This window comes from Onychostoma macrolepis, chromosome 15 (assembly GCF_012432095.1).
Source record: "Onychostoma macrolepis isolate SWU-2019 chromosome 15, ASM1243209v1, whole genome shotgun sequence".
Taxonomy (NCBI): domain Eukaryota; kingdom Metazoa; phylum Chordata; class Actinopteri; order Cypriniformes; family Cyprinidae; genus Onychostoma; species Onychostoma macrolepis.
This window is the reverse complement of record NC_081169.1, coordinates 3,590,958-3,663,046: the sequence shown is the minus strand read 5'-3', so window position 1 is coordinate 3,663,046 and position 72,089 is coordinate 3,590,958. Positions and strand designations below refer to the sequence as shown.

At 36.9% G+C, this 72,089-nt stretch overlaps 2 protein-coding genes and 1 long non-coding RNA gene across 4 annotated transcripts; 2 read left to right on the top strand and 1 right to left on the bottom strand.

Annotated features, from left to right (window-relative positions):
* Window positions 1-29,522: 29,522 nt before the first annotated feature.
* LOC131520751 (P2Y purinoceptor 14-like) lies at window positions 29,523-30,943 on the top strand. The gene has a single exon (XM_058745214.1). It carries the CDS (start codon window positions 29,523-29,525, stop codon window positions 30,564-30,566), a length of 1,044 nt encoding a protein of 347 aa, XP_058601197.1. The 3' UTR covers window positions 30,567-30,943.
* Window positions 30,944-34,021: 3,078 nt separating this feature from the next.
* On the bottom strand, window positions 34,022-36,717 carry LOC131521000 (uncharacterized). The gene is made up of 4 exons (XR_009266172.1): window positions 36,555-36,717; window positions 34,473-34,568; window positions 34,305-34,349; window positions 34,022-34,157 (listed from the first exon to the last, which is right to left on the bottom strand). It is a non-coding gene; the product is annotated as an uncharacterized LOC131521000 (long non-coding RNA).
* Window positions 36,718-56,184: 19,467 nt separating this feature from the next.
* Window positions 56,185-66,625, top strand: LOC131520633 (G-protein coupled receptor 87-like). 2 transcript variants are annotated; one of them, XM_058745014.1, is made up of 5 exons: window positions 56,185-56,294; window positions 56,863-56,895; window positions 60,476-60,583; window positions 60,671-60,873; window positions 65,657-66,625. In XM_058745014.1, exons 3-5 carry the CDS (start codon window positions 60,476-60,478, stop codon window positions 66,261-66,263), a joined length of 918 nt encoding a protein of 305 aa, XP_058600997.1. In that variant the 5' UTR covers window positions 56,185-56,294; window positions 56,863-56,895; the 3' UTR covers window positions 66,264-66,625. The 2 variants fall into 2 exon arrangements, with proteins under 2 accessions (XP_058600997.1, XP_058600996.1); XM_058745013.1 differs by having other exon boundaries at window positions 60,476-60,873.
* The last annotated feature ends 5,464 nt before the right edge of the window (window positions 66,626-72,089 follow it).

The window sequence follows — 72,089 nt, the reverse complement described above, 5'->3', positions numbered from 1 at the left end:
TGAAGACAGATTGATAAGGACTCACCCCCGGTCTTGCACAACAGATGACGTTTAAAGTAATTTAATTGTTATATTTTATTGTGTTTTAGAAATTGGATTTTATTACACAAAAATGAGATGCTTGTTTTAAATTGGTTTTTACACACACACACACAAAATGGACATTTGCTTGTTTTTAGAAAAAAAATGTTTTCGCTTTTAAACCATGTGTATTTATTCCTGCTTGATTTAAAATGTGTGTTTGAAAAAGAAAGAAAAAAAATGTGTGTTTGAGATGTACAAATGAAAATGGTGACAAAAATTTTCGAAAGAAAAATTTGTTTAATATGACTTTTTTTTGCAGTTCTGTAATAGCTGAATGTGTTATCGGTCTCAAACAAGGAAAGATGAGAGCTAGTGATTGTAGGAAATGATCAAATACGCACAGATCAGAATCTGCAGCATTCTGGCGCTTTCTTTAATGGCTTTGCCCTTTGACCAGAACGTAGATTTCTCATCACTCTAGTGTAATGCTCCAACTACAGGCATTTTACGGAAGACACTAAAACTCAACCTGATCTCACAGAATTCCGCGTAATGTTCATGGACTTAATTAACCCCGAATCTGTGGTGGCATCACGGAATCGCCGAAAATTCCGTGATGGGCTCACAGAAGGCATCAGCCGTGGTCCATGCACGGATTCACTGGTTCAACACCAGCGCTGCATCGGACCACGTAAAAAGAGTGACTCCGATGCAGTTATACTTTCACTGGAGTACCTGACCCCACCCCTACCCTAAGCCTACCCAGTTCTGAACAATAATGATGACGATAAATTTCCCAGTATCGCGTCAGCATATTGATTCTGAGGGTTTCCGTGCGTGGAGCACGGCTGATGCCTGTCACTGACTTACATTGGTATCACTTCTGTGAGCCCATCACGGAATTTTCGGCTAAAACTAATGTAACATTAGAACACGTTTTTAAGAGTCTCTTAAAGAATAAATCGGATGGAAGAAATAAAAAATAATAATTTTGGGGTACCCAGTATTTCTCAACGCTTTTATATTTCACTATCACATTTCCAATTTATCACAAATGTGCATAAATAAACAACTTCATGAAATGTATTCAAGTGACTCAAAAGCAGAAAGTGTAAGCTCATCTGCTTCCTCAAGTCTTTAATTCAGTAATGTACAAATACAAAAATGTTTGTTGTGAATTCAATATTGCAATTACTTAAAAACAAAACACTTTCAGTTATCAAAAGGGCCAAGAACCCAACTAAGGCAAACGCTGATCTCCATGATGGTGGCATCATTTTAACCAATAAAACATCAACATATGATCCTCTGTAATTCTCAATAAAAGCAGGTGTTCATCACTAATGCGCAATCATCATTTAATTAGTTAAGTCAAGTCAAGTCACCTTTATTTATACGGCGCTTTTAACAATACAGATTGTGTCAAAGCACTTAACAGTATCAAATTGGAGGATAGAGTGTCAGTAATGTACAAGATTAAACACTCAATTTTCAGTTAAAGGCATTTCATTATTGAATTCAGAGATGTCATTGTCTAGCTCAGTTTAGTTTAAATAGTATATGTGCAATCAAATCGCCGATAATCACTAGAAATGAAGTGTTCCCAACTGAGCAAGCCAGAGGCAACAGCGGCAAAGAACCAAAACTCCCTCTTTGACAGAATGGAGAAAAAAACCTTGGGAGAAACCAGGCTCAGTCGGGGGGCCAGTTCTCCTCTGGCCAGACGAAACCCGCAGTTCAATTCCAACCGCAGCCATGTCAGATTGTGTAAAGGGCTTACCTGATTTCCGTGGTCTTATCCCAATGGAGCATTTTAATTTATAATTTAATGTATTTGTTATATTTGTGTTTTATTCATTATTTGAAGTTTTTCATTTATATGATTTATTAATTTGCTATAATTGTAACATATAGTTTAATGCATTTATTGTTTCTCTGTCTATTTTTTATAATATATATTTGTTTGTTTATTATAATTTAAATTTATAGTTTAATTCATTTAATATATTTCTGTTGTATATATATATTATTACTTTTTTATACTATTTATTATTTTAGAATGTATTTATTCATTTTTTCATAGTTGTATATTATTATGTTTTAATTAAAATGTTAAATGTATAAATGTATTATATTTCTATCTTTATATTGTTGCAATTTCTAGCAATAATAGTATTATGTAGTTAGGTATTTTATTATATTTTTAGTTATTTTGTTATATTTTTAGTTTTATTGTATTTTAGTCGAGGTCTTCACTGGGGATACAGGTGCTGGTCAAATAATTAGAATATCATCAAAAAGTTGATTTATTTCACCAATTCCATTCAAAAAGTGAAACTTGTATATTATATTCATTCATTACACACAGACTGATATATTTCAAATGTTTATTTCTTTTCATTTTGATGATTATAACTGACAACTAAGGAAAATACCAAATTCAGTATCTCAGAAAATTGGAATATTGTGAAAAGGTTCAATATCGAAGACACCTGGTGCTACACTCTAATCAGCTAATTAACTCAAAACACCTGCAAAGGCCTTTAAATGGTCTCTCAGTCTAGTTCTGTAGGCTACACAATCATGGGGAAGACTGCTGACTTGACAGTTGTCCAAAAGACGACCATTGACACGTTGCACAAGGAGGGTAAGACACAAAAGGTCATTGCAAAAGAGGCTGGCTGTTCACAGAGCTCTGTGTTCAAGCACATTAATAGAAAGGCGAAGGGAAGGAAAAGATGTGGTGGAAAAAAGTGTACAAGCAATAGGGATAACCGCACCCTGGAGAGGATTGTGAAACAAAAGCCATTCAAAAATGTGGGGGAGATTCACAAAGAGTGGACTGCAGCTGGAGTCAGTGCTTCAAGAACCACTACGCACAGACGTATGCAAGACATGGGTTTCAGCTGTCGCATCCCTTGTGTCAAGCCACTCTTGAACTACAGACAGCGTCAGAAGCGTCTCGCCTGGGCTAAAGACAAAAAGGACTGGACTGCTGCTGAGTGGTCCAAAGTTATGTTCTCTGATGAAAGTAAATTTTGCATTTCCTTTGGAAATCAGGGTCCCAGAGTCTGGAGGAAGAGAGGAGAGGCACACAATCCACGTTGCTTGAGGTCCAGTGTGAAGTTTCCACAGTCAGTGATGGTTTGGGGTGCCATGTCATCTGCTGGTGTTGGTCCACTGTGTTTTCTGAGGTCCAAGGTCAACGCAGCCGTATACCAGGAAGTTTTAGAGCACTTCATGCTTCCTGCTGCTGACCAACTTTATGGAGATGCAGATTTCATTTTCCAACAGGACTTGGCACCTGCACACAGTGCCAAAGCAACCAGTATCTGGTTTAAGGACCATGGTATCCCTGTTCTTAATTGGCCAGCAAACTCGCCTTACCTTAACCCCATAGAAAATCTATGGGGTATTGTGAAGGGGAAGATGCGATATGCCAGACCCAGCAATGCAGAAGAGCTGAAGGCCACTATCAGAGCAACCTGGGCTCTCATAACACCTGAGCAGTGCCACAGACTGATCGACTCCATGCCACGCCGCATTGCTGCAGTAATTCAGGCAAAAGGAGCCCCAACTAAGTATTGAGTGCTGTACATGCTCATACTTTTCATGTTCATACTTTTCAGTTGGCCAAGATTTCTAAAAATCCTTTCTTTGTATTGGTCTTAAGTAATATTCTAATTTTCTGAGATACTGAATTTGGGATTTTCCTTAGTTGTCAGTTATAATCATCAAAATTAAAAGAAATAAACATTTGAAATATATCAGTCTGTGTGTAATGACTGAATATAATATACAAGTTTCACTTTTTGAATGGAATTAGTGAAATAAATCAACTTTTTGATGATATTCTAATTATATGACCAGGTATTATCAAATGGTCAGAGTTTTGAGAATGCAGCGGACGTGGAGGACTATAATGTGATTAGAGCTCGCTCAAGTACTGAGAAGCTAAGCTATTCAGAGCTTTATAAGTAATTAACAAGATTTTTAAATCTATCCGATGTTTGATAGGGAGCCAGTGCAGTGTTGACAGAACCGGGCTAATATGGTCATACTTCCTGGTTCTAGTAAGGACTCTAGCTGCTGCATTTTGGACCAACTGTAGTTTTTTGATCAAGCGTGCAGAACAACCACCCAATAAAGCTGTAGGATCAGAACGAGTCAGACAAATTTAAGATTCGATCAGAACATCGAAACATGAGGAGCCAAAATTCCAGAGAGGCCCCAAGAAAACAGGACATCATAAATCAGATTCCTAGCTCCAACCGTCTGAAGACAGCCTAACCAACAAGCCTCTTTCACAGAACAGCTCGCAACATTAAGACAAAAGAATACTTATTGATAAGTACAATGCCGGAAGGAGATCATCAAATTTGGGACAAGTAATCAAGACTGATGGTCAAAGAGATGGCCATCACATGCGTTCCACGCTGGAAATCACGAGCTTCCTTAGATTGGCTTTTTCCCCACAAGACAAAGACTGAGACTGAAATTCTTTAGGAGACCTTTTAACCTCTCTCTGGTCTTCACGGAACATGTACCTATGTCCTACATAAAACTACACAGATACTTTCTTTTTCATATGCACATAAAATCATCCTAAAAGGACATTGCTAGGCATAACACTATATTATGTATGTAACCACTCATTAGACTATCATGTTTTAAGCACATATTATGTATGTCTTTTTAATAACTATTGAATGACTTTAAGGTTTATTCGTGTTTGGTATGTATGAGTTTGACAATTGTAGCTTGAGACGTTTCTTCCAATTGATTCTTTGTCAAATGTATCATATTCTGATAATAGAAATCACGTCCAAAAGTATACTTTGCAAGAGTGTGTAAAATTCAAATCATGTGACTGATAACATGCTGATTTATGCTGGAAGGAACAACCCTAGCTAAGATAACAGCCTGTCTAACTGGTCAAGACACCAGATGATATGTGTCCAAAAGCCGAGTTTAAAAACTCAGGACACCATCAAACCTTCCCTTCTTGCCCTTCTCTTTTCTGTCTTCTGTCTTCTGTCTTCTGTCTTCTCGCCACCGCATTTTGACACTGCTTTTTAGCGCTCTTTGAGCGTGCTCTGGCCTACAGGCCAGTTGCTACTTAACACCATGATGAGAGGAAAAACCACCTAGTCTCGTTACTCATTTTATTCTTTTACTTTAGTTTCTTTTCGTTGAGTCTCGTGTTCAAAAGTTAAGTTTGCCGCAAAGTCCAGCTCCGACTGCACCCACTTCAAACTTCAACCAGCAACTGACTCCAAAACCATCCTCAGCCAACGCCCAACCATTGGCTCCCCAAGACATCACTTCAAAGACTACTGAACTTCCAGCCAATCACCAACTCGGGAAAACCCCTTTCCTGCAACGATGACAACAGAAGGGAATCCCTGTAACACAAAGGCAACGGAAGCAAGTAACCTCCAGATTCTGGCTGAACTGGTGCATTTAATATAAATTTTAGCCTCATTGAGAAACTCAATGCGAGGGTTAATTAAGTGATTGATGGTTGTTCAGGTCTATGCAATAGCACATATTGCTATAAACTTGGGATTTCACATTCTCATTCTCTAAACTCATCCTTTCTCTCTTTCTGCAACGTGTGAATGTGTGTGTCCGTGTGTTAGATAAGTTTATGTCTTAGGTTTATAGAAATAAAGTCTTATTTATATTGAAAATAGAAGTATCTTGTGTTTTGTGCTTACAAGTTAATGTCTTAATCTGCCGATCTGGTTACTGTGCTTATTGATAGTGTTTTCACTATATTTTGGATTTTAATATCCAGTGCAGAATTAATGTTATACGGCTTGTTCAGTGAATCGCCAGCCGACTCGGTGATCAGCCGCAAAACAGTGATTCTGTTCAAATTCCCTATAAAATCATAAATGATTCCCTTTGAGCTAAATTAAATTATTTACATATTAATCCCTACAAAGCATTACAATAGTCTAACCTTGAGGTCATAAACGCATGAATTAGCATTTCTGCATTTGACGTTGAGAGCATAGGTCGCAATTTAGATATGTTTTTGAGATGGAAAAACACAGTTTTACAGATGCTAGAAACATGGCTTTCAAATGAAAGATTGCTATCAAACAGCACACCTAGGTTCCTAACTGATGAAGAAGAATTGATAGAGCAGCCGTCAAGTGTTAGATAGTGTTCTAGGTTACTACATGTGGGGATTTTAGGTCCGATAATTAACATCTCTGCTATTTCAGAATTTAGCAGTAAGAAATTACTCGTCATCCAGTTTTTTATATCGACTATGCTTTCCGTTAGTTTCTCAATTTGGTGTGTTTCACCGGGCCACAAAGAAACATAGAGCTGAGCATCATCAGCATAACAGTGAAAGCTAACACCATGTCTCCTGATAATATCTCCCAAGGGTAACATATAAAGTGTAAAAAGTAACGGCCCTACACTGTAAAACCTAACAGTTAGGGTAACTCAAACCGATTGAGTAAACCGATTGCCTTAAAAACCTGACAAGTTAGGTTAACTCAAACCATTTGAGGAAACTTATTGTCTTAAAATATTTAAGTTTTTTAAAACTAATAGTTATGAATACTCTGAACTTATTTCAGTTGAGTTTACTAAATAAGATATATGCCCAACAAGTCACGGTAACTCAAACCGTTTGAGTAAACCAATTGCCTTAAAAATCCAAGTTAGGATAACTCAAACCATTTGATGAAACTTATTGTCTTAAAACTTTTAAGTTTTTAAATCTAACAATTATGAGTACTCTGAACTTATTTCAGTTGAGTTCACTAAAATAAGATATACATTGCAGTTAAGTAATTAAGTGATTAATTAAGTGCTGATTGAGCATTAGTGATGAACACCTGCTGTTAACAAACACAATCACTGACAGAAAGAGAAACACAAGAACAACAACTGACTTTAGACACATGCTTAGATGAAATCAACTGAAATAAAATGCATTAAATCTCAAAATCTGATTAAACAACCCCACAAACAGCATCACCAGCTCCACTTATTAATAACAAGACTGACATCTACAGAAGATCTTATTGAGAATTAGCTAAGGTTTAGATGTTGATTTATTGTTTCAATTGAAGTAACCATGTTAGAGATCAGTGTCTGATTTAGTTGGGCTCTTGACCCTTGACTTCTGTGTTAGTAGTTCTGTTTCTTCGGTTGTTGTAACCACGTGTTGTTTGAACTGTACTATCTTTTCTAGTATCTTTGACAGAAAAGGGAGATTTGAGATCGGTCTGTAATTAACTAGATCTTTGGGGTCAAGTTGTGGTTTTTTAACGAGAGGCTTAATAACAGCCAATTTGAAGGTTTTGGGTTCATATCCTAATGACAATAATGAATTAATAATAGCCAAAAGAGGATCTGTGACTTCTGGAAGCAGCTCTTTTAGTAGTTTAGATGGAACAGGGTCTAACATGTTGTTGGTTTAGATGATTTAACAAGTTTATATAATTCTTTCTCTCCTACAGTAGAGAATCAGTGGAATTGTTCCTCAGGGGATCTATAGTGCACTATCTGATGCAATACTGTAGCTGACGGCTGCATGGTTACAACTTTATCTCTGATAGTATCGATTTTGGAAGTAAAGTAGTTCATAAAGTCATTACTGCTGTGCTCTTGGGAAATGCCAACACCTGTTGATGCTTTATTTTTTGTTAATTTAGTCACTTTTATTGAATAAATAACGGGGGTTATGTTTGTTTTCAGATCTAGCAGTTTTTAATGCTTTTCTGTAGGATAGGGTACTTTCCCGCCAAGCTATACGAAATACCTCTAGTTTTGTTTTCCTCCAGCTGCGCTCCATTTTCCGGGCTGCTCTCTTTAGGGCGCGAGTGTGCTCATTATACCACGGTGTTGGAGTCTTATCCTTTATCTTCCTTAAGCGTAAAGGAGCAACCTTATCTAAAGTGCTAGAGAAGAGAGAGTCCATACTTTCTGTTACACCATCAAGTTGTTCTGAGCTATTGGATATGCTGAGGAACTGAGATAAGTCAGGAAGATTATTTTTAAAGCAGTTTTTTGTGGTAGAAGTGATGGTTCTACCATATTTGTAACAAGGAGTTGGCTTTACAGCTTTAGCTATATGGAATATACAGGAGACTAGATAATGATCTGAGATATCATCGCTTTGCTGCAAAAAATGCCACTGACATTAATTCCATATGACAGTATTAAATCTAGAGTATGATTTCGACAATGAGTAGGTCCTGACACGTGTTGTTTAGCACCAATAGAGTCTAGAATGTTTATAAATGCTGATCCCAACAAATCTTTTTCATTATCAACATTGATATTAAAATCACCAACAATTAAGGCTTTATTTGCAGCCAGCACAAACTTAGATAGAAAATCAGCACATTCTTTAATAAAGTCTGTATGGTGCCCTGGTGGCCTGTATACAGTCGCCAGTACAAACATCACAGGGGATTTATCATTAACACTTGTTTCTTTGGATAATGTTATATGAAGCACCATTACTTCGAACGAATTATACTTGAAACCCGACCTCTGAAAATATTGCTATAAATTGTAGCAACACCTCCCCCTTTACTTTTTGGATGCGGTTCATGTTTGTAACAGTAATCTTGGGGTGTAGACTCGTTTAAAGTAATGTAATCATCTGGTTGTAACCAGGTTTCTGTCAAACAAAGCACATCTAGTTTATGGTCAGTGAACATATCATTTACAAAAAGTGCTTTTGTAGAAAGGGATCTAATATTCAATAAGCCAAGCTTTATCATGTGTTTATCTGTATTATATCTGTTTTTTATTTGTTGAACATCAATTAAACTGTTACTGTTATTTTGGTTTGGGTGTTTTCTGTATTTACTAGTACGGGGAACAGACACAGTCTCTATAGTGTGATGTCTAGGTGAAGGATTCTCTATGTGCTGAGAATTAACTGACTTCTGTGGCGTGAGGCAGCTAGCAGACGGTCGGTTTAGCCACACTGTAAAACCCAACAAGTTGGGGTAACTCAAACCGTTTGAGTAAACCAATTCCCCTTGGCTTAAACCATGTAAGTTTTAAAACTTGCAGTTAAGTAATTAAGTGATTAATTAAGTGCTGATTGAGCATTAGTGATGAACACCTGCTGTTAACAAACAGAATCACTGAAGAAAAGAGAAACACAAGAACTACTACAGCTGACTTCAGCCATAGCCTTAGATGAAATCAACTGAAATAAAATACATTAAATCTCTCAAAATCTGATTAAACAACCCCACAAACAGCATCACCAGCTCTACTTATTAATAACCAGACTGACGTTACTTCTGTCAGACATCTACAGAAGATCTTATTGAGAATTAACTAAGGTTTAGATGTTGATTTATTGTTTCATTTGAAGTAACCATGTTAGAGATCACTGTCTGCATTAGTTGGGCTCTTGACCCTTGATTTCTGTGTTAGTCTTTTTTTTTTTTTAAACTGGCTGTTGTAACCATGCGTTCCTCGAAACTCAGAGAAAATGATCAGTAGTTGGTTGTTATATATTAATAATAATGCCAGTCATCTGTTGGTAAACCTATCTCATTGAGAATGAACATAGACTCATTGTGTGTCTAATTTCTGGTTAAATTAATTTATTGATTATAGCAAAAGTGATTCTAAGAGCCAGTGGTTCTGTGACAGTCAGGTAATAGAAAGGACTGTCTAAACAGTTTGTACACAAAAAGTTTAATCTATGGAAGTAACTAGACTCACACAGACATCAAGAATCAGCTTGTGAACCTCAACAATGGTGACCATTAAAAACTAATCTTAAAAAAATCATGCAGCAATGCATGCTGGGAGCCATGGATGAGTTTTGTACTATGCTAGTACCCAGCATGCATTGCAGAATTATTATTATTATTATTTTTTAATGGTCACCATTGTTGAGGTCACCATTGTCTCTTTTCAACAGATCAGGTCTGCCCCAAAACTCGTCCAATTGTATAAACCTTATGTTATTCTGCGGGCACCACTTAGACATCCAGCCATTGAGTGCAGGGAGGGGTCTGGAGCATATTACAGTATCTGACGTTGTATTTGCAAGTTCACACATCTCTTTAACATTATTTTTAGTGATTTCTGACTGGCAAAGTCAAACATCATTAGCGCCGACGTGAATAACAATCTTACTGAATTTACGCTTAGCATTAGTCAGCACTTTTAAATTTGCCAAGGTGTCAGGCGCTCTGGCTCCCGGTTAACAATGGACTATGGTGGCTGGTGTCTCTATTTTCACGTTCCGTACAATAGAATCGCCAATAACTAGAGCACTTTCAACAGGTTTCTCAGTGGGTGCATCACTGAGTGGGGAGAACCTGTTTGATCGGAACGGAAGAGCGGTGTTTTGACCCGCGACTAGGCTGCCTCACAGTCACCCTGTTGCCCTGCTGCATGGGCTCACCCGGAACCGAAAAATTTACAGGACTCTCTGAACTAGTCGCATCCAAAGCAGTATCTACAGCCCTCACATTCTTACTATCCTTAACTAAAGTTCGGATGCGTGTCTCTAGTTCTAAAACCTTCTCTGTCAGCCTAACTATTTCCTGCATTAACTGCATTTATCACACGTGAATCCCTCGCTGCTGACAGAGACAGATAAACTGTGCATGTGTCAAACAGTGCAAACAACAATAGCAGGAGAAGAAGCCATTACTCACCGCGATTGATGAATGACACCAACTTAACTTACTACTTACCACTGTTGTTTGATGAACTCGTGAAAAACGAAGCAAGATAGAAATAAAAACGGAGTGAGAGAAAAAAAAGAAAAGAAAACAATAGTAGGCGCAAATAGAAACGTGAATGGAACCGCGAGTGACAAGCTAACTGGATAACGAATGCTAATGCGCTGCACTCGCGGTTTTAAAAGCGAACGATCAAATTAGTTAGATTAGTTTGAAAGATAACACTAGAAATATGGTGGGAATTAAGTTATATATTATCACTTTAAACAACAGGGAGTGAAAGTAAGGTATTCAATAAAAACCGAAGCTAAACAGAGCTGCAATCGCAAACCTCTCAGCAGCACAACAGAAAGGAACAGACTGAAGCAATCGATCACAGATCCAATGATCCAGATCCAATCCAGATAATTTTTCATCTTTATTATTTTTTATTATTAATTATGATTATTATTATTAATTAGTCTCTTAATTATCTCATTAACTTTAACACTTTGAGGATTTGACTCGAGACTCGTTTGTGACTTGAAAGGAAGGACTTGATTCCTCCTCTGGTGAAATCAGCGTCTGAGTTCATGGGTGGAATATACACATGGAAGGACTTTACACCATCTGTAATATATCTGCTTGTTTTACACTCTTTGGCCACCAGGTGGTATTGTGAGCAAATGAAGACTCCAGAAATTAACCCTTTTGTAAACCACTTGGCTGAATAGCTTAAAGCTTCATGAGGCTTCATCTGCCCATCACTACATTAAATTACACATTAAATTACTTTGAGATTCAAATGACAATATATGATAATCGTAAGGCCATCAACAGCAAACTATCATATACTGCAAACATGTCAAACGCACCTTCCCAGCAGGCAAAGACAAATGACCAATAGTAAGAGCTATATAAATATATAGAGCCTAACTAATGTAAACGCCAATCACCATTATGGTGACTTCAAATGAAAAACATTATATTTAAACCCTGTTAGTAATAAGTGAAGCTGGTGATGCTGTTTGTGGAGTTGTTTAATCCTCCTCTGCTGAGATCTTCAAAGATTTAATATATTTTATCTTCAGCTGAATTCATCTAAGGCTGTGGCTTAAGTCAGTTGTAGTTCTTCAGTTTCTGTTTGTCTCTTTTTTATGTACAAGCAGAGAGGACTCTGGAAAAATATATATATGAAGATTTTGTGGCTCAGATAAGGTCCAGTGTGGTTTATTTCTTTGCTCTTGGCTGACATGTAGCATTGCTATGGCCTGCTTTTGGCCCAGATCTGGCAAACAGTAGCGGTCCGCCCAAGTGCCATCATTCCACGCTACATGAGGGCCAGATCATCATTCCATATGTGCCAGATGTGGGCCGGATCTGGGGCCTCATTTATAAAACTCTCCGTAGATTTCATCCTAAAAGTGTACGTACGCACATAAGCTAGATTTTGCGTACGCGCAAAAGTTTTCAGATTTATAAAACCATGCGTACGCCGGAACCTGCGCAAAAATCACTTTACAAATCCCAGTCAGGGGAAGATTGTGCGTACGTGCATCTCCACCCCGACTCCTCCCAGAAATCACCATATATGGAGATTACAACGCCTAGTTTTACTGTGCATAATCTCATTTGCATATCATTTCCATGCATATTCCCATCCACGTGACACCATGTTTAACACCATCAAAGGTACAAGATATTAAGGAAATATGAGATATGGATTATAAATGCGGTTTGTGTCATACATTAATTTTTATTGTTAAAAATCAGCAAATATATTTGTTACGTTTTAGAATAAATATATCAAAATATTTATAAAAACAAAACTGTTTAAAATAGTTATCAGATAAATATTTTAGAATAGAGTTGATCTCATTCTTTTACACTGGCCAAATAGTATTTCAATTGTTTTAAACAATTCAAATTAAATTATGCATTTTTGCTGATAAAGTGAATATCTTTTAGCTATTTTTAATGGAAACAGATAGGCCTATATTTATTGCAGTGTAGCCTAAATACAATTGACTGACTCGGCGCGTTACTGATGAAGTAGCTGTTTTAAAAAGGAAATGTGTAAATCTTAACGTTTTCTTCAAGTTGTATCCTTCAAATACAGTGGTATTTTTCATAATGTTGTGGAGATGCTTTCACACAACAACAACAACACCTCTGTGCAGCTGTGGTTTTACAGTAAGCTATTATCATTAGACCTATTCAAAATGGACAATGGACCGTTCGACCACCAAATCCAGCAGTGTCTGCTATAATATCGAAGTAAGTACTTCATTGATCATTGTTCTCTCTAAAATATATACATATTTTTTTATCATTACATGAGATCTGCAGTTTAGAATTATTGTGCACTCCTTGCTATCATTAAAAGAGGAAAAGTGATCAAGCACATCCATTACAAATATGTCTAAATTCATATGATTTTGGTTTAACTTCTGCATAATGACTTTATGTAATTTCAGTGCTTATCTCCATTAATGAGAGTGGAATATTTAATGTAAATGTGTATATCAACATGAAATCATTGTTTGCTTCATTAATTTTCTCACCCCAGGAAAAATTGTTCGTACGCATAGGTCAGAGTTTGCGTGCAGGTGCGCAAATTTTCCCGTCAAGTTTTTTTTATAAATTCCACCTTTTGCGTAGGAAGTGGCGTACGCCTCTTTCAGGGCAGGTTTTGTGCGTACGCAACCGTTATAAATGAGGCCCCTGGGCCGACAATATGTTGCTATCTGCGGGGCATTCAACAAAGGTCTTTGGCCTTGTCCCTTATGCACAGAGATTTCTCCAGTTTCTCTGAATCATTTGATGATGTTATGCACTGTAGATGATGAGATTTGCAAAGCCTTTGCAATTTGACATTGAGGAACGTTGTTTTTAAAGTATTCTCCCAGCTGAATCTTTTCAAAATTTCTTGCTTTTTCAGCCCTTTGCTGCCCCCGTGCCAACTTTTTTGAGACCTGTAGCAGGCATCAAATTTGAAATGAGCTCATTTAGTGGATAAAAGTGTAAAATTTCTCAGTTTAAACATTTGTTATGTTCACTATGTTCTATTGTGAATAAAATATTGGCTCATGTGATTTGAAAGTCATTTAGTTTTCATTTTATTCAAATTTAAAAAACGTCCCAACATTTCCGGAATTTGGGTTGTACTCCGTTTGGCTAGATTATATGTATTTGCAAATTTTATCCTAAAATCTCAATCCTGTTACTTTCAGTCCTGTTACTCATATCCCAGATAGAAACATATTGTCGGCCCAGATCTGGCCCACATCTGGCACATGTGGAATGATGATCTGGCCCACATGTAGCGTGGAATGATGGCACTTGGACGGACCGCTCCTGTTTGCCAGATCTGGGCCACAAGCAGGCCATAGCAATGCCACATGTCAGCCAAGAGCAAAGAAATAAACCACACTTATCTGAGCCACAAAATCTTCATAAATTATTTATAGAGTCCTCTCAGCTTGTCTAAGCTTGTTAACAAGCAAAATCACTGAAGGAAAGAAATTAACAGAAAAAAGAGACAAATAGAAACTCGAGAACTACAACTGATTAAGCCACAGCCTTAGATGAATTCAGCTGAAGATAAAAGACATTAAATCTATGATCTCAGCAGAGGAGGATTAAACAACTCCACAAACAGCATCACCAGCTTCACTTATTACTAACCAGACTGACTTTATTTCTGTTAAGAGGTCTACAGAAGTTCTTATTGAGAATTAACAGGGTTTAAATCTAATGTTTGTTTCATTTGAAGTCACCATAATGGTGATTGGTGTTTCCATTAATTGGGCTCTTAACTTTTATTACAATTAGCTTGTCTTTGCTGGCTGTTGTTATGGTATGTTTATCAAACACATTTGCAGTAACAAATAAAGGCAAAATGAGATCAGGTGATGATAGTCAGCTATTGATGGTTCATCATCATAATGAAATAGCCTGATTCATTAATGTCGTTTGACTCTAGCGATTCATTTCATTACATGTTGTACCAATAATACATTTGCTGTTTTTAAAGCACAAAACATTAATCTTTTATAACACACAAACACATCATAAATCAACACATGAACCTCAACAGTGGTGACAATAGAAAGTGTAATGTTGCAATGCATGCTGGGTACCATAGTACAAAACTCCCAGCATGCATCACAGCATGAATAAATTATGCAGCTGAATTGTCCTGTTATTTTCTTTAATTCTAACTTTGGTTCATGTATTTATTTTGTATTTCTTGCTGTTTTTTTGTTGTGTCTTTTAGTAGCTTTTTGTGATGTCCAGAATTGATTAGCTGAATATTTTGTCACCATTGTTGCGATTCATATGCTGATTGCTCATATCTGTGTGTCAGTGTTGTTCACCTTCTTGTGTTTTTTTTGGTATATTTTCAAACTGACGTTGTAACTCAAGTTGCAGTAATACAGGGTTTGCAATGTGAAAGCATTAAATTACACAGCTTTGAGGTTCAAATGGCAATATATGATAATTGTGAAACCATCAATAGTAAACTATGATGTTCTGCAGATGTACACACTGTCACAGCAGCCAAAGAAAACAAATGATCAACAATAAGAATTAAGAGCCCAATTAATGGAAACACCAATCACCAGTATGGTGACTTCAAATGAAACAAACATTAGATTTAAACCCTGTTAATTCTCAATAAGAACTTCTGTAGACCTCTTAACAGAAATAAAGTCAGTCTGGTTAGTAATAAGTGAAGCTGCTGATGCTGTTTGTGGAGTTGTTTAATCCTCCTCTGCTGAGATCTTCATAGATTTAATGTCTTTTATCTTCAGCTGAATTCATCTAAGGCTGTGGCTTAATCAGTTGTAGTTCTCGAGTTTCTATTTGTCTCTTTTTTCTGTTCATTTCTTTCCTTCAGTGATTTTGCTTGTTAACAAGCTTAGACAAGCTGAGAGGACTCTATAAATAATTTATGAAGATTTTGTGGCTCAGATAAGGTTATTTCTTTGCTCTTGGCTGACATGTGGCATTGCTATGGCCTGCTTTTGACCCAGATCTGGCAAACAGGAGCGGTCCGCCCAAGTGCCATCATTCCACGCTACATGTGGGCCAGATCATCATTCCACATGTGCCAGATGTGGGCCGGATCTGGGCCGATAATATGTTGCTATCTGGGATACTCATATATCCTATACTTATATATAGTAAATGAGTAAAAGTAACAGGAGTGAGTACTGTCATCAGATTTATTCATGTAAATATTAGGCTACATCCATATTAATCTAGACAAACCATTTTTCTCAACATTTTGGCCTTCTATCTACACTGAGACAATACTTTTGCCCAGAGAAAAAGAAATTTAAATAGAAACATGATTTGGCCTTTTTTAGCAGTGAGGTCAGCTCACTATGAAAACTGAGCAGTTGTGGGGACTTTGCTGTGAATTATTACATAAATCTTACCTGTTTCATTCACATATGACTGATGCATATGAATCACATTAAGTTTATTGATCTATTTATGTTAAAACTATGTAATCTAAATAGATGGAAAATTGTTATGCAATTTAATTACATAATAAAATGTAAATTTAGACCAAAACATTTTTTTGAATGTATGGTGTACTTGGCAACATATTTTACTAAGAGGTTTTGAGGCCTGATCACCCTCAAAATTCTCTGTATTTGTCAGGACAGATAGCTTTCATTGTTGTAACTATAGGATTCTTGCATTGTGATTCTTTAGAAAATCCTCTTTATGCACATGTAGAAGTTTGGTGAAATTAGGGGAGTTGAATGTAACATGTTATAAATATATTAATTTAACTCAAAATATGTCCCTTTGTTATTTTTATTTTATATTTATTTAATTATTTTAATAATAATATATCTTGTTGTCATGGTTCTATAGTTATATGTTCATCTTTTCAGTGATTGTTAAATATAGTATGTGGCTCCTTTAAGATTTATGTTCCGGTTCCGGTCGCTCTCCTTCGGTTCGTGGTAAGTGCGGCTGAAGTGAGATGAGTTCTGCTGGAGCTCTTCAGCAAAAAAGTTTATTGTTTAATATGAGTTTAATATGAGTTTGTTTCTTGTGAGTAACGTATTTTTTTATGTTAAAAATGCAATTTAATCTTATTGAAACACGAATAGAGATAGTGTAATATGATGTCTTTTTTTTGAGAGTGTCTAACCATGTATGTCTCAGCTCCATGGCTAAAATGATCCCTTTTGACTGGCAGGTCAATTAATGCTGAAATTGTGGAGGAAGGCCACGGATTGATTTAAAAAAAAAAAAACCCAAAAAAACAACAACTTTATTATTATTATTATTTTACTTTTTTTTTTATAAATATTAATTAGCTTTTTTTATTCATTCAGAATAAAAAGTGGTCTGAGGAATCTCTGTTGTCTGGTCTCACTCAATTGCCAACACAACGCAGAGCGAAGGGCCAGACCAGTCACACAGGTTTATTTGCTCATTATTTTAAAATAGGTCTAAGTCAAAGAGAGTGTTTTAATGGTCAGTTATTTACATAATTACTTCTGCACATTAAACTTCCTGTTGGGTTGTCACGAGAGTCTCTACAGCTCTCAGATCACTATCGGGAGGGTGGGGGAAGTTAACATAAACAACTGTGCTAGTTACTACTAATTATACAAATAACTGTTGACTGTTTGAGGCAAAACAACCATTATGATGTGGATGAGAATCTGTGGCCAAATCCACAAGACAGGGTTGATAAAAACAGAAAGGAACACTCAAGTTAACATTTTACTGTAGGCCTAATGTAGTTTTTTCTTATCTTTTTTTTTTCTTATTTAAAGTTAAAAAACAAAAACAAACAACAACAACAAAAAAAAAAACCTGTTGTGTTGATTATTTCATCAATAATTAAAAAAATTTGTTTAATGATTCCAGTGTCTGTACTTTTCTCTCTAGTCTATTACAGTGATGCATGAATGTGTAGAACCATATTGAAAGCTGCATCACGTATTTTGGGCAACTATATTTAATGATTGTACTAACAAATACACAGTGAAACTATGGGTATCTTGTGTGTGGGTGATCTAATGTTCCTATGGTATTTCATAATAAATTCGTTTTTTGAACCAATGCTTCTGCAAATGCAAGGCTTCTTTAAAGATATGAACGCAATGTGCAAAGTTTTGAACAAGGTTCTGTTATTAGTGCAAAAATGATTGTAAAAAACTGTAATATCAGTGTAATGTACATAAAACTCAGAGACTGTCATACTGATCTGTGTCAATAGATGTCAGTGACGCATCTGACACCATTGTGTTATCTGTAGTTAAAGTAGATGATGATGCTAATGCAAGCTGCAGAATTACTGTATGCCCCTTTGAGGATTTTTGAATTTCTGGCGTGTTTTTCTAAAAATTAATGAGATATTCATTTAAATAGTCTAGTTGATTAAAAGAAAAATATACATGCCTATCATCATCTCGCCAGAATAAAAGCGACCCTGATTTATTATGATGTGTCATTACAGAAATAGGGTATTTGTTTTAACTAAATTCTATTCATCTTTGATGGGAAAAGAAATGCTACACCATGCTTTCATTACATGTTGGTATATTCTTTAGCTCATCAAGTCTCATTACGGTTTGATTCATGCTTTATCCCTTCCGAAAAAAAATAAAAATAATAATAATATATATATATATATATATATATATATATATATATATATATATACAGTGAGGAAAATAAGTATTTGAACACCCTGCTATTTTGCAAGTTCTCCCACTTAGATAACATGGAGGGGTCTGAAATTGTCATCGTAGGTGCATGTCCACTGTGAGAGACATAATCTAAAAAAAAAAAATCCAGAAATCACAATGTATGATTTTTTAACTATTTATTTGTATGATACAGCTGCAAATAAGTATTTGAACACCTGTCTATCAGCTAGAATTCTGACCCTCAAAGACCTGTTAGTCTGCCTTTAAATTGTCCACCTCCACTCCATTTATTATCCTAAATTAGATGCACCTGTTTGAGGTTGTTAGCTGCATAAAGACACCTGTCCACCCCATACAATCAGTAAGAATCCAACTACTAACATGGCCAAGACCAAAGAGCTGTCCAAAGACACTAGAGACAAAATTGTACACCTCCACAAGGCTGGAAAGGGCTACGGGGAAATTGCTAAGCAGCTTGGTGAAAAAGGTCCACTGTTGGAGCAATCATTAGAAAATGGAAGAAGCTAAACATGACTGTCAATCTCCCTCGGACTGGGGCTCCATGCAAGATCTCACCTCGTGGGGTCTCAATGATCCTAAGAAAGGTGAGAAATCAGCCCAGAACTACACGGGAGGAGCTGGTCAGTGACCTGAAAAGAGCTGGGACCACCGTTTCCAAGGTTACTGTTGGTAATACACTAAGGCGTCATGGTTTGAAATCATGCATGGCACGGAAGGTTCCCCTGCTTAAACCAGCACATGTCCAGGCCCGACTTAAGTTTGCCAATGACCATTTGGATGATCCAGAGGAGTCATGGAAGAAAGTCATGTGGTCAGATGAGATCAAAATAGAACTTTTGGTCATAATTCCACTAAGCGTGTTTGGAGGAAGAAGAATGATGAGTACCATCCCAAGAACACCATCCCTACTGTGAAGCATGGGGTGGTAGCATCATGCTTTGGGGTGTTTTTCTGCACATGGGACAGGCGACTGCACTGTATTAAGGAGAGGATGACCGGGGCCATGTATTGCGTGATTTTGGGGAACAACCTCCTTACCTCAGTTAGAGCATTGAAGATGGGTCGAGGCTGGGTCTTCCAACATGACAATGACCCGAAGCACACAGCCAGGATAATCAAGGAGTGGCTCTGTAAGAAGCATATCAAGGTTCTGGCATGGCCTAGCCAGTCTCAGACCTAAACCCAATAGAGAATCTTTGGAGGAGCTCAAACTCCGTGTTTCTCAGCGACAGGCCAGAAACCTGATTGATCTAGAGAAGATCTGTGTGGAGGAGTGGGCCAAAATCCCTCCTGCAATGTGTGCAAACCTGGTGAAAAACTACAGGAAACGTTTGACCTCTGTAATTGCAAACAAAGGCTACTGTACCAAATATTAACATTGATTTTCTCAGGTGTTCAAATACTTATTTGCAGCTGTATCATACAAATAAATAGTTAAAAAATCATACATTGTGATTTCTGGATTTTTTTTTTAAGATTATGTCTCTCACAGTGGACATGCACCTACGATGACAATTTCAGACCCCTCCATGATTTCTAAGTGGGAGAACTTGCAAAATAGCAGGGTGTTCAAATACTTATTTTCCTCACTGTATATATGGGAATATACTGCAAAATATAATATGATATATTACATAATACATTTCCATATATTGGTAGCTAGTGCTTATATTTTTCAATATACAGCAATATATGCATTGACAATATGGCTATATATTGATACAAATATATTTAGAAATGAAGACAAAGATAAATCAAATATTCATAATGTTTGATAATTTATTAAGTATATATTGCACATAGATGTTCCCGTATAAATGTGAATATATGTACACACATATATACACACATTCACAAAATGAGTTAAATCAGATTTCTAGTTCCCAGAATGCTTTGCTTCTGACTGTTAAAGGAGAGTAAAAATAAATAATTAAATAAAATTAAGTGTTATTTCATGTGTTTTTTTTTTGTAAAAGGGTTTTTGGTATGTATAAGTTTGTGGGGTTACCATTGTGCTGAAGAGTAAAGCCTGTGGTTAACAATTAATGGCCAAACACAATATATCATACATGTATGTTACTTTATTTAAAAAGTAATGGCTATGCACTTTTCAGCACAGTGATAGTCTGTTCACTAAGTGTTTAGTATGAGCAGGTGTGCTTATGCTATTGTAAACTAGCTATATTTTAAAATATAAAACATGTATGTAATAAATTATTGTTAATCAGAAATATATATTTCCATATATGTGTGTGTATATATACTGCATGAGTTGCGTTCTCACGCAACTTCAGTCATTTGTTGATGCAAATTAGATCTGTGAAGTGTTTCAACTGGGTTTTAAAAAACGTCACAGCAATGAATCAGCTTTGCTGAGAGTTTTTAGTGATATTTTTCTTGCGACCGACCTCTGTAATTTACTGTACTTTTATTTCTAGATCTGACGGCAGTGTTTAATATGATTGACTATCAAACTATCAAACATCTGTGGGTATCTGTGGAAATTCCCTAAGTTGGATAAAGTCACACTTTCAGAATAGAAGTTTTTCAGTCTGCATGGGAGAGTGTGCATCGGCCTCGTCACCTATTTCATGTGGTGTCCCGCAAGGTTCAATCTTAGCACCTTTTTTTCTTTTCTCCGTATATGCTACCGTTAGGATTCATTTTGGATAAATATGGTGTGTCGTTTCATTCTTACGCTGATGACACTCAATTGTATTTGTCTTTTAACCTGAACTCTTCAAGTGCCTTGGGGCGTTTGTTGGCCTGAGTAGATGAGGTGAAGTCATGGATGGCTGCTAACTTTTTGAGCCTTAATGAATTGAAAACAGAGGTGATTATATTTGGTCCCTCTGAAATGAATGATACGGCTGGATTTAATCTGGGTAAATTGAGCCCTTTTAGGAAACATCAAGTAAAAAAAAAATTGGGTGTGATCTGTGACAGTGCTTTAAAATGTAACTCTCAAATAAGTGTTGTCAAAGCGAGCTTCTATCAGTTAAGAATGATTGCTAAGATTAAGCATTTCTTAGCACATATAGACTTGGAGAAACTCATTCATGTTTTTAAATTTTTTTTCTCAACTAGATTATTGTAACTTACTTTGTTATGGTACTCAAACAAAACTTTTGGACATATTGCAAATGGTTCAGAATGCAGGTGCAAGACTACTGACAGGTACCTTTGAAGTATGACCACATTTCCCCTGTTTTGAGATAATTGCATTGGTTGCAAGTACCTTATAGAATTCATTTTAAGATTTTAATTTTTGTTTTTAAATCCTTGCATGGTACAGCCCCTCCATACATTGCTGATCTTATTCAAGTTCAAGAGTCAAAGAGATCATTTCGATCTATTGGAAAAAAATGTCCTACATGTTCCTTGATCAAAATTAAAATTCAGAGGTGACTGCACATTTGCGGTAGCTGCTCCAAGGCTTTGGAACAGTTTGCCAGTGTCTTTGAGACAATTATTATCTCTGAATGAATTTAAGAAGCAGTTAAAAACATATGTTTTACATTAGCTTTTGATCAGGGATGAGTGCTGAGGTATTGTTGTTGTAGTTACCCGCCTGAGTTTGTCTTTTTTGGTGTGTATTGATTTATTTTTCATGGGCAATGTTTTTAAATTATTATTATTATTATTATTATTATTTTAATTGAGCTCATTATACAGCACTGTGGTCAACTTAGTTGTTTTATTATCATTTAATATATTGATCATTCATATATTAGGAAATATATTTTCTTTGTGTAAGGGATAAGCTACCATGCAACATGTATACTGTTTAAAATAATCTACTTTCTCAATGTAAAATTTATCTTAAGACTGAAAATAAATTTTATACACTGTTTCTTTTTTGTGAATAAGAAAATAGAAAATCTACAAAGTAGTAATTAAGTCAAAAGAAAGAAAGAAAGAAAAAGAAAGAAAGTTTATCGCAGCAATTAAATGCAACTTGCCTGGATGAAATCAAATGAATGTGTTCTATTCATGTTCTTTGTTCATGTGTGCACTAGATGTAATTTTTAAAGACAAGTCAATACATTTTGGCATGTGTTGACATGCATTTGAATTTTCAAACTGGTCAAATGTATAATATGTGGTATATGTGGTTTTGCAGAGGAGAATATAAGCTTTGTGCATGTTCTATCATTGCATAACTAAGTAACTTTTTTGCATTTGTTTGCAAATCAAGCCAGCAAATATTCAAATGCATATGTCTTTCTATAGATTCTCACACATTACATCACAATGCATTTGCTTTTATTTTTCACTTTCATTTTTGTGTGAGCACACCAAAAGCTGGACAAGCTGCTGGAACCAAAGGATATGAAGTAAGTTCAACATGATAAGCCAGCTAATTGATGCATTAATTATTCAAATAATAGAGTGAAGTGTATACTGATATGGGGCGCTTCTATTTCAACCAGCGCAGCTTTTGTGGTCTTTACGGTAGTGGTAGTGGAAACACACAGACCAATTGCATCCAAGATAAAGATGAAAGAAAACATAAGGAATTTGGGGGTGCAAGGGAATTCACTTAAGGAACTTCTGGGAAAAACTTCAAATAATATTAGTAGTCATTTATTTTAGCTTCCTGAAGGACGCTGGTATAGAAAATAGGATATAGAATACAGTTTTGGAAATCATTATAATTAATTAAAGGAGAGGGGGGAGAGAGAGAGATGGAAGTCTCCCTTCTAGTTTTAGTTTATCTCTGTCTAGATCTGGTTAACACTCTACACTGATAAAAATGATTTTGTGCTGAAGTAAATACTACATAAAAACAAATGTAATTTCTACATGAAATTATTTAGTTCAGGCAAGAATAAAAAAAAGAGGAGTAAAATCTATATTAGTACTCAATTTATGAATTTATAAGTATATTTTACCTGAAATTGTTTGTTATGTTTACAAGGATTCTTTAAGTAAATACCAAAGTTATGATACCGTTTTTCCCATCATGCACTGGGGCATGAATAATTAAAAAGGTTACACTTTTCACTGTTTTTGAGTTGTATTTACACTGTTTTATGGTAGCTTTTGAGGTTAGGTTTAGTAACTTACTATTTTGTGACATATGGAGTTCATTTTCTACTCAAAATGACCCATTCATACTCAAACAATAACCACTGATTGTTACCATCATTGTGTATGGTGTACCAAGTATTAATGTCTCTGAGTTCATTTGGGTAATAATTTTATGGAGTGGACATATTATCTTAGAAAAGGATAACAAGCTGTCTAGTTGTTTATTTATATGTGCGTAAATTAACCACGTGCTTTAATAGCATGGTTATATTTAGTGCTATGTTGTTTGAGTAAAATTTATAAACTGTGACTAAGTGAAATGTACTTGATAATGACCGATTTAACTTAAAATAATTACGTAGAAATTACTCATCAAACTCTAACTGGCAATGTTAAATTTACTTATTTTCTTTGGTAATTTTAAATAAGATAACTTATTACTTTTAAAGTTTTAAAGGTTATTGTGTAGTAAAATATATAAACAAACAGTCAATACAATTTACTGGGAAATTCCAAGTAAACTTTACTTGAGATTTTCTAATTAAAGCTACAGTTCTTTGTGTTTAGTTTTTACTTGGGAATTCTATTGAAATTACTCACATTTTCTAAGTGAAAAAACTTTCCTAACTTTTTTCAAGTAAATCCTACTCCAAATTTTTTCAGCGTAGTACAGTAGGTGGTGGTCAGAGGAGTAAAAAGTACTCAAAAAATTTACTCAAGTGAAAGTACTTAGTGAAAATTTTACTCAATTAAACGGACAAGTACCTGGCCAAAAACATACTTGAGTAAAAGTAAAAAAGCACAACTTGTACTTTGTACTCAAGTATTAAAAAAGTAGAAGTACTTTTTTTTCTGACAGACATACAGAAGTTTGATTAAAGGGAGAAAATGAAACAAAATGCAATGGCACAGGTCAAACACATATCTAGTGCAGCACAGCGGAACACACACACACACACACACACACAAAAAATTGCAGGGAAAGGAATGAAAAGGAAACTCCATCCTTTCCACCCTCATGCCATCCCATAAATATCAACATGGTCTCACAGAATTCCGTGTAATGTTCACGGACTTAATTAACCTCCGAATCTGTGGTGGCATCACGGAATCACCGAAAATTCCGTGATGGGCTCACAGAAAAAATTCCATGATGGGCTCACAGAAGTGATACCAATGTAAGTCAGTGACGGGCATCAGCCGTGCTCCACGCACGGAAACCCTTTAAATTTATCGTCATCATTATTGTTCAGAACTGGGTAGGTTTAGGGTAGGGGTGGGGTCAGGTACTCCAGTGAAAGTATAACTGCATCGGAGTCACTCTTTTTACGTGGTCCGATGCAGCGCTGGTGTTGAACCAGTGAATCCGTGCATGGACCACGGCTGATGCCTTCTGTGAGCCCATCACGGAATTTTCGGCGATTCTGTGATGCCACCACAGATTCGGTTAATTAAGTCCGTGAACATTACACGGAATTCTGTGAGATCAGGTTGATAAATATATATATATATATATATATATATATATATATATATATATATATATATATATATATATGACTTTTATTTATCAGATGAACACAAACTAAGATCTAAATCATCTAAACTAAATAATCTCTCTTCGTATAATAAGACAAGTATGGGACTTCCAAAAATGACACTTCAAAAACTACACAAAGTGAATATGACAGTAACTCATACAACACCTGTTAATGAATCAGTGTCTTCTTAAGTGAAACGGTAGACATATGTAAGAAAATTACAAATACTAATATTTTTAACTTGACCGTCGTGTTCACTTTGTGTTGTTTCTATAGTGGTCCTGTCCCCTTGCATTACACGGACTAAAAATCTTTGCTTGTGTTCATCTGAAGAAAGAAAGTCATGAACATCTGGGATGACATGAGAATCTTAATTTTTGGGTGAACTATCGCTTAATAACAATGTGATGCAGAGGTTAGAAACATATTCCAGACTACTTAATAATACTTAAGTAAAGTAATCAAGTAAAATTACTCAAGTATTTTACACCTCTGGTGGTGGTAATGCACCATTGTAGTTGGATGCCAAGCGCCGTTAAACATCAAGGAAGAAGAAGAATCGCATCCGAGTTAAGCCAATCAAGTCTGGTAAACATTGCAACTCTACAGTGCAGACAGATGAGAGAGTTAGAGGCAAAGTTACAAATGAAAAGACGGTAGAAAGAAAAACCGCTTAGTGGCGCAGATTTATTGGCCCAGATTTTTTTTTTTTCAGGTGCTTGTGCCGCCCCCCACGTGTCATGAAAAAAGCTGCCCGGGCGGCTGCCCGGTTTGCCCATGCCAAAAACCGCCACTGACCCCTGGTCTAAAGCATGTAATCACTCTGCGGACACGCCAACAGTAATAGACATGAGAACAGGTTTAAATAAGCATTCTCGTTTGTATGCTTTTGACTGGGGTGCGCCATATTTAGTGGTGTAATCTCGATGTTCACGTTTGTTATTCTAAGGTCGATGTTTTCATTACACTGTTAAAAATCACTGTAAAAAATGACCAAGTTTTGACAGTAACATGCTGTTTTCCATTAACCATCTGGGGTCGACAAATGCGGATAACGCGTTTTGTGGCATCTTCTCCTGATAAGGCCGAAAAGAACTTAAATTACACTTTCAGTTTTGATCATACAGATAAGAGCAATACATCAATCAAATCTGTAAAGGGTCTACTTTTATTTGTATACACTCATAATAACAACAAAACTTTGTGCATTTATAAAATAAAGAAAACAAACAGGGTGCGCTGTCTGCCACCTTGGTCTGCGTGATCTTCATTTAGAAACGCGTCATTAAAATGAACTGAAACTCAGCAAATACTCCACAAAGAGACACGAGAGATATATCTATAGAAAGCTTGACATGTCTACTTTTAAACTAAGCAAATCATATCGAAAACAAATATTCTGTGATAAAGTAATCCATATGAAACCAACGCAATGTCCAGTCTTTCACATCTCCATTCATTAATGCGACCACGCCCACACGCTAAACACTATAGATATTACGCCCGTTTCACACCGCTAGCATGAGCGCCGCAGAAGCGGTGTGTACACTGTAAAAAGTGATCCACTATATTTACTCAATAAAATTATCAACAGATTCCAAGCAATATTATTAATTAAATTCAACACATAAAAATTCATTAGAATTAATCAAATGAGATGATTACAAATTAACCATTCAAAATGAGTAAAATAGCAAAAAAAAAAATTAAGTAAAATTTAAACAAAAATATTGGTTTCATTGGACAAAAAACACTATGCTAATGATACAATGTTATGCATGTCAGGCCAGTAGTTGGCGACCAAGAAACACTGCGCAAAAACGTAATATGCATGCACATGACGTCACCTTTTTCACAAATTCATGTTTTTGTTGTTTACATGGAGATGATACAGGCATCTTGTTCAAAAGCTTGTGTTTCCAGGCCCCAAAAACAGTTACTGAAGACACCTGATGTTAACAAACAGAATCTGAATTTTTAGGTTACCATTACGGTGGTCAATGTTTGCTTTAGTTGGGCTCTTGACCCTTGACTCTTTAACAACATATATTGTTTGGGCTGCTGTAACTGAGGTAGACAACAGTTAAGACAAGCCAAAAGAAAAGATTTTTAAAAGCTCTCCTGATCGAGTAATAAAAATAGCTTTCATCTAGGCACACAGACATCAAGTATCAGCGTGAGAACCTCAACAATGGTGACCATCAAATGTTGCAGTGCATTCTGGGTGCCACCAATCAAAACTCATCAATAGCTCCCATCATGCATTGCATATTTTTAGTAGTTTGTTTTGTGATGTTCAGAGTTGATCTGTTTACTCTGATTCTTGATGTCAGAATGTGCCTAAAATAACAATTTTTAAGAAACCCTTTGGAGTATACTGAAAATTTCAGGTCTTATACTGCAGAATTACAGGACTGCTGTAGAGTTCAGAGATTCAGGGCAAATGATGATGACAACACATAATCATTAGCATAGTGTTTTTTGTCCAATGAAACCAATATTTTTGTTTAAATTGTACTTAATTTTTTTGTGCTATTTTACTCATTTTGAATGGTTAATTTGTAATTCTCATTTGATTAATTCTAATCTAATCTAATCTTGATTAACACTAATTATGTGTTGAATTTAATTAATAATATTGCTTGGAATCTGTTGACAATTTTATTGAGTAAATATAGTGGATCACTTTTTAGTAATAAGTGAAGCTGGTAATGCTGTTTGTGGAGTTGTTTAATTCTCCTCTGCTGAGATCTTCAGAGATGTAATGTCTTTTATCTTCAGCTGAATTAATCTAAGGCTGTGGCTTAAGTCAGTTGTAGTTATTGAGTTTCTGTTTTTCTGTTTTTTTCTGTTCTCTTCTTTCCCTCAGTGATTTTGCTTGTTAACAACCCAGACAGCAAGCAGTGTCGACCCAGATCCGGCGCACATGGATTTCACACAGACCAGATGTGGGCTGGATCTGGGCCAAAACTATGTTGCTGTCTGGGAAGCTTAGACAAGCAGAGAGGACTCTATAAAAATATATATTATAATTTTGTGGCTCAGATAAGGTCCAGTGTGGTTTATTTCTTTGCTCTTGGCTGACATGTGGCATTGCTATGGCCTGCTTTTGGCCCAGATCTGGCAAACAGGAGCGGTCTGCCCAAGTGCCATCATTCCACGCTACATGTTGGCCAGATCATCATACCACATGTGCCAGATGTGGGCCGGATCTGGGCCCACAATATGTTGCTATTTGGGCTGGGCTCTGGAAAATAGAAAGGACACACTCAAATGCACTGTAGCCGTGTGTATATGTATATAGCCTACTGTTGTTTTTTGTATTAAGGTGCGTCTATTGTATTGTTTAGTAATTATCGATGTGAATTGATGTGAGAAACACGCTGTGAGATCCAAGACAAATTTTGGAAAGAATTCCAACAATAAAGTGTAATTGGATTGAAAAATTGAATTGAAAAAGTAATATTAAAGCTAACAAATGCCTCTAGTTTTATCAATTTAACAGACCTTTGAAGTTTGGGGAAAAACTTGTGGAAGTTATGTGTTTTTGTGCTTTTTATTTCTTCATATGGTGATTGTGAAACACGAAACACATCACTTTTGATCAAGAACAATGCACTGTGACTTTATTTCAGCATAAGCGGTGCAGCAAAAATAGACTCGGCACCGAAACTGTGTTATTCTATATTAAATTTAAAGTTAATTTATTTGAAAAAGTACTAACTGCAACTTTAACATTACAACATTATAAATGCACAGTATATGTGTGTATATTAATTAAAAATATATTTAAATACATGACATATACTTTGATCTAATTTCTATTGAAATGACATAAGAGCTTGTCAGTTCACTTGAAGTCTGAGCTGATTCAACTGAAATAAACTTGCACTGATTGATCTTAAAATATGTCAGTGCTCTTGATTTTTCCCAAGATGCACACCAGTAATGTTTTTTTTCTTTTTTTTTTTTTTTTTTCAAAGTCATGTTTATAAAAAATCACTTAAATGTCCTAATTGAACTATGGCCTAATTCTGGCTTAGTCTAAGCCCTGTCTGTGAAACTAAGCCATAAAGATGTATTTAAGTACTGCTTAAGCAGGTCGGGGGGTGGGAAACACTCTAAAGGTCATCTAATTGCATTAATATAAATTTAAACTATACTATATGTTCATGTAATTGCAATTTTCTTGTAAATGTGAGTCTGAAAACATTACATTCGATTCACACTGAAGTATATTCTTTCTAAAGTATAAAATAAATAAATTTTTGAAAGTTTGATAAAGTGGACTTTTTCACAAGATTTGTATTGTCAGAGTTTCGTCAGAGATAATCTGAAGTAGAAACAAAAGCATAAAAAGTCCAAGGACTATACAAAGATGTAGATTTTTGATGAAAGTGGCATAAATGGCTCTTTTAATTTCTGAACATCAGCAAAAAAAAGTCTTGTAGAAGTTACAACATTGAATCATTGTCACAATATTTCCTGATATCATCAAAGCTAAAGAAGTTCTTTCATTTTCCGTTTTAGACATGGACTACATCAATACTACACAGACAGAACCAAAAAACAGCACAAACGTCAGCAGCGTGTTCACACATCAGGTTCTGCCAGTGCTCTACACCATCATCTGTGCTTGTGCCTTCATTCTCAATGGACTCGCCGCTTGGATCTTCTTCAGGGTTCCCACCTCCTCAGCCTTAGTAGTTTACCTAAAAAACATGGTGGTGGCAGACATTCTGATGTTGTTTACCTACCCGTGGCGTGTAGTGGGTGACCTCGGTTACGGCGGCTTGCAATTGAAGCTGATAGTTTGCCGCTACACAGCTGTGCTTTTCTACCTCAGCATGTACACAGGAATAACCTTCATGAGCCTCATCAGCTTGGAACGCTACTTCAAAATCGTACACAGCACCTTTGGCATGTCTTCCTTTCTGCAGCGTGTTTCGGTAGCGAAGGCTCTCGCTCTGCTAACTTGGGGCGTCATGATGTTCTTCATGCTGCCGAACACCATATTAACCAACCAGCCGATGCCTAAGGTTTTCTCCTGCATGGCCCTGAAGAGTGACCTGGGTCGGCGCTGGCATGAAGTTTCAGCCCACTTCAATGTTGGAATCTTCTGGGTGGTGTTCCTGTTGATGGTGTTTTGCTACACCTCCATTGCTTGTCATGTTTACCGTTCTTACAAACGCGTGCAGCAGAACAGCAGTAAGGTGAGACGGCGGTCAAATCGAAGCATCTTTAGCTTGCTGGCTGTCTTTGTCTTCTGCTTTGTTCCGTACCACGTTTGTCGCGTGCCCTACACACTTAGCCAAAGCCACAAGGATGATTTTAGCACCTACAACCACTTCATTCTCTTCCAGGTCAAAGAAGCTATGCTCTTCCTGTCTGCCCTTAATGTGTGTCTGGATCCTGTCATCTACGTTTTCATGTGCAGGACATTCAGAGAGTCACTTTTGCAGAAAATATCATTTGTAAACTGGAAAAACAGGAGGCCTTCAAATAGGCAGTGGGCTCAGTATCAGCAATCTGTAAAGACTGAGCAACAAAGTAAAACAACCATTAGCCATTTGTAAGATTGAAAAGATATTTTAACTTGAAACCACATGCCTAGCTGTGGTTTCCTTGTATGTGAAAATGCAGTATGAAGAGATGGAGCGGAAGAAGGTCACAACAAAGTGGTGTTTTAAAAAAAAAAAACCTTAACTGGAGAGTTCACCTATAAATAGAAATTCTGACATAATTTTCTCACCCTCATCTCATTTTAAATCTTTTACTCCTAAAAATAATTGTTGCGAAAAGCAAAGGTGTAAAGTCCAGGGGTCAGAAAATAAAAGTCCTGCCATATGTTTATTCCACCGATGAACTGATTTCACCAGAGGAGGAACCACGTCATTCTTTTCAAGTCACAAGCAAGTCTCAAGTCAAATCCCAAGTCTTCAAAGAGTTCAAGTTAATGAGATAATTAAGTTACTAATTAAATGATGATTGTGCATTAGTGATAAACACCTGCTGTTACTGAGAATTACAGAGGATCAGATGTTGATGTTTTATTGGTTAAAACACTGCCACCATCATGGAGATCAATGTTTGCTTTAGTTGGGCTCTTGACCCTTGACTTCTTGTGTTAGATTTTGTTCTGTAGAAATGCGTGTGTTGTACAGTGAGTGGTCCTTAACTGTTTATATATGAGATAATCATCATGAGCTGGCCCAATAACATACAAAATAACTTTTCTTTTTTCACACCATGTTTAGGTTTTGTATTTCCGACTCTGTGGAATTACAACAAGCAAAATGTTGCCTTAACAGTTATAATAAACCAATTTAAAATCTGTGTGTATATTATATACACATTTGAAGCCCTGTATTACTTAGACACACAGACATCAAGAACGAGCATAAGGATCTCAACAATGGTGAAAATCAGCCCAAATGCATGCAGAGTAACACCATAGTAAAAACTCCCATCATGCACTGCAGTATGAAAAATTATTGTCACCACTGGTAAGGATCGTATGATAAGTGTTCATGTCTAAAAGCCTGAGCCAATGCAGTTATTTCTTTATTTTCTTGCTCAATGTTGAAGCATTATAGTGGCATTTTTTTTTATGTTTTTTTTTTTTGTATTTCAATAATAGCTGAAATTCTGTTAATAAACCAAAAAGAGAGACCATTTCACAATGTTTATTCAAATGAGTTATAAGCAGAAAATATAAACTAATCTGCGACTTCAAGCTTTTGATTCAGTAATGCACAAATGTTTGTTTTGAAACACTATTGCAATTGTTTAGAAGGAAACTACTTTGAATTACTAAAAGGATCAAGAGACAAACTAAAGCAAACCTTGACCACAATTATGGTGGAATCGTGTGTGTGTGTTTTTATTTTTCAGTTGATTCCATGATGGTGACACTTTAAAGACTATTCAAGACATTCTTTTCTGTACATTACAAAATGAATGAGAACTGCGCAGCAAAATCCCCGGAGTCAAATTAACACTGCTGGGTGTCCATATGTGTCCACACTACAGAGAGTTAAAAGTAACACTGAAGCGGTGTTGAAGTGAATGAGATAATTAAGTTATTAATTAAGTGATGATTGAGCATTAGTGATGAACACCTGCTCTTAACAAGCAGAATCACTGAAGAGAAACAAGAACAGAAAAAAGAGAAACACAACAACTACAACTGACTTAAAGTCATAGCCTTAGATTAATTGAAATTAAATAAAACACATTAAATCTCTCAAGATCTCAGAAGAGGATTAAACAACTCCACAAGCAGCTTTACCAGCTTCACTCATTACTAACCAGTCTGACTTTATTTCTGTCATAAAAAAAAAGTTCTTATTGAGAATTAAGAGAGGTTTATTTTAATATTTTATTGAATTTCATTTAAAGGTTACCATCATTGTGATCAGTGTTTGCTTTAGTTGGGCTTTTCACCCTTGACTTGATAATATACATTTTTCTCTGACTGCTGTAGTTCTGTGTTTACAAAACACATTATTGGAGCGAAGAAAACCAGAAAAACATATACTATACCATTCAATAGCTTGAAGTCAGTATACAGTGGGTATGGAATGTATTTAGACCCTCCTTAAAGTTTTCACTCTTTTTTATATTGCAGCCATTTGCTAAAATCATTTAAGTTCATTTTTTTTCCTCATTAATGTACACATAGCACCCCATATTGACAGAAAATCCCAGAATTGTTGACATTTTTGCAGATTTATTAAAAAAGAAACATTGTTATTTTACCAATTATTACAATCAAAAGCCTTCAATAAAGTGTAAAAGCATGCTCAAGATGGAAAATTCAGTTTTATTTAGAAGACAAAATACAAAGTCTGTACAGATGCCGTAAGAAATTAAAATTTAAAAGAAATACAGCACAATTACATTTAAAATACTGTACTGGTGAAGAACATAGAACACTTTCATAAAAATGTTGAATTAAATATATTCAACTTAAAGGACAAGTTCACTTCCAGAATAAATATTCCAAGATGTTCACGTCTTTCTTTACTCAGTCAAAAAGAAATTAAAGTTTTTGAGAAATTAAATAATTTTTCTCTATATAGTGGACTTCAGTGGGAGTCAACTGGAATGTTTTCCTCAAAAACCTTAATTTCTTTTCGACAGAAAAAAGAAAGACATGAACATCTTGGATGACATGGAGGTGAATAAATTATCAGCAAATCTTTATTAATCCACAATAGTCTACTGACTCCTGTGGGCTCCATGTACAGTGGTGTCCAAAATGATTAGAACACTAGTATTTTCAGCAGCTAAAAAATGGTTTTAAGTCAGTTATTTCTATCTTTTGCTGTAGTGTTTCAGTAGGAAATATCAGTTTACATTTCCAAACATTCATTTTGCCATTAATTTTAATAATCCAGTGAGATTTTTGTTTGCACAAGGAGTCTGACGACAGCCAGTGCTCCACACAGAGATCTGATCTGATCATCATCAGTCTGTCTGGAATCACATGAAGAAACAGAACAAACTGAGACAGACTAAATCCAGAAGAACTGTGGCAACGTCTTCAAGACGCTTCAAGAAACATATCTGAAAAGTTACTTGAAAAACTAACCACAAGTGCACCTAGAGCAAAAGCTGCGTTAAACGCAAAGGATGGTCACACTAAATGTTGATTTAATTCAGTTATAAAAGAAAAGAAAATTTATTTATGGCATTATTTTTGACAACATCCTCATTTAACAGAATTTTTACACAAGTGACTAAAACTTTTAGCTTTGCAGGTAGGTTTCTTGAAGCATCTTGGAGCACTGGCTGTTGTCAGACTCCTTGTGCAAACAAAAATCTCAAAAAATTACAATTAAGGGCAAATTGAATGCTTGGAAATGTAAACTGATATTTCCTACTGACACTATACAGCAAAACATAGAAATAACTGACTGAAAACCATTTTTTAACTTGTATAAAATAAATAGTGTTCTAATCATTTTAGGCACCACTGTAGCTCTGGTAATATATGTAGAAAAACATATGTATTTTAATTCTACATATGTTAGTTAAAAACTAATAGCTATATTAGTGTAATAAGTAAAACCAAAACATACAACAAATGGTCCATGGCCAGAAGTGACAGACACAGCAGATAAAGAACAGTCCTCCAAATTGCCAGTACTCAGCTGGATTAGCTGGGGAAAAAGAAAAGAAGATTATGTCAGAAGACACCTGTTTTGTCTGGTATTAAAACAAATTAAAAACATGGAATAAAAATACTGTGAAAATTCATTTAAAATAGATTTATATAATATGTATTAATGTTAGACATGAATACTCACTTCCTCTGAAGATCATATGGTAGAAGATTTTCATTTCCAAAACTTCTGGATCATGAGGGGGAAGCACACACACACACACACACACACACACACACACAATTATTCATTTGTTTAATAAAACACTGTCTGTTTACTGACAGAGACATGGGCTTGCAAAAATGTACTCACCAGCTCCATACAAAATCTTCACAGCTGATCCAGAATCCTGTTTTGCATACAGTATTCTTCTCCAAGGAGTCCAAGGATCATGCTTTCAGGTCCTCTCTGTCAAATGAGTTTACATGAGTTTTCTCAGGTTACTCATTTCAAAGTGCTGTCACTTTTTTCTTATGGATTTGATCTTAAAGCTAGCTGACAGTATGGGTGGGCGATATGACCATATTTCACAATATACACAGTAAAACCTCCAGTGTTAAATCAACACTCCCAGTGTATATATAATCCACACTCAGAGTGTTAAAAAAGTAACACTGAAGCAGTGTTAAAGCTAATGAGATAATTAGTGTAGTAATTGAGTGATGATTGAGCATTAATGAAGAACACCTGCTGTTAACAAAGAAAAAAAGAGACGAGACGAGCAGAAATACAACTACAACTGAATTCAGCCACAGCCTTTGATGAAGTCAACACAAGATAAAATAAGACATTAAATCTCTCAAGATCTCAGCAGAGGATGATTAAACAACTCCATAAAGAGCATCACCAGCTTCACACGTTACTAACCAGATTGACTTTAGATGTTGATGTTTTAGTTTCGTTTGAATTACCATTATCGAGGTCAGTGTTTGCTTTAGTTGGGCTCTTGACCCGTGACTTAAAACAATACAATTACTTTGGCTGCCATAACTGCATGTTTGTTTAGACATGTTATGTCATTCGGGTGTTGATGGTTGGACTTTCATAAAGAGGTCACCAGCATTTAGTGATTTCCATAACTGATTTCATTCATAGCATCATCATCGATTGATTAAAATTTTTGGCTTTGTTCACATATAATATAGAGCTTGAGCCATCAGTTTTAAGATTAATCTGAAAGACTTTCAAAAGTAAATCGGCACTAGAAGCTTAAGACTGCATTATCATACAGACATCAAGACTCAGCGTAAGAATCTCAACAATGGTAACAATCAACAAATTCAGATAAAAAGATCCTCTGTGAACATCACAAAACACGCTGCTAAAAGTCACAACAAAATAGCAAAACAAAAGAATAAAAGAAAATACTAAGACAGCTGCATAATTTATTCATGTCGCATTGCATGCTGGGAGCCATGGATGAGTTTTGATTGGTGCTCCCAGAATGCACTGCAACATGGAGCTTTATGTTGATTGTCACCATTGTTGAGATTCATATGCTGATTCTTGAAGTCTGTTTGATGAAGAAAAGCAAAACTTTCAGTGCAGAATAAGTTTCAAAAGTTTTTCAGATTAATATTAAAACTGTCAGATGTTAGACTATGTATATCATAACCTCAATAACAAAGTTAACTAATAAATCTACCAGTGACTATACTCCAAATTACATCAGTTACTTAAGCCACTATGCGCTGATTACAACTTTATCGAAAAGTAACCAGCCCTGATCTCATTTTCTCTTGGCTTTTTTTCTTTTTTGCCATAACTAACAGGTCTAAACAAACACACAATTATGGCAGCCAAAAAAATTATAAATTATAATTTTATAAAAATAAAAAACAAAACTAAAGCATCAACATCTAAAGTCAATCTGGTTAGTAACGTGTGAAGCTGGTAATGCTGTTTATGGAGTTGTTTAATCATCCTCTGCTGAGATCTTGAGAGATTTAATGTCTTCTTTTATCTTGTGTTGATTTCAACGAAGGCTGTGGCTGAAGTCAGTTGTAGTTCTTGTATTTCTGCTCGTCTCGTCTCTTTTTTTTCTGTTTTTTTCTCTTTCTTTCAGTGATTCAGTTTGTTAACAGCAGGTGTTCTTCATTAATGTTCAATCATCACTCAATTACTAAACTAATTATCTCATTAACTTTAACACTGCTTCAGTGTTACTTTTTTAACACTCTGAGTGTGGATTATATATACACTGGGAGTGTTGATTTAGCACTGGAGGTTTTACTGTGTGGTCATATATCGCCCAGCCCTAGCTAACAGTATTAGCTCATACTAAAGTAATACACATTAACTGGTAGGACATGATATGTAATTGCGATTAGCATCTCACTTCAATCTTGATGTAACTATAAAACATTAGGCTATACATTAATAAAAGGTACTTACCTTTTGCAGTTTGCTTGTCTGTTAGCTGCTGGTAGAAGTGTCCATATTCGCGTTTATTCGTTCTCAATCGTCATCCCACAACACAAACTCACTCAAAATATGAATTTAACACTCAGATAATGCATATAAAAGCCATTACTAGAGGAGCGACCGCAGCAGCGGCACACTGACAGACAGACACTGCTGTGAAAGTGTACATTCAAATTTGACCGGGAAAATGGCGCGCTCGCTAGTCATTGGCCAGATTCCTGAGTGACAGTCAGCTTAACCAATCAGCTCAAAGCAACACTGAGCGACAACAAATAGCGTTGCAACTATGGAAAAAAAAAAAGATTGTTAACTTAATTAAAATAACTTAATTAAAGATTACAAATATGTATTTTTATTTGTAGGCTGTTAAATTTAATTAATTGATCAAATGGTGATTTCACATTGCATCTGTGCTATTCAGTGTTCACCACCTGTCATTTCCCTCTGATTTTAGGGTTTAGTTAGGTTTAGGGCCAGAGGGACTATGTTTTCAGACAGGATCAAAAAAATATGCTGATTTAGGAACAGGTCTTACTTGGCAAAATCATGGTAGTCGTGTGTGTGTGTGTGTGTGTACCTGTTTTTCTATTCAGGTGGGGATTTAAACCTGAATACACACAGACTCATGGGGACTCGTGTCACGGTGGGGACCTAAATTGAGGTCCCCACGGGTAAACAAGCTAATAAATCACACAGAATTAAGTTTTTTGAAAATCTAAAAATGCAGAAAGTTTCCTGTAAGGGGTAGGTTTAGGTGTAGGGTTGGTGTAGGGTGATAGAATATACGGTCTGTACATTAGAAAAAGCATTACGCCTATGGAGAGTCCCCACAAGGATAGCAAACCAGACGTACGCGCGTGTGTGTGTGTGTACGTTTGGCTACTTGTGCGGTTATACATGACCAATAAGCACCCTTTTGTATTTTAACAAATCCATGATCTTTCCTTTAGAAACACCATTTGTACAACTACTGTATGGTATTTTCTGTATTTGGCCCTTTAGTGTTACACAGCCTGTTAATCCTCTGTCCACCATAACACTTATTAAAAATACTGCCATAATTGCATGCAAGTTAAAAAATTTGTCTACATACTTTTATTTAATAGCATATATACTGACTGCAGTAGGACTTTATAGCATTTGTGATATGAGACAAGTAAACTGAACTTCTCACCATAGAAAGTGACAATCTGTATTTTAGTTATTCAAAAGACAATGTATAGGTTGCCCTAAGAGTGATGTTCCATCATGAACAATGTGGTCCTTCCCACATAGCAAGCGATCTTGGCCCAAATGTGGCCTCAAGCTGAGATTGAGGTCTCTGCAGAGCAAAAGTGGGTGTTTCTGAATTGCTAGGCATTTTCAAGCTGCTGGGTGTTTCTAAATCATGCAATCAAAATGATCCCCCTGACCTAACCCCACCCCTAAATCTACCGTCACTATGACATCAGCCAATCAAGTAACATGGTCAAAAAACGCCCCGATCTGGTAACTCCCATTACTTCGCTGCAGAGACCTATACTTGCTCAAGCTGGCCTCCTGTAGGCAATGTACCCTTTCAGCCAGAGCTGGGCCATGTGTGGCAGTGATGGAATAATATTGCAATAAACATATTACAGATATTTTAATGAAGTGTAGTATTATTTAAATTTAATCTTTGAAATGGCAAGTCAAACCAGAATGAAACATATAATTTCAAAATTAAGCAAATAAATAAATCAGTCAACTGCATTAAATTAAATTATATTTTATGTTATATATTATTCTCAATACAAATATCTAATTTTAGAATCTTTACACACACACACACACACACACACACATATACAGTGGGTACGGAAAGTATTCAGACCCCCTTAAATTTTTCACTCTTTGTTATATTGCAGCTATTTGCTAAAATAATTTAAGTTCATTTTTTTCCCTCATTAATTTACACACAGCACCCCATATTGACAGAAAAACACAGAATTGTTGACATTTTTGCAGATTTATTAAAAAAGAAAAACTGAAATATCACATGGTCCTAAGTATTCAGACCCTTTGCTGTGACACTCATATATTTAACTCAGGTGCTGTCCATTTCTTTTGATCATCCTTGAGATGGTTCTGCACCTTCATTTGAGTACAGCTGTGTTTGATTATACTGATTGGACTTGATTAGGAAAGCCACACACCTGTCTATATAAGACCTTACAGCTCACAGTGCATGTCAGAGCAAATGAGAATCATGAGGTCAAAGGAACTGCCTGAAGAGCTCAAAGACAGAATTGTGGCAAGGCACAGATCTGGCCAAGGTTACAAAAAAATTTCTGCTGCACTTAAGGTTCCTAAGAGCACAGTGGCCTCCATAATCCTTAAATGGAAGATGTTTGGGACGACCAGAACCCTTCCTAGAGCTGGCCGTCCAGCCAAACTTAGCTATCGGGGGAGAAGAGCCTTGGTGAGAGAGGTAAAGAAGAACCCAAAGATCACTGTGGCTGAGCTCCAGAGATGCAGTCGGGAGATGGGAGAAAGTTGTAGAAAGTCAACCATCACTGCAGCCCTCCACCAGTCGGGGCTTTATGGCAGAGTGGCCCGACGGAAGCCTCTCCTCAGTGCAAGACACATGAAAGCCCGCATGGAGTTTGCTAAAAAACACCTGAATAAGATTTTCTGGTCTGATGAGACCAAGATAGAACTTTTTGGGCTTAATTCTAAGCGATATGTGTGGAGAAAACCAGGCACTGCTCATCACCCGGCCAATACAGTCCCAACAGTGAAGCATGGTGGTGGCAGCATCATGCTGTGGGGGTGTTTTTCAGCTGCAGGGACAGGATGTCTGGTTGCAATCGAGGGAAAGATGAATGCGGCCAAGTACAGGGATATCCTGGACAAAAACCTTCTCCAGAGTGCTCAGGACCTCAGACTGGGCCGAAGGTTTACCTTCCAACAAGACAATGACCCTAAGCACACAGCTAAAATAACGAAGGAATGGCTTCACAACAACTCCGTGACTGTTATTGAATGGCCCAGCCAGAGCCCTGACTTAAACCCAATTGAGCATCTCTGGAGAGACCTAAAAATGGCTGTCCACCAACGTTTACCATCCAACCTGACAGAACTGGAGAGGATCTGCAAGGAGGAATGGCAGAGGATCCCCAAAAAACTTGTTGCATCTTTCCCAAAAAGACTCATGGCTGTATTAGATCAAAAGGGTGCTTCTACTAAATACTGAGCAAAGGGTCTGAATACTTAGGACCATGTGATATTTCAGTTTTTCTTTTTTAATAAATCAGCAAAAATGTCAACAATTCTGTGTTTTTCTGTCAATATGGGGTGCTGTGTGTACATTAATGAGGAAAAAAAAATGAACTTAAATGATTTTAGCAAATTGCTGAAATATAACAAAGAGTGAAGGTGGTCTGAATACTTTCCGTACCCACTGTATATATATATATATATATATATATATATATATATATAGAGAGAGAGAGAGAGAGAGAGAGAGAGAGAGAGAACATTTAACTTATGCAATATTAATTTGGTTTTAACATGGGGCACATACATTTATTAATATGCTGTCATTCACTAGCATTAAATAAAATGATCATAAAAGTATTTTATTTTTATTCAAATCTTCGGTATCCATGTGATGCTTTGTGTGAGGAACAGATACAAATTCAAACCATTCATAAATGATATGTATCTCCTTCCTCTGTAGCTATAGTAACAGATTCAAAATCTGCCGTTAAGAAGTTTTATAAGAAGTTTTACGGCAGCGATATCAAACGCTCATTGGCTCTCGCCGGTTTCGTCATAGATTGCGGCATGCCGTGTTTCCGGTGATGCGTGAAAAACGCGCGCTCAGCCTTAGAATCACTTTTGCTATAATCAATACAACATCCATTTAATCAGAGATTAGACTCTCAATGAGATCACTATAAATAGCAACCAACTACTGATCATTTCCTCTGGGCTTTTGAGTTGTAACAAATATGTTCGAGAAACACACGGTTACAACAGCCAGAGAAAAGAAAAAGAAAAAAACAACTAACACAGAAGTCAAGGGTCAAGAGCCCAACTTAAAGCAGACACTGATCTCTAACATGGTTACTTCAAATGAAACAATAAATCAGCATCTAAACCTTACCTAATTCTCAATAAGATCTTCTGTAGATGTCTGACAGAAATAAAGTCAGTCTGGTTATTAATAAGTGGAGCTGGTGATGCTGTTTATGGGGTTGTTTAATCAGATTTTGAGAGATTTCGTGTATTTTATTTCAGTTGATTTCATCTAAGGCTATGGCTGATGTCAGTTGAAGTAGTTCTTGTGTTTCTCTTTTCTTCAGTGATTCTGTTTGTTAACAGCAGGTGTTCATCACTAATGCCCAATTAGCACTTAATTAATCACTTAATTACTTAACTGCAAGCAGTGTTGGGCACGTTACTTTAAAAAAGTAATTAGTTATAGTTACTAGTTACTTCTCACAAATAGTAACTGAGTTAGTAACCGAGTTACATCATTATAAAAGTAACTAATTACCAGGGAAAGTAACTATTGCGTTACTTTAAAAAAAAATGTTCAAATGTCAAATAACTTAGGATGCCCCCAATATTAAATATGTTAAATTAATGAAATGGACACTAAAAAGAATAAATTATTATTATAAAACATTGTACATTAATCTACACTATTTATCTACTGACACTTAGTATCAGTCAGTCAAGCATTATAATATAATATGATAATTTAATATTATAAGATGATAGAACTTTAGTAATTAGAATAACCAAGTATGAATTCATATTTGTCATCAATAAACACACTAAGCATTAATGAGCTGCTGCGTTCATGAATATTAATCACGTTGTCTGCGTTCGCTCGAATTGATTTGCTGAAATCAAAACAGGGACGATAATAGGTGAGCGCCAGCCAATGAGATTGTCGTTAGTGCATTAGTTCCGCCCACTACCAGAGAAACCGGCAGTTCTTAAAAGCTGAAGAATTCCAAAGGAACTCCGTTATTTTGACAGGAAAATACAACAAAGAATATCGTTTACATGTAGTGCGTCAATTCTGCATGTTATGAAAGACTCTTGCTCTGTATCTTTCTTTGCGTGCGTGAATGTGAGAGAAAGCGACGGCGAGTTGTGCGCCTTCATACTAGTTTATGGTACGTCAAATACAGCTACACTGTGCATCCATTCAGATGAACTGAAAAATTTAATTCTAATAATATAATATAGTAACGCCACATTTTATTGTCAGTAACGGTAACGGCGTTGTAACGGGGGAAACAGTAATTCGTTTGATTACTCGTTACTGAAAAAAATAACGCGGTTAGTAACGCCGTTTATTTATAACGCCGTTATTCCCATCACTGACTGCAAGTTTTAAAACGTACATGGTTTCAGCCAAGGGGAATTGGTTTACTCAAACGGTTTGAGTTACCCTAACTTGTTGGGTTTTACAGTGCAGTGTAGAGAGACGGCCGACAGACCATCTTTCTCATCTCTAACCGTCACTCGCGCCACAGATCTGAAGCAAGGTAAAGCAAACACACATTCCCTGTATTACAACACGTTTAAACTTTTTGTTAATCGTTATTTATTATCCGCTTTGTCATTTTCATCTAGAATATCCATGTGATGCTGATCAAGTTTACTAAATCCGCCGAAGCGGTGAACAAAGGGGCTGAGGACCATTTATAATGGCTGTTTTGTTAACTTTAGTTAACATTTTACACTGTTATTTGCTCCTCACTGTCTTATTTAAAATTCATACTAACGCATTTTTGTCGTGCTTTTGAAATCAATCTTTTCAGAGCAAAGGCAGCGAGGGGTGGTGTGATGTCATTGGCAACAGGAAGGCTGCAAAACTAATATGAGCCTAAAATGAAGTAAGTAGAATTCACATTAAACAAACTGATGGTCTTTATTGTTGTACAAGATGTGATTTGTCACGTTATAAATAGTTATTTAAATACATTGTTTTTCAGTTTTTATTTTTTGATGAATTGCTATTAATAGCAGGCGAAGCTCTGTTAGGCACAGCTCCACCAACGGACATGAGGCCAGTCCCTATCCAGACACAGCCAGTGGTAGAGAGAAAAATGGATGGACGAAAGCCTCAAATTCTGTGGCCCAAATCCTGCCAGAAATAGGAGTGGAGAGCCATCAACACAGACCTCGTCCATCTACTAGAAGGTCTGAAAGGAGGTGTCGAAAGAAATTTGGAGAAGATAGGAGTGATCATCTACAGCTACGGCACAGAGAGTTTCGGAGTGAAACGCAGGGACCACAGTACTCAGAAGGAACCTTCAGCCCATCTTAAGTCCAGGAGGCAGCAAGAGATTAATCGACTTGTGAAAGAGAGAAGATGCCTGAGAAGACAGTGGAAGAAGGCCACGGAAGTGGAAAGGGAAGGAATTGAGGTGTTGCAGGACGACAGCAAGCGGCGCCTTGCAACGCTACGAAGAGCAGAATGCTTGAGAAAGCAACATAAGAAGAAAGAGCGAACAAGGACTGCCTTCTATAGAGATCCCTATAGGTTCACCAAAGACCTCTTTGTCAAGGAGAAAACCGGGACTCTCAAAGTACCTGTTAGGGAACTGGAGGAGTACCTGAGAAAGACCTACTCCGACAATAAGAGGCATGTGCCAGCCACCATCCCCGATGACATGCCACCAATTCAACCACCTGAGCAGCAGTTGGACACGAGACCCCTAACATGGAGCGAAGTTGAGAACACAGTAAAGCGGGCAAGAACAGCATCAGCCCCTGGGCCTAACGGTGTTCCATATACACTCAAAAAAATGATTCAGTCTAAATTGACATTTTATGTAATTCAATTGCATTACAATTTTCCATTCATTTAAATTACATAGTTTTAACATAAACAAATCAATGAACTTAATGTGATTCATATGCATCAGTCATACGTGAATGAAACAGGTAAGATTTATGTAATAATTCACAGCAAAGTCCCCACACTGCTCAGTGTTCATGTGTTTCCACACTACAGAGTGTTCAAGTAACATTGAAGCAGTGCTGGAGTTAAGAAGATAATTATGTGATGATTGATCTTTAATGATGAACAGCTGCTGTTATCAAGAAGAATCACCAAAGGAAAGAGAAATACAAGAACTACAACTGACTTCAGCCACAGACGAAGATGAAATCAACTGAAAAAAAGAAGACATTAAATCTCTCAAGATCTGATTAAACAGCATCAGACTGACCAGATTGACTTTATTTCTGTCAGACTTCTAGAGAAGCTCTTATTGAGAATTAACAGAGGTTTAGATGCTTTATTGTTTTGTTTGAAATCACCATCAAAGAGACCAGTGTTTCCTTTTGTTGGGCTCTTGACCCTTGATACTTTGGTGTTACTATTGTATTGGTTGCTTTAACTGTGTTTCTATAAGACACACTTAGCTTAGCCAGCAAAGCCAAGGAAAAAAAGAGTTGTGGGTAGATGATCCACCGATCTCATTTCAAGTCCAATGTCTGATTATATAGCTGTCATAGCGCTTTAGTTATTTTTTTTTTGTAGCTTTAGATCTTGCAGTATTGTAAATATCAGATCATTTGAATAATTTAAAAATCACTTTGTGCACACAATGTTTTCATCTGTAGCAATTCAAAGACCACAGACATCAAGAATCAGTGTATGAATCTCAACAATGGTGACAGTCAACAAAATATTCAGATAAAACTCTGAACATCACAAAACAAGCTACTAAAAGTCACAACTAAAACAGCAAACGTAAAATAAAATAGTAAGAATAAAAGAAAATAATCAGACAATCCAGCTGCATTGTTTATTCATGCTGCAATGCATGCTGGGATACATGGGAGAGTCTTGTACTATGGTGTTGCCCAGCATGCATTGCAACATGAAGCATTTTCTTGACTGTCACCATTGTTGAGATTCATACGCTGATTCTTGATGTCTGTGGTCTTTGTATTGCTGCAGATGAAAACTTTTTGTGCACAAAGTGATTTGTAAATTATTCAAATTATCTTTTACAGTGCTACTATAAAAGCTATAAAACAAATCCACACATATTCGTAAGACATTGGACTTGAAACTAGGTCGGTAGACCATCTGCCCCCCAACTCTATTTTTTTCTTTGTTTCACTGGCTAAACTAAGTGTGTTTTATATAAACACACAATTAAAGCAACCAGTGTAATAGCAACACCAAAGTGTCAAGAGCCCAGAGCCCAACAAAAGGAAACACTGGTCTCTTTGATGGTGATTTCAAACAAAACAATAAAGCATCTAAACCTCTGTTAATTCTCAATAAGAGCTTCTCTAGAAGTCTGACAGAAATAAAGTCAATCTGGTCAATCTGATGCTGTTTGTGAAGCTGTTTAATCAGATCTTGAGAGATTTAATGTCTTTTTTTTCAGTTGATTTCATCTTCGTCTGTGGCTGAAGTCAGCTGTAGTTCTTGTGTTTCTCTTTCCTTCCGTGATTCTTCTTGATAACAGCAGCTGTTCATCATTAATGATCAATCATCACATAATTATCTTCTTAACTTCAGCACTGCTTCAATTCTACTTGAACACTCTGTAGTGTGGGAACACATGAACACTGAGCAGTGTGGAGACTTTACTGTGAATTATTACATAAATCTTACCTGTTTCATTCACGTATGACTGATGCATATGAATCGCATTAAGTTTATTGATTTCTTTATGTTAAAACTATGTAATCTAAATGGATGGAAAATTGTAATGCAATTGAATTACATAAAATGTCAATTTAGACCGAATCATTTTTTTGAGTGTAGGCTCTATAAGAACACACCAGGCGTATTGAAGGTCCTCTGGAAGCTAATGAAGGTGACATGGGAAAAAGGCATCATACCTAAGGCATGGAGAAGGGCAGGAGGGATCCTGATTCCCAAGGAGAAGAACTCCTCAACCATCCACCAATTCCGCCAGATCAGCTTACTGAATGTGGAAGGAAAACTTTTCTTCAGTGTTGTGGCCCAAATGCTCTCAGCATTTCTGCAAAAGAACAATTATGTTGACACAGCAGTGCAGAAGGCAGGGATAAGTGGTTTCTCAGGATGCTTAGAACACGCAAATGTTATCTGGCACCAGGTACAAACGGCCAAGAAGGAAAAGAAAGACTTGCACGTGGTTTTCTTAGACCTTGCCAATGCATTTGGGTCAGTGCCTCATGAGGTGCTGTGGGCAGCCTTCAACTTCTTCCAAGTCCCAGAGGGCATCACAAGGCTGGTCAAAGCCTATTTCTAGGACCTTCAGTTCTGCGTTACAACTCAGGATAGTACAACTGCCTGGCAGCACTTGGAGATAGGCATAATGGCGGGCTGCACCATCTCCCCACTGGCCTTCACCATGGCAATGGTGTTAATAATTCGGGCATCTTGATGGGTGGTTGGAGGGGAACGTCTGAAGAGTGGGCTGCGGCTTCCTCCAATCAGGGCGTATATGGATGACATGACGACCATAACAACGACTAATGCCGAGTTCACACTGCACAATTTTCAAACTCGTCGGATCGCTGTTGTTTTCACACTGCGTGACTATCTGGGGTAGCATTCAGTCGCTGCTGTGTTCACATTGCACGATGGATCGGCGACAGGCTTTCACATTGCACGATTTCACAATAGGAAGAATCTCCGACAACTCTGTCTGATCCGCAAACTACGTTTCACAACAAAACACACACGAGAAGTGATAAGGAAATAATGCGAGAACCTGCGTGCGTCAGCCCGTTGTTCTCAAGCTAGACTGGAACTATTTAAAAAAAATATAGCCCGCAAATGGTCTGTGCGCTGATTTCCAGCTACAAAAACAAAAACAGATTATGCAGGAGGGAGATGCAGGGAACAGGGATTGTGCTCTGCAAAGAGTGGTAAATAATAATTTTGCAGTAACTGTTATGCTCATGTTGCGGCTGTTCAAGCGTTTGTGCTTATTTCTGTATGATATAATTGTACATATTAAAATACTGATATGGTCTATAACTTCTCACCGAACTTCCCTCTGCCCTGTATCTTTGTCTCTCATTGGCTGAATGTCATCGCCGATGTAGTTTTCAGTCAGAAATCATTGCACACAGCAGGATTGTGAATCGCCGACAGCTCCAGATATTTAGCATGCCAAATATTTCGCGGGCGTCTGCGACGTGTCGGCAATTCCCTCAGATCGCCTCTTTGATAATTCACACTGCGCGATTGTCACTCGCGTGAATGAGCTCCGATTTGCCTCCGATTTCGGGCATTTGTCTGCGATTTATCAAAACCTGTCGGTGAGTGAAAAATCGTGCAGTGTGAACTCGGCATAACGCATGCACCAAACACCTGCTGTATAAACTCCAGGGAAACATCAAATGGGCACGAATGAAGATTAAACCCAGCAAATCCCACAGTATCTCCATTGTTAAGGGCCAGATTGTAAATGATAGGTTCCTCATTAATGGCGGAATAGCCAACTATCCTGGAGAAGCCCATAAAAAGCCTTGGTCGGTGGTACAACACAGATCTTAAAGACGCCGAACAGGTGGAACAACTAAAGCAGGATACCATTAGTGGCCTGAAGCAGATCAACAGCACTTCTCTCCCAGGAAAGCTGAAGCTCTGGTGCCTTCAGTTCGGACTGCTGCCCCGCCTCATGTGGCCAATTTCCATCTATGAGGTCACCCTATCCCACGCCAATCGACTGGAGCGATTGGTGAATGTGCAGGTGAGAAAGTGGCTTGGACTACCCAGATGCCTCAGCAGTATAGGACTGTACGGCAATGGAGCCCTCTCTCTACCAATCTCAAGCCTTGTGGAAGAGTACAAATGCTCTAAAGCAAGGCTTGAAATGACCCTCACAGAATCAAAATCAAATCAAATCAAATCTCTTTATTGTCACACATCATGTACACAAGTGTACCAATGGTGAAATTCTTAGGTGCAGACTCTGTGCCATGGCAGTACAAGCAACAAGATATAAAAAAAAAAAAAAATAATTTTTACAATATACATAGACAAGAATATACAACAATATACACACTTTACACAATATACACATTTGCACAGTATACAATAAACAATATACAGTTGTACACAATATACATTATACATACATATTTCTATAATATACACATAGTATATTATATATATACACATAGTAAGTACACGTGTTCTTAAGAGACTTAAAGATGTATGTATAGCTTTTATATTTGACTTATTGCTTTATATTGACTTACAGTGATGTGTACTGTTAGTGTTTTGACTATGAAGTGCAGTGCAGTAGTTAGTGCGGAAGAGAGGATGGAGCTGCATCTGTTCCAAGCTGTACAGTGCAAGACATGCTACAGTCCTGTCAGAGTCAGTGTGACTGGTGTGTAGATGGAATCCAGTGTGAGGGGTAGGGGTAGGGTAGAATCCCGGGATCCCTTCATCAGAGGGGCCGCTCCAGCCTTAGCCACAGGGAGGAGGTGGAGGCCAGGAGTAGCAGAGGCACAGGCAAAGTCCGCTCTGAGACATCGGGATATAGTGGGCCAAGTACAACAAGGCAGAGGGGGCCTAGGGCTGGGAGCAAAAACACCCACATGGCAGAAGGCTACTCCAGCTGAACGCCGGCGCCTGGTGGTTGAGGAGGTGCGCCACCAGGAAGAAGTGGACAGGTGTGCCAGAGCGGTGTCCCAAGCCAAGCAAGGCCGCTGGATGAGGTGGGAAGGTGGAGAGGAGGAAAATCACTTGGAGCGAGTTGTGGAACACAGAGTCCAATATGCTGAGCTTTACCAACAGAGCCACATATGATGTCCTGCCTTCTCCAACCAACCTACATCTCTGGTTTGGAGAGGATCCAGCCTGTCCCCAGTGTCTTGCCCCAGCAACCCTGAAACACATCCTGGTGGGCTGCAAGACCAGCCTTATGCAAGGCAGATACACCTGGCGCCATAACCAAGTTCTGAAGTGTCTGGCTGCTACTCTGGAGAATAAGAGGGTAACTGTCAACGGCATGCCCCTGGAAGCCCAGATTACCTTCTGCCAACCAACATCTTTCATCCAGGAAGGGGAGAAATGTTCGACCAATCGATTGCCTCTAGATTCATGCCCACTGAACGCAGCCCGGGACTGGGAAATGCGGGTAGACTTAAGTCAGAGGCTCACCTTCCCACCTGAAATTGCAGCGACCAACCTGCGCCCAGACCTGCTCCTTTGGTCCAAATCCTGTCAACATGTCTTTATAGTGGAGCTGACAGTCCCGTGGGAGGAAGCCATCGATGAGGCATTTGAAAGGAAAAGGGTGTGATATGCAGATTTGGCTACCGAAGCAGAGGCCCGGGAATGGAAGGTAAATGTGCATCCAGTGGAAGTGGGCTGCAGGGGCTATGTTGCTAGTTCCACCATAAGGCTGCTAAAGGAGGTGGGAAACAGAGGACAGGCTCAGTGGAAGACCATCAAAGACCTTGCAACTGCTACCGAAAGAAGCAGTCACTGGCTGTGGCTGAAGCGGAAGGAGACTGTATGGGCGCCCAAGTGACCTCATGGAGCCTCTGGTGCGACACACACCCAGGTCTGATCAGCCTGTGGTGGGCCAGCCTCGGGTGAGGGTGTATTGTGATTAAAAGGCCGAAACACCCAATGAGGCCGGGGTGCACAACTGATGATGTGTCGTATTGGAGGCACCAGGCGGTCATCTCCCAAGCCAACCCCACCCAAGAGAACATCTCCAACAACAGTGCTTGCTGAATATCGAGGGATTTTTAACATCTAGTCCTAGTAAATATATATATTCTTTTGATGTGACTTTTAGTAGCGTGTTTTGTGATGTTCACAGAGGATCTGTTTATCTGAATTTGTTGATTGTCACCATTGTTGAGATTCTTACGCTGAGTCTTGATGTCTGTATGATAATGCAGTTTTAAGCCTTTAGTGCCAATTTACTTTTGAAAGTCTTTCAGATTAATCTTAAAACGGATGGATCAAGCTTTATATTTTATGTAAGCAAAACCAAAAATCTTAATCAATCAATGACTACGCTCTGAATGAAATCATTTATTAAAGTCACTAAAAGCTTGTGATTTCTTTACTGAAGTCTAACCATCAACACCTGCTTGCCATAACTAACATGTCTAAACAAACACGCTGTTATGGCAGCCAAAGTAATTGTATTGTTTTATGTCAAGGGGACAAGAGCCCAACTAAAGCAAACACTGACCTCGATAATGGTAATTCAAACAAAACTAAAGCATCAATATCTAAAGTCAATCTGGTTAGTAACGTGTGAAGCTGGTGATGCTGTTTATGGAGTTGTTTAATCATCCTCTGCTGAGATCTTGAGAGATTTAATGTCTTCTTTTATCTTGTGTTGATTTCAACAAAGGCTGTGGCTGAAGTCAGTTGTAGTTCTTGTATTTCTGCTCATCTCGTCTCTTTTTTCTGTTCTTTTTCTTTCAATGGTTCAGTTTGTTAACAGCAGGTGTTCTTCATTAATGCTCAATCATCACTCAATTACTAAACTAATTATCTCATTAACATTAACACTGCTTCAGTGTTACTTTTTTAACACTCTGAGTGTGGATTATATATACACTGGGAGTGTTGATTTAACACTGGAGGTTTTACTGTGTGTGTGTGATCTCAATAAATTAGAATGCCGTGGAAAAGTTAATTTATTTCAGTAATTCAACTCAAATTGTGAAACTCGTGTATTAAATAAATTCAGTGCACAATGACTGAAGTAGTTTAAGTCTTTGGTTCTTTTAATTGTGATGATTTTGGCTCACATTTAACAAAAACCCACCAATTCACTATCTCAACAAATTATAATACACAGTAAAACCTCCAGTGTTAAATCAACACTCCCAGTGTATATATAATCCACACTCAGAGTGTTAAAAAAGTAACACTGAAGCAGTGTTAAAGTTAATGAGATAATTAGTTTAGTAATTGAGTGATGATTGAACATTAATGAAGAACACCTGCTGTTAACAAACTGAATCACTGAAAGAAAGAGAAAAAAAACAGAAAAAAAAGAGACGAGACGAGCAGAAATACAAGAACTACAACTGACTTCAGTCACAGCCTTCGATGAGATCAACACAAGATAAAAGAAGACATTAAATCTCTCAAGATCTCAGCAGAGGATGATTAAACAACTCCATAAACAGCATTACCAGCTTCACACGTTACTAACCAGATTGACTTTAGATGTTGATGTTTTAGTTTTCTTTGAATTACCATTATCGAGGTCAGTGTTTACTTTAGTTGGGCTCTTGGCCCTTGACTTAAAACATTATAATTTTGTTGGTTGCCATAATTGTGTGTTTGTTTAGACCTGTTAGTTATGGCAAAAAATAAAAAAAGCCAAGGGAAAATTAGATCAGGGCTGGTTACGTTTCGATAAAGTTGTAATCAGCGCATAGTGGCTTAAGTAACTGATGTAATTTGGAGTATAGTCACTGGTAGATTTATTAGTTAATTTTGTTATTGAGGTTATGATGTATGTAGTCTAACATCTGACAGTTTTGATATTAATCTGAAAGACTTTTGAAACTTATTCTGCACTGAAAGTTTTGCTTTTCTTCATCAAACAGACTTCAAGAATCAGCATATGAATCTCAACAATGGTGACAATCAACATAAAGCTCCATGTTGCAGTGCATTCTGGGAGCACCAATCAAAACTCATCCATGGCTCCCAGCATGCAATGCGACATGAATAAATTATGCAGCTGTCTTAGTATTTTCTTTTATTCTTACTACTTCCTTTTGTTTTGCTATTTTGTTGTGATTTTTAGCAGCGTGTTTTGTGATGTTCACAGAGGATCTTTTTATCTGAATTTGTTGATTGTCACCATTGTTGAGATTCTTACGCTGAGTCTTGATGTCTGTATGATAATGCAGTCTTAAGCTTCTAGTGCCAATTTACTTTTGAAAGTCTTTCAGATTAATCTTAAAACTGATGGCTCAAGCTCTATATTATATGGGAACAAAGCCAAAAATTTTAATCAATCGTTGATGATGCTATGAATGAAATCAGTTATGGAAATCACTAAATGCTGGTGACCTCTTTATGAAAGTCCAACCATCAACACCCGAATGACATAACTAACATGTCTAAACAAACATGCAGTTATGGCAGCCAAAGCAATTGTATTGTTTTAAGTCACGGGTCAAGAGCCCAACTAAAGCAAACACTGACCTCGATAATGGTAATTCAAACGAAACTAAAACATCAACATCTAAAGTCAGTCTGGTTAGTAACGTGTGAAGCTGGTGATGCTCTTTATGGAGTTGTTTAATCATCCTCTGCTGAGATCTTGAGAGATTTAATGTCTTATTTTATCTTGTGTTGACTTCATCAAAGGCTGTGGCTGAATTCAGTTGTAGTTCTTGTATTTCTGCTCGTCTCGTCTCTTTTTTTCTTTGTTAACAGCAGGTGTTCTTCATTAATGCTCAATCATCACTCAATTACTACACTAATTATCTCATTAGCTTTAACACTGCTTCAGTGTTACTTTTTTAACACTCTGAGTGTGGATTATATATACACTGGGAGTGTTGATTTAACACTGGAGGTTTTACTGTATAGTGAACCAAACTGAGAGACCATTTTGAAGACTCAGAAAACCTTGAGTTTGATTAGCTGATTGGCATGTTACCATATTCTAATTTGTTGAAATAGTGAATTGGTGGGTTTTTGTTAAATATTAGCTAAAATCATCACAATTAAAAGAACCAAAGACTTAAACTACTTCAGTCTGTGTGCATTGAATTAATTTAATACACGAGTTTCACAATTTGAGCTGAATTACTGAAATAAATGAACTCTTCCATGACATTCTAATTTATTGAGATGCACCTGTATATATGTATATATATATATATATATGTATATATTAGTGGTGGGCCGTTATCGGCGTTAACGTGCTGCGTTAACGTGAGACTCTTATCGGGCGATAAAAAAAATATCGCCGTTAATCTATTCTCAAAGTTGGGTTGGGAGCTGGGTCTATACTACGCAAGCTATGATGACTTTCACCTTGATATTTTAGCGCGGATGTATACCTAGCCGAATTGCACTGTAGGGGGCGAGAACGAGTCTTCGAACCTGTGTGTATGCGTGCTAACATGGATGCAGCTATGAAGCCGCCGGGTTTGCTTCAGGGAAAATTTATTTTTAAGAAGCTTCCCAATGGAAATCGGCAAGTCATTTCTGTCTCTACGTTACATGGTCGTGCTCTCTGTATCGCGCGCACAGCGGAGTTCTGCCTCGGTTCGCACACACACACACACACACACACAAACAAACGTAAGCGCACACACAAGTGAGCACACTCCCACTCCTATTTGTAAATATTAAGCCACAAAACGTCTATTTAAATATGACTTCTGTGTGTCTCTGTGTTAATGTATGGCGCAGACGCACGGGTTTGTTCACTACTCCTACAGAAGACCGCGTGACGCTTGCGGCAATATTAACGTCTGTCGTCTCACTAAATGAGGACATAAATACATGAACAACATCTCCAGAACTGCTCTGAGAGTCACTTCATGAGCATTCGAGTGTTTCATTTGAGAAAAACTATCCTCACGGCAACCCGTCAAAATAAAAGTTCGGTTTCACTTGAAGACATTGGGCAGAACGTAATAGGCTACTACTACTAAAACTATTAAAACCTTATCTTTAAGGAATAATCATACAATGTCTTCAATGTTATTATCAATATTAAATTCTTGATGACTGCTAGTTGTTTACTTATCTACTTGGCAGAATTCAAATGAGCCATTTTAATCTAGATTAATCTAGAGCCCTAATCTAGAGTAATCAAGATTACAGTGAGATTAATCTAGATTAAAAAAATTAATCTATGCCCACCACTAGTATATATATAGCCCTAGTGTTTCAGTGTTTTAGTTCTTTAGCAGTCAGAAGATTGCGCAAAGTGAGTTTATTGAACTAGGGAGTTCACTCATGTATGAAGAAGTCACATTGCCAGTCGTTAAAACACACTACTGTGAAATGAACTAATTTCTTGTTGTGTTTATTAATTTTGCAGAGTGTGACGAAATAAAAACTCATATGTGCCACCAGACAACATTGCCTCTTCTGTGTGTGCAACAAATGAAAGATGAAATTAACTGAAATAAAATGGCAGAGGATGATTAAACAACTCCACAAAGAGCTTTACCAGCTTCACACATTACAGTTTGACTTTTTTTTTTTTTTTGCATATATCTACCAAAATTCTTTGAGAATTAACAGTTAGCACCTGGTTTCACAGACAAGGCTTAAACCTAATCCTAGACTAAAATGTAAATCTGAGCTGTTTCAACTGAAAGAAACTTGTACTGACTGATCTTAAAACATGTCAGTGCCTTTGTTTTTTCTTAAGATGCACACCAGTAAAGTTTTTTTCTAAGGCATGTTTATAAAAAAATTAAAAAACAAATACTTAAATGTCCTAATTGAACTATGGCCTAATCCTGGTTTAGGCTAAGCTCTGTCTATGAAACTAGGCCTAGACATTTTGTGATCAGAGTTTGGGTCAGTTGGGCTCTTGACTAGTGATGGGCAGATGAAGTCTCATGAAGCTTTAAGCTTTTCAGCCAAGTGGTTCACAAAAGGGTTAATTTCTGGAGGCTTCATTTGCTCACAATACCACCTGGTGGCCAAAGAGTGTAAAACAAGCAGATATATTACAGACAGAGGTGTAAAGTCCAGGGATCAGAAAGTAAAAGTCCTGCCATGTGTTTATTCCACCCATGAACTCAGCAGCTGATTTCACCAGAGGAGGAACCAAGTCATTCCTTTCAAGTCACAAACAAGTCTCGAGTCAAATCCCAAGTCCTCAAAGAGTTAAAGTTAATGAGATAATTAAGAGACTAATTAAATGATGATTGTGCTTTAGTGATGAACACCTGCTGTTATTGAGAATTACAGAGGATCAGATGTTGAAGTTTTATTGGTTAAAATGATGCCAGCATCATGGAGATCAGTGTTTGCTTTAGTTGGGCTAGTAAAGACAAAAACATTATGGATGAATTTAAACATTGAAGTTTTTACATTGTAATCCAGACTAGATAGTGCCCATGTTGCTAGTCATTTCGTCTAGTTCATGTGTATTTGAGTACACAGAGCAGTTCAGATACATCAGGCGGGTTATTTGTGAATCTGTCTTTAGTGGCTGGAACAATAGTTCTGCCCAGATGATAACGCTGAGCCATATAGTTAATATTAGTAATACGCAGCATGCATGATACAAGGAAATGGTCAGTAACGTTATCACTTTGAGGTGCAATATCTATATCAGTAAGATCAATTCCATGCGATATAATACAATCTAGTGTATGATTAAAATGATGAGTGGGCCTGGTGGCGTTTTGCTTGATTCTAAAAGAGTTTATTAGGTCAGTAAACGCAATTCCTAACGCATCATTTGTATTCAGGGCCGTCCTTTGTGCAGTGCAACTAGTGTGGTCGCACCGGGCCCTGATCATCACCTGTGAGGTGTCTCCGTTGTGCCACAGCTTGGTGTTGTTAACCCCCACGTGATTCACAACAACTGCAACATTCTCGTCGCCCTTCAGGACCACGGGTATCTTCGCAGAAACATTGAGAACATGAGCACCAGGGAAACATTGAGTGTGCACTTTACCTTCAGCTAAAGTAGCATGGATGTGCCGGACGATGGAGTCTCCGACGATCACAGCGTCGCGTTCTGTCTCACAGAGTGGAGCGAAGCGGTTCCAGGTGGAGATCTCGAAGACCGGACTTGTGTGAGCATCAGCCCGGGATGTTTCCAGAGCGGCTCTCCGCTCCCTCAGCTGAGCCTGCTTCTCCACGAGGTTGCGGATCTGCTTCTCCACGGCCTCCAGCTCGAGCTGCATTCGGTGCAATGTGTCCTCACCTGCACGCAAATGTAGACACAAATCCACCATTAAAGCAAGTAACAGTAAACAATGGTAATGTGTGTGAATAGAGTATTAGCAGTGTAAGCGAGATTAGCGGCAGCCGCGTTACCGATGCTAACGGCTATAAGCTAATAGTGGACTTGGGAAATCAAAAATAAAACTAGTGATAACAAGGCGCTCTGATTGTTTTTATTGTGGAATGCGATAGGGGATATATTCACATGTTATAGAAGCGAAAATGATAGTGTATAAAATTGATTTTAAAATAGACGATAAAGAACTTGATGGAGCTCATACTCAAAACACTCAGCAGCAACAAACAGGAAGTGACGTATCTCTGCCACCTTTGGGTTAAATTATGTGCACTATGTTTCTTTTTTGAAATCTACAAAGTAGTAATTACGTTAAAAAAAGAAAGAAAAAAGTTTATCGCAGCCAGTTAAATGCAGAACTTTAAATGAAATTAAATGGATATGGGTTATTCATGTTTATTGTCCATGTATGTACTTGAACTAATTTTTTAAGACAAATCAATACGTTTGACGTGTTGACATGCATTTGAATTTTAAAACTGGTCAAATGTATAATATGTGGTATGTGGTTTTGCAGAGGAGAATATAAGCTTTGTGCATGTTCTGTCATTACATAACTGAGTAACTGAGAACATTTTTGCATTTGTTATGCAAATCAAGCCAGCAAATATTCAAATCCATATGTCTTTCTGTAGCTCTTTACACATCTAGGTGCATTTGCCTTTATTTCTTTACTCTCAATTGTGTGTAAGCACACTGAAAGCTGGACAAACTGCTGGATCGAAGGCTTACAAGTGGATACAAAGTAAGTTGGTAACACTTTACAATAAGGTTCATTAGTTAAACATTAGTTAATGTATTAACTAACATGAACTAACCATGATCAATACATTTGTTACTGTATTTACTAATCTTCGCTAACGTTAGTTAATAAAAATACAGATGTTCATTGTTAGTTCATGTTAGCTCACAGTGCATTAACTAATGTTAACAAGATTTTAATAATGTATTAGTAAATGTTGAAATTAACATTAACAAAGATTAATAAACGCTGTATAAGTGCAGTTTATTATTAGTTAATGTTAACTAATGTAGTTAACTAATGAACCTTATTGTAAAGTGTTACCAGTAAGTTTAATATGATATAGCAGCTAATTGATGCAGCTAATTAATGTTTACAATTATTCAAATAATAGAGTAAAGTTTATACTGATACAATAGATAATGATACACTGTCAAAAAAAAAAAAATGATACACTGTAAAAAGTAAAAACTGTGAAATGAATGACAGCACAGGGTGCCAAATGTTTACCATTAATGGAAATAATGGCTGCATAATGGTTTTTTTTTTTTTAATGGTCATTAACCGGCAGAAGCAGCTGCCAAACAAGAACTGTATAATTAAGGTAAGATATCCTAATTTATGTCCTAATTTTTCTTAAATGTGTTTGAAAGAACACTGTTGCTTTTCAGGTATTTCCTGGATTATTATTATGAAACATTCTCTGTAAAATGTAAATCTTTTGCAGTTAAACATTAGTTAACAACAGCACACACACATGAGCTAATGTAACTATCTAAAGTAAATAAAGTTACAGCCTTTAAATAAAGCAACATGCTTAGTCTTTTCCTGGACTGAAGCACAAACACTACTCTTTGGTACAATTGCAACCAGGGTTGGAAGTGTTACTTTTAAAATGTATTCCGTTAAAGTTACAAATTACTTCATTAAAAAGTAATCAGCAACGTAATCCAAGTACCACAATATAAAAGTAATGTAATCTGATTACTTTTGGATTACTTCAAGTTACAAATGTAAATAAAGTCAAAAAAGCAATATCAAAGTACTTTTATTTAATTATGACTTTAAAATGAAAACGAATAAAAACTATTTGAAACTATTAAAAATCGTGTCTTGTTTCACCATCTAGATATTACAGCCCATATGTATGTATTTATATAAAAGGTTATGCAGCCATCTAGTGGCAATACAGTTTAGCAGTTTTATTATTATTATTATTATAATTATTATTTATTTATTTAAGGAAATAATAAATATAATTTATCCATAACATTAAAAAAATTACACCATATACATATTAGTCTATTTTAAAATAAGCTTACATGTTGAAACGTATGTGAAATGCTGTGATCTTTCTTTATTTCATTGACTGATGGGTGTGGGGACTCGTGTGTTAATTTACACATTTTCCAGCTCATTTTTTGCTAGAAAACTTACACACAACTGCAGTCATGCACACGATGGAATTTTAAATCACTTACATACACTAAATTTCAGCTAACATGATTTCCATGCTAGTCGTACCTGCAAATGTTTAAGTTGGTTGAGTAGCCTATTTTGTTAAAGGTGCAATAGGTGATTGTCTTCAGAAACATTTTTTGTTATTCTGGTTGAAAGTCTCAAGACTACACATCCTGATAGCAATTATTAAGTTAAGTGGTCTAAATGTATTTATATGTATTTATATATTCTGTGGAAGGAGTAGGTCAGGGGTGTCAAACTCAGTTCCTGGAGGGCCACAGCCCTGCAGTGTTTAGTTCTAACCCTAATTAAACACACCTGATCACAACCTTCAGGCTTATTTGAAAACTACATGGTGTGGGCATTGGAGCAGGGATGGAACTAAACTCTCTAGGGCTGTGGCTCTCCAGGAACTGAGTTTGACACCCCTGGCGTAGGTCCAAGAAATGCTCATCCAATCAAAATGCTTTATTGACTTTCCTACCTGCCTGTCAACATATGTATTTGCATACCTCTGCGCCCCAAGTTTGCACAGACAGGATACGGCAGGATACGCGAGAATGGCAGGCAAACATCAACAACCTGATCTTCCTTCCTGATATTGTAGCACTGTTACTAACTGTACTATAAATTTTGCTCACCAGTGAAGGGGACGTTGCTTTGGACAGTGATTTGCAGGGAGGGTGGGACGTTCGCTTTCAGTGCTATCAGGCTAAAGTTAGCACTTTTCAAGATCTCCTACTGCACCTTTAAAATAAGAGTTTTCATACACATATTATGCTGTATTACGCTGTAAAACCATGTTATTTCTTTTATCCTCTTTGAAAACAAAATAACTGAAATTTCCAGACATGAAAATGTTTTTCCCAGCTGGAAGTATCATGATTAATTTATTGTAGCAGCATCTCATCCCGCGTTTGAGAAGAATTGTAGAAGGGTGTTATTTTCGCACGCACCAGCAGGTGGCTCACGAGTGAACATGAGTGTCAACAGAACCAGGAACTATGATGAAGAAGCACTAAATATAGCTTTATTATGTCAAATAGTTATTTATTTAATTTTAAATGAAACAACTGTAATCCTGATAGTATTCCCACTTTTTACAAATGTAACTGTAATCTGAATACTTTGTTTTTTGATGTAACTGTAACGAGTTCATCTTCACTTATTACAAACTAGTCTGACATTAATTATTTCATACAAAACTTCTTATAGGTATGGATGTTGATGTTTTATTGAAAATAATAAAGTTTGATGTCACCATTGTGGAGATCAGTGTTTGCTGTGTTGGGATCTTGACCCTTGACATTTTTATGTTAGATTTTCTATTGTAATTGTGTGTTTTTAAAGCACATCTGTTACAGCAAAAAAAGTTGTCAGAGAAAATCTGATCAGATGAAGTATAGAACTTGACAGCAATTCAAACTATTTTATTTTTATTTTAAGGTTTTTGTTTGACAGTCTTTGCTGTATGGAAAGTGTTTGGTCATAATAATTTAGGAAGCACCTGTTAAATAATAGTGTTTTTGGCTTATTTAAATAAGGAGATTTTATTTTAAAATAAAATAAAATTTTTGTTGTTTGTTTTCTTAAGTATCTAATTAACACTAACACTGCTTCTGTTTTACTTTTAACACCCTGCTGGTTGTTCTCATATGAACACTGAGCGGTAGTGATAGCCTCATGAAACTTTAAGCTTTTCAGCCGAGTGGTTCACAAAAGGGTTCATTTCTGGAGGCTTCATTTGCTCACAATACCACCTGGTGGCCAAAGAGTGTAAAACAAGCAGATATCTTACAGACAGAGGTGTAAAGTCCAGCAAGAGGTCCTCGCTGCAGCCTGTAGCACGATGACGTACTGGACTATATCCACTACGTAGTGGATGTTTTACGCGCATGCGCTGTATAGGTAATAAATTTTAGACAACTTAGTCTAAGTGAAGTATAAATCAGTAGATATAGTAAGGGTTTTTGACCTAGTCTGCATTACAATGTAAAAACTTCAATGTTTAAATTCATCCATAATGTTTTTGTCTTTACTAGCCAAACTAAAGCAAACACTGATCTCCATGATGCTGGCATCATTTTAACCAATAAAACGTCAACATCTGATCCTCTGTAATTCTCAATAACAGCAGGTGTTCATCACTAACGCACAATCATCATTTAATTAGTCACTTAATTATCTCATTAACTTTAACTCTTTGAGGACTTGGGATTTGACTCGAGACTTGTTTGTGACTTGAAAGGAATAACTTGGTTCCTCCTCTGGTGAAATCAGCTGCTGAGTTCATGGGTGGAATAAACACATGGCAGGACTTTTACTTTCTGACCCCTGGACTTTACACCTCTGTCTGTAATATATCTGCTTGTTTTACACTCTTTGGCCACCAGGTGGTATTGTGAGCAAATGAAGCCTCCAGAAATTAACCCTTTTGTGAACCACTTGGCTGAAAATCTTAATGCTTCATGAAGCTTCATTTCACCATCACTACTGAGCGGTGTTGATTTAACACAGGGGAATTTACTGTGCAATAGCGACCCCTAGTATCGGACTTTCAACACAATGTCTCCGTTCCCTCCATCAGAGAACAAGGGCTACCATATGTAACCTTTAAGATTTAAGTGGGGTATTTTGTATTCTTTTCAAAGTCAGAATGAATGAGACCAGTGTTCAAATAAATAAACTAATATATATATATATATTTTTTTTTGCTTATATAGATGGAGTCTCCAGTGCCTGCAACCAACTTCACAACTTTCACAGAACTCACCGTGAAACCAAATATGACTAATACAACACAAGCTCTTTGTAAACTTCCAGCTAACGAGGTTTTCATATTTGCATATTCACTACTGTTTCTTGTCAGTCTGGTGCTGAACTGCATCACGATGCGGGTGTATTTCTGTTCCAATCAGAACGTTCAGTCCAGTGTCACAGTCTACATGAAGAACCTGGTCGCAGCTGACTTCTTCCTGTGCCTTTGTTTACCTTTGCGCATTGCTGCCTACGCCAATAATTCAGAGATAATGAGCAATATTTACTGCAGCTTTGGAGCAACAGCATTCTATATAAACATGTATGCAAGCATTCTCTTCATGGACTTTATTGCTGCAAACAGGTATACACCTAATGCTTGTCAATTATTTAATTTCTCAGAAGCACAGGAATGTGCATTTTTCTTTTCCAGAAACATTATCATTTGTAAGTAAGTAATGTTCCTGCTACAAAAATAGTTATTAGTCACATGACAATTAAAACCCAGGTAATTTGTTCACAACAGTTAGACAGCAGAGCTGAGATCCCATATGTGAGCAAAGATGGCAGATTTTAAATTGCTTTCCCAAATGGCAAAGTGCTCCCAAAGTCTCCCTGAGTCCATACATTACTGACTTGAAGGCCCTGATATATTACAAGCAAGCCTGAAGAACGAACTGCTGTAACATTTGAACAAAATCAGGCCAAAACATACATTTGCAATATGTTTCAGGATTTGTTTTACTGTACCTTTGTGCCACTTTACCTTTGTACGATCGTGAACATGGAGAGCTGCTTTATAGCATAAATTGAAGTGATACTTCTAACACAATCTACCTCAAGCAACACAAATTATCAACTATCACAGCCATATAAAGTGCAAAATGGGTTAAGTCATACTTTCTTGGGTGCACAATTGGTAAATAATGGCCGCGTACAAGCACACTCTGAGTTATTCTTGTGACAGACTTGGAATTTGCTTGGAAAGTGCAGGGTATCGGGACACTAAAAGGTAGTTTACTGGTAGTTGTCCAGGCTGTCCACTTACCGTTGAGCTGTTTTAGGGTGTATTGGGGCACAAGTACTTTGTTAGGGCTGTCTGCCCCACCTAAAAAATAGCAATAACCATTTACCAGTTTTATAAATTCAGTCATTTCATGCCAGCAAGCTTTTTCAGGGCACCAAACAGAGCAATTCCCCCCTGAAAATGACAACAGTTGCTAGGACAAGTGTAAGTTGCTAGGCCCTAAGTGTAGCCAAATGGTTAAAGGTAGTTGAAAGTAGTGGTCGACCAATAGATCAGTTTTGTCAAATAATCAGCAAGAAGACTTGAGTCATGCTTTGTTTGTCAATGTAGTTTGTCATTGTTAATCTGCATAGTGACTTCACCGTAGGCTGAAAATTATGCATTCTTCAGTTAAACGTATGTCTTTCTCTGGCTCTAATAATGTCTGTATGCTTCATATAGAGAGCTGTAATATAGATCATGATCTTTCCGTTTTCCTTTTTCCAAACACCAAACTTCAAACTCATCAACACTACTTTGTTCATTTCTAAGTGAACTTTTGCCAGGCATTGACACCCTGGCCATCGTTAAGCATAACTGTTTGGATTTATGTGAAATGGTAACACTTTACAGTAACAGCACAACTACACTCTAAAACATGCTGCACTGTAAAAAAAAAATCGTAATTTTATGGAAAATAACTGTGATTTTTTCAGGTTGTTTTCTTTTATTTTGAATTGCAGTCAAAACTCTGTACAATTATCTCTGAATTAACTACTTGGCTGTTATTTTAAGGATTATGACATTAATGACAAATTACAATAACTCACGTTTTTAATACAGAAAAACTACTGTATTTTTATACAGTACATTTTCTGTTTTCTTAAATTACAAACAAATGTATGTAAAATTACAAAAATAATCTGTAATTAATAAAATAACAAAACCGTTAGATGATAAAATGGTCAAATGACTGGCAGCAACAGCTGCCAGACAAAAACCATAAAATTAAAGTAAAATATCCTTATTTAAATAATCTGACAAACACTGTTATTTTACAGGTATTTCCTGAATTTTTATGATCAAACACTTTCACTGAAAAACAAAAGACAAAAAACGGCCAAATGACTGGCAGCACAGGGTGCCAAACAAAAACTTTAAAATTAAATTAAAATCTCCTTATTTAAACAAGCTGACAACACTGTTCATTTACAGGAATTTCATAAATTATTACAATCAAACACCTTCACTGTAAAATTAACTAATTAACTAATTAATTAATTAAATGTTACATGACTGGCAGCAACAGAACATTAAACACTAATATATCTCTCTAGATCTCAGCATCTTCACATATTACAAACCAGTCTGACTTTATTTATTTCATACAAAACTTCTTATTGAGAATTAACAGAGGTTTAGATGTTAATGTTTTATTGAAAATAATAAAGTTTGAAATCACCATTGTGGAGATAAGAGTTCGCTTTAGTTGGGCTTCTGACGCTTCACTTTATAATATCAGCTTTTCTCTAGCTGTTGTGACTTTGCTAGCGAGAAATTACTCTGATCAGATGAACCTGGTTACTTATTGATGATGAGTTAATCATCATATAGTAGCCTGATCACATCATGAGCATTGTCTTTGAGTATGTTAGCATTTAGTGTATTTTATTTGTCTTTTTTTATACAGCGTTCTTGTGATGTCCAGTCAGAGATCCATTTTTTTTATTATTATACAGAAAGTGTCTTGAAAGCTTTTTGATTCACAGAAACATCAAGAATCAGCACATGAATCTCAACAATGGTGACAATCAACAAAAAGCTGGTTTTGTGACGATCAGAGCTGATCTGAATATTTTGTAGATTGTTACCATTGTTGAGGTTCATATGCAGATTCTTGATGTCTGTGACTCTACGTGTTCTCACCTAAATAATTTTTTCAAACTACCTTACAAACCTTCAAAATATCAAAGCAGGGCCATATTTCAAGCAATAAAATTGTAACACTACAACAAAGTGAAATTAATAAATTTAACATGTTCAGACATTTCTGATGAGGCTAGTGAGTTAGGCCACTACACAATGACAAAACCATCATCAGCATGTAAACCACTTCATCTGATCAGAATTTTTCTTGCAGGTTTTGCTATAACAAACACACAGTTACAGCAGCCAGAGAAAAAAAAAAAACATTGTTAATAATTGAAGGGTCAGAAGCCCAACTTAAGCAAACACTTATCTCCACAATGGTGACTTCAAACTTGATTAATTTCAATAAAATATTGACATCTAAACCTCTGTTAAATCTCCATAAGTTTTGTATGAAATAAATAAGTCAGACTGGTTTGTAATAAGTGAAGATGCTGAGATGTAGAGAGATCTGTTAGTGTTAAATGTTATTTTGGGATTTAAAGGGTTTCTGTTGTCTGTGTTTTGTGGGTCACCATCGTGCTGAAGAGTAGAGTGTGTGCTTCAGTCCAGGAGAAGACCAAGTGACACAGATGTTATGCTGAATGTAGTTTTATTTAAAAGCAGTAACTGTGGAGTTGTTGATGTAGTGTTATTTATTCTCACGTATGCTGTTGTTAGATGATGGTTAACTGCAAAAAAAAATAAAAAATTCACAGAGAATGTTTCACAATTATAATCCAGACACTACCTGTAAAGTAAAAAAAAAAAAAAAAAAAAAAATTAAGAAAAAACAAGGATGTTGTACCTTAATTGTACAGTTTTTGTTTGGTAGCTGCTTCTGCCATTCATTGACCGTTTTTAAAAAAACGTTCTTTAACCGTTATTTCCATTAATGGTAAACGCTTGGCACCCTGTGCTGCCAAGCATTTCACTGTTTTTTTACATTACATTTTTTTTACAGTGTGGGTTAAAAAAGGACAAACCCAGCTATTGGGTTGTTTTGACCCAGCGTTTGGATTTCTACCCAGAAGGTTGGGTTAAACATTTTAAACATTCGGTTAACCCAACCTTTTTTAACCCAGCAACTTTTAGAGTGTAAGGTTAATAAAAGCTGCAGAAATATTGTTCTGTGATAGTGTTTTTCAATTCAACATTCATTAATAATAATAATAATATATTTCAATTATAATGTGCTTTTCTTAAACCCAAAGCGCTACACTGTAAAAAGTGAACCTGTGCAGTTGTTGCTTTAAAGAGGTATTTTCTGACACTATATACAATTCTAGTTTTGTTGTTGTAACCTAGTGCAATCAAGATTATGTAACACAAAAAAAAAAAAGAATATTATTCCAACTTAAATCCATTACATTGATCCAACACACAACTTTCAATAAAACTCAGAAGAAACACATTCAAAACATGCTCACCTGCTCCACACTTCTTCTTTTTTTCCTTTATAATGTGGGAAATGTTTTTTTGTTACTTAAAATAAAAAAGATTATATGAAACTTAAGTAATTTTACCCAACTGGACAAATCAAGTTACATTTATTAACAGTTATGCTTCAGTAAAACTTATTTTTAAGGTTGGTTGAGTTCAGTTATAATCAGTAACCTTAAATTAATTGTTTAATTTAAACAAAACCAGTCATTGTAGATGTTACCAGTTGACATACAATTTCTAAGTTGAACCGCCTAAAGGTTTTTTTTTTTTTTTTTTTTTCAGAGTACAACCGTATAAAATAATAACAATGATAACAATACTGTAATAACAAAGTACACTCAATGACATTTAATAATACATTTTTACACGGATCACTACATCTGCTAACATTAGTTAATGAACTATGAACTAACATTAATGATCAATGTATAATTAATATTTAATATTAATATGAATACGAATATGAATATGAATGTGAATACCTTTATTGTCACTCCAAACAAAAATCACCTTTAGTCTCTCACTCCAAAAAAGTGAGAGAATTACACATTCAAAATTGTAAATATTAATACTAATATTTTTATTTTATTTTAAAAGTATGGTTCTTTTTTTAATTTATTTTATTATTATTATTATTATTTTATAAGGTTCAGCACTATTTTAATTGTCATTAATTATCCATTTTAAAAACTATTGGTTGATTAATTGGTCACCGACCAGTGTGGTCATCATCGACCTCTATATTATACACTATTGTGTAGACGATTACATATAATTTGTTTTTCAGGTACCTGAAGATTGTCCAGCCGGTGGAGGCTCATGCTCTGCAGACAGTCCATACCGCCTACTACATTTCTGCAGCAATTTGGCTCTCCTTGTTAGCCATGGCTTCCATCTACTTAACCCTCTTTCTACAGAACTTCTGGGGTCAAATGCCTGATGCGTTTACGTGTGAATCCCGGCACAGTTCCCAGCTCAGTGTAACCTACAAAATCATCCACTGTGTGACCTTTGTGGGCTTCATTGTTGTTCTGGTATCTCTGATTCTGCTATACTGGAAGACTCATCAAAAGCTCAGACAAGTTCAGTTCTCTTCACAGGTCAGTTTCAGAAGCCAAACATTCAAAAGGTCTAAGCACAACATGCTAGTGCTAGTGGTCATTTTCTGTGTGTGCTTTGTTCCCTATCACCTGGTGAAATTACCTTATGTATTCATCAAGCCCCTGCTGCTTGATTGTACAGCAGCCCAGCCATTCTACATCATGACTGAGCTCACCATCGTCCTTGCAGCACTAAATGCCTCCTTGGATCCACTTATGTACTTTTTCTTTTGCAAGACCTTCAGAGCACAATTTAACTTAACTACAAGGAGTCGCCAATCTGTCCGTGAATGAGGACTAGACGGTTTTTGTGTTATTGTGAAAACTTGTGTAGAAAGGGGGAATTTGCAAGTTTCAATCTTGTGAGAAAGTGTGTTTTCCCAAACTCAAGAAGTACTAAAGATGTCTTAATATCCTTTTGGACTTTGGTTTATAATAAACTTTTGATTTCTTCATTTTCAGTTCAAAAATATACTTAACTTCTAAAGAGGAATTTCTGAAGAACAAATAACGTTAAAAATATAAATGTATTTCATTTCTCTGTATTGAAAGAGGTGAAATTATCTCCTTGTGAAACCAAGCATTAAGAACTCACACAAAAACAGATGCCATGCAACAAAACAATAAAATTAATCTGGAGAAGAGATCTCCAAAGAGAGCAAACAACACCACCCCACTTGCTTATTTACCCACTGAGCAAAGTTATGTCCAAAAGATGTCTTTTCAGCATCTTTCCCAGATAGCAACATATTGTCGTCCCAGATCCGGCCCACATCTGGCACATGTGGAATGATGATCTGGCCCACATGTAGCGTGGAATGAAGGCACTTGGGAGGACCTCTCCTGTTTGCCAGATCTGGGCCAAAAGCAGGCCATAGCAATGCCACATGTCAGCCAAGAGCAAATAAATAAACCACACTGGGCCTTATCTGAGCCACAAAATCTTCATATTTTTATAGAGTCCTCTCAGCTTGTCTAAGCTTGTTAACAAGCAAAATCACTGAAGGAAAGAAGAGAACAGAAAAAAAGAGACGAACAGAAACTCAAGAACTAAAACTGACTAAAACTAAGCCACAGCCTTAGATTAATTCAGCTGAAGATAAAATAAATCTCAGCAGAGGAGGATTAAACAACTCCACAAACAGCATCACCAGCTTCACTTATTACTAACCAGATTGACTTTATTTCTGTTCGAGGTCTACAGAAGTTCTTATTGAGAATTAACAGGGCTTATCTAATGTTTGTTTCATTTAAAATCACCATAATGGTGGTTGGTGATTCCATTAGTTGGGCTCTTAACTCTTATTCTTGGTCATTTATTTTCTTTGGCCACAAAACCAGTCTTAAGTGTCAATTTTTTTTTCCAAAATTGAGGTTTATACATCATCTGAAAGCTGAATAAATAAGCTGGTTTGTTAGGATAAGACAATATTTGGCCAAGATACAACTATATGAATATCTGGAATCTGAGAGTGCAAAAAAAAAAATCAGAATTTTGAGAAAATTGCCCAAATGAAGTTCTTAGCAATGCAAATTACTAACCAAAAATGAAGTGTTAGTGTATTTATGGTAAGAAATTTACAAAATATTTTCGAGGAACATGATTTTCACTTAATGACTTCTAGCATAAAATAAAGATATATTTTTGACCTATACAACGTACTTTTGGCTATTGCTGCAAACATACCCCAGCAACTCAATAATAAAAAAAAAAAATCTGGTTTTCAGTCTGTCTGGTTTTGTGGCTCAGGTTCACATACTTACAGTACATGAGAGTTGGCAATTTGTGTTTTCACACTGACACACACAGTTTTGAGCAATCAGCATATGAATCTCAACAATGGTAACAAAACATTCAGATAATCAGATCAATTCTGGACATCACAAAAAGCTACTAAAATGAAAATAATAGGGCAATTCAGCTGCATAATTTATTCGTGCTGTGATGCATGCTGGGAGTTTTGTACTATGGTACCCAGCATGCATTGCAACATTACACTTTCTATTGTCACCATTGTTGAGGTCCATGTGTTGATTTATGATGACTTTGTGTGTTAATAGAATTTAATCTTTTATGCTTTTTTTTTTTTTAATCTTTAACTTATTCTGCAATACTATTGATCTTAGGCTGTAGTTTTATATAGCAAATTTATTATTGATACAACACAATCTCTAGAGTCAAATGACACTAGTGACACAGGCTATTTCATTATAATGATGAACCATCAATAGCTGAATATCACCACCTGCTCTCATTTCGTCTTTATTTGCTACTGCAAATGTGTTTGACAAACACACGATGGCAACAACCAGCCAAGATAAACTAATTATAATAAGAGTTAAGAGCCCAATTAATGGAAACACCAATCACCATTATGGGGACTTCAAATAAACAAACATTAAATTTAAACAGAGGAGTAAAGTCCAGGGGTCAGAAAGTAAAAGTCCTGCCATATGTTTATTCCACCCATGAACTGATTTCACCAGAGGAGGAACCACGTCATTCCTTTAGTCACAAGCAAGTCTCAAGTCAAATTCCAAGTCCTCAAAGAGTTAAAGTTAATGAGATAATGAAGTAACTAATTAAATGATGATTGTGCATTAGTGATGAACACCTGCTGTTATTGAGAATTACAGAGGATCAGATGTTGATGTTTTATTGGTTAAAATGATGTCACCATCATGGAGATCAGTGTTTGCTTTAGTTGGGCTCTTGACCCTTGACTTGTGTTGGATCTTTCTCTGTGGTAATGTATGTGGGGTTATGAAGCAGACATATTATCGCTTCTCGGCCTTTTGGCAAAGATCTCGTGGTCTGGTCTGACGGTTGGGACTGCGATCGCCTCTTGCAGGACCGTTAGGCTCGTGTGTGGCTTGTCGCACGGGTTCTCACTCCTCAAGAGGGAAATTGACAAGCGGCTTTTATCGGATTCGACTCTGTCTGCGGAGAATCTATTCTTTTAAGGTAAGAAGGTCTTAACTTATTTATTGTGTTAATTTATTGTTGGTTTTTAGCGTATTTATTGTGTAATTTTATTGTCTTTTTAGTGCGGGTGGTGCCTCCACCATGTCGGCTGCCCGTGCCGGCGTGCGGAGGCACCACAGCGTGCGTTTCTTTTTTAAAGAGGTTGATGGTAAGCTCCTGGGGATGTCACGTCTTGACTTCTCCAGGAAGCTGATCCAAAAAACCCTCAATTTTAAACCTGAACAATTGAATTGTTTGATGACTCTTCCCTGGAACAAAGGTTTTGATATTAGTTTTAGATCTGCTGCTTTGTTGCAAGATTTCTGGCAAAGGTTTGATGCTTGTAAGACCCAGTTCTCCATGTTCTCTGTTGAGAAGCTTTCTGACAATTCACTTAAAACAGTGATTGTTAGGATGTTCAATGAAACAGTGAGTGGAGATGATATTGCTGTATGGCTGGGTAGATTTTGCACGGTCCGCAGTCAACCAGTCAAGGTAGTAGACGAAGACGGTATCTGGAATTGCGCTTGGAGAGTTCCCATCAAACAATGGGAAGATCCAAGCGGATTCCAGGGTCTAAGTCAGATACCTTCAATGATTGTGTTGGGAGAGAACCGGGGCTACATTCACTATCAAGGAATGCCCAAATTGTGCAGAAAGTGCGGCAAAATGGGACATTTAGCCGATGCATGCCAGGAGTTAATATGTGGGAAGTGTAGAGGAATTGGTCATGTCTTTGAGGAATGTACCATTGGCAGGCGGTGTAATCTTTGTGGTGACAAACCATCTCTACAGAGAGTTTTGCCAACAAACTGAAAGGGAACAAAATGGCCGCCCCACCGGAGGAGCAAACAAGCAAACAAAGAGAGGAGGCGGAGCCTCAGGTTTTGGCGGGAAAATCGGGTTTCCAGCTGGCGGGAGATTCGAATTTCCCGCCGGCCTCAGGGATTGGGCAAGAAGGAGGAAGTGGGGCGGCCACAGGGGAGGAGTCAGAAGTTTCAAACGAAAAGGAAGAGGTCACCATAGGAGAGGAGAGCGGGGAAGGAACTGACTCCTCCCTTGAAACTGTGTCGGAAATCAGTGAGAAATCAATTGGGAGTGAAACTGAGTGTTTCCTCCCAAATGCTCAGGTGCAAAAAAGACCTGCAGGATCTCCTCTACTGGAAACAGAGGAGAAGAAAGCTAGGGCAGCACATCGCCTAGATAGTTCCAACTCGGAAGATCTAGAGCGTTTGTGGCCCCTAGAATCCCCAAATGAGGTTTCGTTTTTGCATTTTAAGCTAAGATCATTGTCACCAAAGGAGCCGCAAGAGGTTCTCTCTGTGGCACCTGAGGCGCCGAGCACTTGCCTCCCTGATCCCAGATTTTCTGGGGAAAAGGAAAGGCAAGTGCAACAAGACGTTACATGATTTTAAATGATTTTAATGATATCTCTGTAGTTTTATTCTTTTAAATATGTCTTCTTTTATAGTTCATACCCTTTTTACCCTACTGCTCATGACTCTCACTATCTCCACCATCAATGTGAGAAGTGTGAGATCCCACATAAGAGCACAGAGCATTTTATCCTTTTTAAAAACTGTTAAATCTGATGTGTTTTTATTGCAAGAGTGTGTTTTACCCTTTTTAAAAAATTACAGGAAGTGGGAGGAGACGTGGACCCAAGGCCCCTCCATTTTGAGTGGGTCAAATTTTAACAGGAATGATGGTCTTGCTATTTTAATTAAGAACCCCCATATCTTGGTAAAGGGGAGCACAATGGTGAGAGACGGGCGGGCAATTTTAGTAAACCTGACCTTTTTAGGAAAAGACTTTAATGTTCTTAATGTATATGGTTTTACTGGGAAAGAACAGAGGTATGAACTTTTAGAGGACCTGCAGCCCCACATGCTAGGTAGGGCTCCCCTAGTGGTGGCAGGGGATTTTAATTGTGTTTTATCTAAAAAAGACAGGAAGAGGGTAGGGGAGGATTTTAAAGTAGACAAAACATCGGTTTTATTGCAAAATTTAGTCAAGGATTTTAAATTAGTGGACTGTTTTAGAACACTGCATCAAAGAGAGGAGGGCTACACCTGGTTTAGTGGCGATGGTACCAGAGCCTCTCGAATCGACTACATTTTTACACGTGACTTCCCGCCAACCGATGCTAGATTGAACCCCCTCTTTTTCTCTGATCACATGATGCTATCTTGCACCCTTTCATTTCCCACGGGTGTGACCATAGGAGGAGGGCTGTGGAAGCTGAACTGCTCCCTATTAGAAGATGAAGTCGCTAGAGAGTATAGGGAGCAGTTCAGCCAATGGCAGACCCTCCAAGACTTTTATGAGACACGAGCACAGTGGTGGGAGATGGTAAAGGACCGGACAAGACAGTTTTTTAGGAAGATAGGGAGGGAAAATAAGAACAAGGAAAAGCGACGCATGATGGGGCTGCAAAAAAGACTGCAGAGATATTTTAATCTTTTAAACAGCGGATTGGATTTTACAGAAGAGATTGACATTTCTTTCTTAACTTCTTTAGTGTTGTCGGAAGCCCAGAGTAGAGGTGTGATTTTAAGATGTAAGGAACGAGAAATAGAAGGAGAGAAATGCACCAGATACTTTTTTAAGAAAATTTTAACACAGGGTGGGTCTTTTACAACTTTAAAGAATTTTAGTGGGAGGGAAGTAAACAGCACAAAAGTTTTCAGTTTCCCTTAAAATCTCTTCTATCAAAATTTATATAGTTCAAAAGAGGTCCACGATAGTGTTTTAGGGGAGGTTTTAACCTTTTTAGATAAAAAGGTAAATAATCCAGATGTGCTTTTATCCCAGGATTTTACACTTTTAGAAATACAAAAAGCTTTAAAAGGTTTTAAAAAGGGGAAGTCACCCGGCATGGATGGACTTCCCCTTGAGTTTTATCTGACTTTCTGGGACATTTTAGCACACGACCTATTGACAGTTTTTAAAGAACTTGAGACTCTTGACAGCCTTCCCGACAGCTTTAGAGTAGGGACAGTTAAACTGGTACACAAAAAAGGAGACAAGACTGACTTGAAAAACTGGCGACCAATCACACTTGCGCTGTGCCCGGAAGAAAGATAACAGACAGCCTAGTGCTGATTAGAGACACCATCTGTTATGCGAGAGACAGAAATATTCGGCTAATAGTC

What these genes read in the sequence shown, in the direction of transcription:
- LOC131520633 (XM_058745013.1), top strand. Translation starts at nt 60,476, where the DNA reads ATGGAGTCTCCAGTGCCTGCAACCAACTTCACAACTTTCACAGAACTC. An exon ending in GACTTTATTGCTGCAAACAG is followed by an intron (nt 60,874 to 65,656) that starts GTATACACCTAA and finishes TTTGTTTTTCAG; the next exon opens with GTACCTGAAGATTGTCCAGC.
- LOC131520751 (XM_058745214.1), top strand. Translation starts at nt 29,523, where the DNA reads ATGGACTACATCAATACTACACAGACAGAACCAAAAAACAGCACAAAC.